A 72,089-nucleotide genomic window follows, 5' to 3' on the forward strand; every position below is an offset into this window, starting at 1 on the left:
CAATATGGCTCTCGTCGGCGTGCTTGCTTTACAGGGTTCTTACAATGAACACATAGCAGGCTTGTCCTTATCTCTCTCTGACCATATCTATGTCTTTTGGGTTTTGCTGTGAAATGTTGATTGAAACTCTCCGTCTGTGTGTTGCAGTGCTGAGAAGGCTAGGAGTGAAGGGCGCGGAGATAAAGAAACCAGAGCAACTTGACACAGTGGCCTCACTTATAATTCCGGGAGGAGAGAGCACCACTATGGCTAAGCTTGCCGAGTATCATAACATGGTCTCTCTATCACTTACTATGTCTTTGATTCGTTTAAAATTATTTAATTTATTACTTCTGGATTGAATATGTATATGCCAGCTTCTACAATTATGAAAACTCTTGGTAAATGGGGATTAGGTGAAAATGAGGACTGTTAGTGAAAGGGTGTAATTTTGGTTATCTGGGTTATATTCTTTGGTTTTTTGTGTATATTGAAGAGGTAATTGTGAACTATATTGGCTTGCCTAATGTTATTACAAATGAAAGAGAAGGTAAAGGAAAGGAAATCGATTGTAGCATTATTTGAACATCCTGTTTCATTTACTTGTAGTTATAATCTTAGTACAGAAAAAAAAGGGGAGCAATGAACTTGAACCCACAAGTATTGGTTTTTACTTGAGCAGGAATCTAAATGGTTGTTTATGTTCTCATTGTTTTTATAATTGATAAAGAACAGTTCTTTGTATGCTCTATTATGTTTTGACCTGGCATATAGAAAGTTGTTCAAACGAACGATATTGATTGTGATTTAAATGTTCAATCGTCACAGTTTCCTGCTTTGCGTGAGTTTGTTAAGATGGGGAAGCCTGTTTGGGGAACCTGTGCTGGGCTTATTTTCTTAGCAAACAGAGCTACAGGTGTATTTCCTTCTCTCTTTCTCTGATTTTTTTTTTCTACAATTTGTTACTTCAGATTTTTTTTCCTACAATTGATTAATATTTCCTAGATATCATGTAAGCATTCAAAGATTGTTTAGTTATTGAGACAAGTTGGATGTGTTTTTCAGGACAGAAAATAGGAGGACAAGAACTTGTTGGAGGACTGGATTGCATGGTTCACAGAAATTTCTTTGGCAGTCAGGTGCCTCAATGACTTATAAACTCGTTCATGTTCATCAAGATACATACGTTCATGTTCATCAGCAGATAACATTTGTAAAAAAAGCATGTTACATTGGTAAAGCTGCCACTATATAATATAACCAAGTAGTCCTAGAGGTCTTGGCTTTGAAAGTTTATATAAGAAGCATGCCAAGCACTGAGATCATAATATGGATGTTTAGTCGTTCTTGTGTTTGGAAATTTTTGTGTTATCTTTTGCCTCATTTATCCACTTTCTACTTCTTGTTAAATCAGGTATCTACTTAATGACAGACTTTGTTATTGTGATGACCACCTTCATTTTATCTTGAAAGTTTTGTACACTATAAATATAAAAAATTTGAAGAAGCGCACTATTATTAGTGATTCCTATTGTATCAGCCAGTTGACAGGTATCATATATTATAATGAAAACATATATATGTATATATATAGTGCACAGGTGTGGAAAATTTTATGTGATCTGTAGGGCTTATTTTTTGAATAAGATCCATAGGGCTTATAAACACTGGAAAAAGAAGTGAGCAATATCTTTGGTTTTACCGTTAAAAGAAAGATGGGGAAAAGGGTGATGAGGAACTGACTTGTTAAGAGACTATACTTAATGTTTTATTATTATGGTGCGTTTGAATATTTTGGTTTCCTCAATCTGTCCTTGGTTTCTAAAATTTACAGATCCAAAGTTTTGAGACAGAACTTTCCGTACCAGAGCTTGCTTCGAAGGAAGGTGGTCCTGAACTATGTCGTGGAGTTTTCATCCGTGCTCCTGCAATCCTTGAGGTAGGCCCGGAAGTTGAAGTCCTCGCTGATTATCCTGTCCCAGCTAATACGTGGAAGAATTCAAATCCTGGTGTTGAAGGTCTCGAGGTTCGTGATTGTTCTGCTAATATAGATAAATATAATCATTCCGTAGTCAAGCGCTTATTGGTTTCATTTTCTTTTTCAGAGGGCATTGGTTTCATTTAGATTTGTAGTGCAACTATATTCTTGTTATTTACTATCTCAAAGGACATTTTTCTTTTTCAATTTATCAAATGTTGATAGAAATGGGTGAATTAAACCAGCTCTTCAGAGTCCATCCATTATCATAAGTTCAGTCATTTTTCTGTAATTGTCAAACTGTTTTTTGGGTACATTCAACCACCTTTATCAGCCAACTGAGTGCAAGGATCCAGGGAGTTCCACTAATTGGAGATTCTCATTTTTTAAGGACAAATTTGATAAGAAGCAATTAATAGACTGTTCTCATATTGGAATAGTTCATTTATTCTGTAAATGGTCATTGAAATGGATTATGAAAGTTGAGGATTTGATATTTAGAAGTAGAATTTGTTACATGATAAGCTATACATTTTTCATGGTATCAGCTAAGTGATTACTTGTAAACTCCAATTTGATACCATGGTAAATGTACAGCTTACCATATAAATAAGTTATACTTGCATGCCATTTAAAAACTGTTCAATATAATTAGATTGGAGATTACTTTGATAGTGCAGGAGATTAGTGTTATTTTGGTGACATACTTTCAATAAATTACATGGCATCTGATCCCGAATTGTCTGTCTTATCTTAAGTGGTTTTTAGAGATCACCTCTCACAAACCACGTTGTATCATATCATGCATGTGACTAAAAGTTTATCGCCTTATCTTGTAGCTTCCAGTTTTGGCACGAACTGAAATCTATTGTCAATGACCGTGTTCCTGGTGGCACTTATTATGCTGTAAAAGAAAAATAAGCAGTTTTCAATAGTTAACCAAAAAAGATTTGCAACTACAACAAATTAAGTTGTGTTTCACCATCTTTTGGTGCTATTTTCTCACTTGGATTTGGATATATCAGGATAACTCTGGGTCTGAGAAGAAAGTGATTGTAGCAGTCAGACAAGGGAATTTGCTAGCAACTGCTTTCCACCCTGAACTGACAGCAGACACTCGATGGTATATTTACCTTCTATTGGTCATTTTTCCTAACCTAACTGAACATGAGGATCTAAATGTTTCTTGGGCAGGCATAGTTACTTCTTGAGGATGACAACTGAAACCGAAGGGGCCTCAAGTAGCATTGTTGCTGTTGGTGCAGATCTTAATTCAAACCAACAAACAAAGATTGACCTCCCTGTATTTCTATAGTGGAGATGAGATTTGCGGTCAAGCTTATTTCCTAATTTTTTGAACTTATACACTCTTCTCAGTCTGTTTTATCTGGGTTTTATTTTTTGACATTTTGATGTATAATATCCGTTAAAGGGTCATTAATTGTGACCAAGTATTTGTCATGTGATTTCTGCGACTAATTTAGTTGTAGGGCGGGACAGCGGCCAATTCTGCATTTTAATTTTCAGATGGTGTATATAAAATCATAAAGCTGGAAAGAAGATCATTATTTCTTTAGTTATTAATCTCTTGCAATAAATCTTGAGAGTGACTAATTTTTTACCGTATAGAAATGACCTTCCTGTGTTTGGTAATGATGTTAGCCCTTCCCAAGTTATCATTGTGGCCATGAATCTGTAGCTGATTCAGCCCTTCAGTGATAAAGGTAACTGTGAATCTGTGATATCCCCTGGTGGAATAGTACCGTTCTCTGGGTTAATGCTATGTGACCAGTTGTGGATCTTTCTTCCACTTTCAGTCCATTGTTTTGTATAGGTCAATTTGGATGGTGATGATTTTCCAAACCTTCAAATTGCTACAAATGATGAAAAAGTTGAGATCCACTGGATGCCCTGAAGGTGTTCTTGACCTTCAGTTTTAAACAGTTTTAAATGGTCAGTTTAGTTTTGTTTCGCAGCTCCGGTACTTAATGTTTGTCTGTACGTATCAAGAAAAACTCGTATGGCGGTATGGACAAAGCAAACCTTACCTACAAGAAAGAAAACGGTAACAAAAATCATTTTTGTTTGTAGGTCAGATGTATTTGATACCCGAACTTTGAGTATCCATTGGTACTCTCACATTTATACTAGGACCCAGATACAGTATAGTGATTATACTATGTTTTTGTCTTCCTTGTCTCGTGAAAAAGTGATATTGTCTAATACCTCAAGCAATTCAAGAATAATGACTGATTTAGTTCTTACGATGACAGACAGGTGACTTGCCGTTGATGCAATGAAGCTACACGTCATCCGATTCGTTTAATGCTCCCAAAAAAATAATTTTCTTCTGGTTTAACTGCTCAATAGAGAACTTAATGACTCATGAACTATGGTCTTCAAGCTATACTAGTACATATGTTGAATTATGTGTATATGTATGGTGTAGTGGAGATTAGGTTGTACCTGCCTTCTTATACATTGTGTATAAGAATGTGGTTGCAATATTGTCGACTTCTCATAACTTGCACTGTTTACTTTCTCTTGAATTAAGGAAAAGATGTTGTCATCCTTAATTCAAGGAGATCTATTTGTAAATTTAGATTCGGTAGATGGAGAAACTTTTCTCAGATCTGCTGCTGCTATATATTGCAGCCTTGTACATTGTAATAGATAAGATTTATCAATACAAGAGTTATTTCTCTAAAAATCTTCATGGTATCAGAGCAAGCAGGACCTTCTCTAATCTTGTCACTCTGATTTTTCATTCAGCAAATTTTCTTTTTGCATATGTTTCTCTCTAAGCTATGGCTAGAGATCCTCCTGTTATTCTTGAAACCGTTTCTACTGATCTTGTATCATCATCTATGTCTGAGGTTGATCCTAACACCAACAACATACTTGTTTTTGTCTACTTGAATGAATTCAATTCAAGTATCTCAGATGGTCCAATGCTATCACTTTAGCATTAGGAGGCAGACAAAGGCTTGGCTACATCAAAGGAACCATAACAGCTTCTGCTGCTACTAATCCAACTTATGATGGATGCTTAAGCAAGGATCAAGTGGTAAGAGATTCTCAACTCTATGGAGCCTCATATCCAAGAAATCTTTCAATTTTGCACTCATGCTCTAGATTTATGGCAATCATTGCAAGCCATGTATGACAATCCAAATAATGATGCACGTGTCTATCAATTGATAGGGCTGCTGGGCATAAACCGATTGTAAATGGATAAACCGACCGAACCGAATCGAATATATGGTTTGGCGACCGAATCTATTTCAAATGGATTGGAAAATGGATTCAAGAAGTCCAAAACCGAAATGAAATGGTTAGAAAATGGTTTCATAGGTTGAACCGACCGTTTATAAACCGAACAGACCGAATTAATTTTTATGTATTAAAAATAATAATATATTCATTATAAGTTAATAAATATATTTTTTGCACATAAAATAACAAGAATTAAGTTTAGCGCAGTGATTTCTTGTCATTCTCTACACCTAAGAGGTATGGGTTTCGACTCCCACCTCATGCAAATTTTAATTTTTTTGCAATTGGGTCGAATTATCAGCCCATTTACAATGAATTCGGTTAAAAGTCAAGGTTCTAAAAAACGCTAGGCGTTAATCGGGCGGACAGCTAAAAACCAGCGCCCAGAGGATTAATCGGGGATTAATCAGATTAATTGGGGATTAATCGGCCCAAAATCGAGGCGGCCAAGGGTCTCCAGGCGCCTAGGCAGTCCTAGGCGGGGATTTTTAGAACATTTTTTTAAAACCATAACCGAACCCGACCCGATTCAAAATTCGGTCATACCGAAATTTTCGACCCAACTCATTCAAATACGGTTTCAGCTTTTGTTTTGGTCCAACCGATTGGGTTGGTTTCGAAATGGTTTGGGCCAAAAACCGACCCGAACCGACTTTGCCCAGCCCTATCAATTGATGCAAGAAATTGCTGAAATTCAACAAGATGAAAATTCCTTAATTCAACATTTAGGTTGTCTTACATCCACGTGGAATGAGTCGAGCCAGTGCAGTCTCATAACATTGAAAACACTATTTTGATCAAAAGAACAGTGATATGCATATTGATATGTTCAATTACTTGATGACGACAAGGTGTTTCAATTACTTGGAAGCCTTGGACCTGCGTATTGATATGTTCATAATGTGATATGTTTTTATGCCTCTTAATTGTGATATACATATTTAGTTCTTCTTGTTTTTAGTTCTTTTACTTAGTTTAATGTCTTATAGGTGTGAAGAGTAAATATGAGGAAAAAGTAGCTAAACAAGAGGGAATGCATTGAAGAGAAAATTCATGATGCTGAAACAGTAGTAGTCTCTGCAGAATTGCTGACTTTGAGGATTAAAGTGTATTGATCTAGAAAGAACCAGAGAACGTTTCTTATATCAAATGAAAGCCCTAGATGTCTACTTTATGGAGAATTTTACGGTTCATGATTCCGATATTCCTAGAGGGAGATATGGCAGGTTGAGTACAACCAGTTTAAGTTACGCGAGAATTTGCTATGTGTTATGTGACTCAAGTTTTGAAGGCAAGAATGACGTGGCAAAATTCCAGGAAAATTAAGACATTTTTGTGGACTGTCTAAGAGCCCAATCCATGCTGCCATAGAGTTTTAGACGTGCTACATTACCTTATTAGAGTCAAAGTTCATAAGCTTTATGCAAGAAGGAAAGGATATATATATATAATATTTTGACAAGGCACGTACACACTATTCCATACCAAACTATGATAAAGGGCTGCTGCCACAACAATGTTCCTCCATCTTCATTCATTTAGTTTGTATATGTTTTTAAGTATTTTTGTTATGTTTTCTAAGAATATGAGTAGCTAAATTCCTTTTCTAGGGTTAGGATGAGGCCCTAGCATGATAATTTAAGACTTTGATGTTTAATTGATGGATTTTTGATTTCTTTTAGATGAATGCTTGATCACTATTTGAATTATATGCTTTATGTTTAAGTTCTTTGATTGATCACCTTAGGGCTTTGCATATAGTAATTCGAAGATAAATTTAAAGCAGAGATGCAATATAATTAATGTAGCTTCTTATGATTAAGTGTAGTGAATTATATTGTTACTCGAGAGAGAATGATAGTTTGCTTGATTTTTTTTAAATCGTAACGAGCCCTGCATGTTAAATTTATACATGAGAAGGATAGGCTGCATAGCTAGGATATACGACATTTACCTGAGAGGGAGAACATCATATACTTAAGAAAAACTATGGTCTAAAGTACATGAGAATTACGTAGATACAAAACTTGTCATCTAGAGAAAAGAAAAAATCTGTTAGTTGCATCAAGGCGTATATAGGATTGCTTGTGGTTGATTCTGACACCTTAGGCTCATCATTATCATCATATACTTACTTATTATTTTAGACTTATTGTGTTTTCGATTATTTCACATCTGATAACTTTGTTTTTAGTTATTTTCTTGTTATATTAAAGTCTTTCAAAACCAAAAAAATCATAAGAACAATTTTATTTTGAGTCGCTTTGTTTGTTTAGTTCCTGTTTTGAGTGTTTTTAGTAGTGAGTAATTTAGGTTTTCATATTTTGAATTATGCTAATATCCTTGTGGGAACGACAACCACTCTCTTATGTATACTATATTACATCCACCCTGTATACTTGTAGGAATCACATCACGTATGAAGATGTGAGAAGTCATCTCCTGATGAATACTAAGTTGCCTACTTTCACAAATGTTTGTACCATCCTTCAAAGAGACGAAACTCGCATAAAAGTGATGAATGTAGAGGTCAAGGCCAGCAATTCTGAAACAATGACCTTTTCTACTAGTTTTGAAACAAAGGCTTTTGCTGCAAATCAAAGATCTGTTGGTTTTAAAGGAAAAAGAAGAAGACTGGAAGTGCAATCATTGTGGCTCTACCACTCACCTTGAAGAGACTTGTTGGATTTTAAATCCAAAGCTGAAGCCAAAGTTTGAGAAAAATTCAAAATCCAAGAATAAGGGCAAGTTTGGGTTCAAGGCACATATGGCTAGTAATTCTGTTGATTTTGGTTGCTATATTGACTTTACCTCCAATCCCTTTACATTGTTTAATGATTTTCCTACTTACTTGAAGAGTAAGAGAGATGAAGGAGTTCATATTACTGAGGCTACTTCCACTGCTTTGGTTGGAAAGTTTGCAGGGTTTTTAGCTGAATATGATCATGTCAGCAGTGAGACAAGCCAAGTATCATTGGAGCTTTTTCTTCAGCAATAAAAGCTAGTTTTTACGGTGATGTTTGGATCATTGACTCTGGTGCTATTGACCACATGTCAAACCAGTTCCATTATCTTCATGATTCTATAAAATTTCCTTTACCTTTAAATGAGTCTATTGCTAATGGCAAATATGTTCCATTGCTACGAGAAGGAAAATTAAAAATTCTATCAGACATCATTGAGTCATGTGTTTTCTATGTCACCATTGATTTTCCTTTTCAACTGCTATCTGTCAACAAACTACTCAAAACCCTACAGTGTTTAGCCATATTTTTTGAAGATTTTGTAGTGTTTCAGGACCAAATTACTAAGAAGAGGATCGGTGAAGGGTTCTTTCTTGATGGTCTGTACTATATGTCAAAATCTCTAGTTGCAGCCTCAAATTCAAATTTTTCTCAAGCTGTCAATGTCAATCTAGTTGTTGATGCATGGCTATGGCATCAACATTTTTCTCATCCTTCTGATAAAGTGTTGTCTACTTTATTTCCAAATTTTTGTAATAGCCAAGTTAATTATGAAGTTTGTGTAAATTCTAAGTTTTCTAGACTTCATTTCAACTTGTCTCAGTCAAGAACTAGTCAATGTTTTAAATTAGTGCACTTTGATATTTAGAGACCTGCACTTGTTGATTCAATTAATGGATTTAAGTATTATGATGTGTTCATTAATGATTTTCTCGAGTTACTTGGTCATATCTGTTGAAACTCGAAAGTGAGCTGATGAATGCTTTTATTGATTTTCACAATCTTGTGATAAATCAATCTTCTTCAAAAATCCAAGTTTTGTGACCTGATAATGGGAATATACTTCTAATGCTATGACAAGATATTTGAGTAACAATGCTATTATACATGAGACTAGTTGTGTGGCCACCCCTACCCCTCAGCAAACTGGAATTGCTGAGAGGAAAAAAAAAGGATTTGTTGAAAAAAAAAACTAGATCCTTAATATTTTAGTTGAATGTGCCTAAGAAGTACTAGTCTTATACAGTGCTCACAGCTACTTACACCATTAACAAACTGCTTACAAAAGTCTTAAATGCTCAATCTCCTTGGCAAGTGCTCAAGGGTAGGGAAATAGGTTTATCTCATCTCAATGTGTTTGGTTGAACTTGTTATGTTAGAGTTCAACCAAAACACAAAGATAAGCTAGATCCTAAAGCAGAAACGCTTGTGTTCATGGGATATTCTTCAACTCAAAAAAGGTATAAATGCTATAATATCAAAACCAGATAAATGTAGGTGTCCAAAGATGTAAAATTTGTTGAGGACACCCTATTTTTTCAACAACTTTTGAGTAGAGCAGAATTACCGTTGAAATTCAACATAAATATTGGTAGTTCAACTCCATCTTCTACTGTTGAAATTAATGCATCTAGTTCTACAAATCCTTCTGTTAGCAGTGACAGTTCCTTTTTTTGGTAGTCAAGACATGGAGCATTCTAAAAATGAACAAGATGATGATGGTATTCAATAGTGTGATTTTCAATCACAGCCTAGGAAAAATCCTAGTCGGACTAGGAATGTTCCTCCAAGATTGCATGATTATCATTTATCATACTTATGTTCGAAAACATCCTTTATCCAATTATGTCAGTTACAACAAGCTCTCTGCTCAACATTGTGCATTTTTTAATCAATTTTCCATTGTTCATGTTCCCAGGACATTTGATGAAGCCATAAAATTTCTCAAATGAAGACAGGCTATGAATGATGATATCAAATCTCTTGCTGACAACAATACTTGGAGTGTCGTGCCTCTTCCAGATTGTAAAAAGGCTGTTGGCTGCAGATGGATCTACAAAACCAAGTTTCATTCTAATGGTATTGTTGAAAGATGCAGGGCTCGTTTAGTGGCTCAAGATTTCAATCAAACATATGAAGTTGATTACAAAGAGATCTTTGCACCATTGGCAAAAATGAATACTGTAAGAGTTCTTCTTTCCCATGCAGTTAATCAATCTTAGCATATTTACCCAATGGTCTAAATAGTGGTTATCGGCATCGTATCGGTTTTGTAAAATAAGGATATAACGGGGATATATCGAGATATATCGGATTATATCGGATTTATCATTTTTACTAATTTTTAATTAAATTTAATATATTTATAAACATATACATTAAAATATACCAAATAAACTTGAGAAATTAAAACTTATAGAAGTAAATCTACTAAATAAACTTCATAAAAAAATATTTGATTCTTTTGACAATTAAAATACATAAATAGTATTAATTAATAAAAATAAAGGTGATCATTCATCATAAGCTCTCTCGTCATTGAATGTTATCAACGAAACTTTTATTTTCTTTAAATTATTTTTTCAAAACGACGTGGTTTTAAAAAATATTTTAAAAAAGGGCGAGTTTGACCCGATATATCGTCATTTGACTTGATTTTTTTGGTTGACCGATATAATAGACCGATAAGCAACTTATCGTATCGTTTTCTTAATATCAGGGATATATCAAGGATATATCGAGGATATATCGGGATATTTAGAACATTGTATTTAGCAAATGGATGTTAATAATGCATTTTTGCATGGAAATTTGGAGGAAGAAGTTTACATGAAGCTACCTCCTAGTCATTCATCTTTCTCTAAACCTATCTTAGTCTGCAAGTTACACAAAACTATTTATGGATTAAAACAGTCACCAAGAGCTTGGTATTCAAAGTTTAGTTTAATGTTGTTGCAGACTAATTTGATAAGAAGTTACTCTAATTCATCTTTGTTTGTAAGACAAGGCAGTGCCCCACTTTGGTTGTTTTGATCTATGTTGATGATTTAATAGTTAAACGTGACAATTTGGATGAAATTAATGCTCTCAAGACTGCTTTGAGGGATAAATTTGCAATCAAGGATCTGAGAATTTTGAAATATTTTCTAGGCATTGAAGTTGCAAGTTCTAGCAAAGGGCTATTTCTGAATCAGCGTAAATACACTATTGATCTTCTGGAAGAAGTGAATATGTCTGATTGCAAGCTAGCCCGCTCAGACTCCTCTGAGTGTTAAGATGAAGTTGTGTGAAGATGGTGAGCCATTATTTGATATTACTGCTTATCAGAATTGTTGGCAAACTCATAAACCTCGCCATAACTAGACCTGACATTGCATTTTGTTGTTAACCTTGTTAGTCAACATATGCATTTTTCTACTTCTGTGCATATGCAACTAGTTAATAGAGTGTTGAGATACATTAAAGGTTGATTTGGTAAAGGAATTCACATGAAGAAGCACAATCATCATAAATTGTTGGCTATATTGATGCAGATTGGGCAGAGAAGGCCTTGGATAAGAAGTCAACAACTGATTTTTGCACTTTCATTGGTGGAAATTCTGTGACTTGGAAAAGTAAAAAAAAAGGCTATTGTTGCTCGTTCTAGTGCTGAAGCTGAGTATATGGCAATGTCATCCTTAGCTTATGAGTTCATTTGGTTAAAAGATCTTTTCTCTGAACTTGGTTTTCAAAATTCCAATCATGTGTCCATGTATTGTGACAATCAGTCAGCTATGCATATAGTTGCATATCTAGTGTTTCATGAAAGGACCAATCATATTGAAATCGAATGTCACTTCATTCGTGATCAAATTCAAGCAGATATGATCTAAACTCTTTATGTTTGCGGTGAAGATCAAATTGCTGATACATGCACACTCTTTATGTATTGTCATGTTGTCATGTTGTCATCCTTAATTCAAGGAGATCTGTTTGTAAATCTAGATTTGGTAGGTTTTCTAGTTTTTCTCTTTTCTCAGATCTGCTGCTATATATTGCAACCTTGTACATTGTAACATACAAGATTTATCAAGGGTACTGATTTTGGCATACCCTCTTTTACAATCTGCACGTACACCTCTCATACTAGTTTTACCAAATTGCCCTTATTTATCTCATCATCTCCATTTTGCATCTCCTTGCCTGCCTACATTGTTCTCGACCGAGCCAAATTCAGCCTCAGAGTCTCCATTCAAAATTTCTTCTGTGATGTTGTCCCGCCATCATATCTCATGAAAACAGCCAATTCCTTACTTCTCCTTATCAACCCAGTCCTTGGACACATGCACAAGACGTAGACGAATTGACGATGAGTACCTGTGGGTATTTTGTGCAATTTTCGGCAACAACGACTTTGGCAACTTCTGGGTTTGCTACCTAGGTGAAAGAATATCTGATTATCATGCCTTTTTATGTCTGAGTGAGTGGCTCTTCAATTCAATTTCATTTAGAGGAATTTTTAATTCCTTGTGCGTTCTTCTGCTCCATAGTAGAACCATTCATTGTTCACTTGTTGAATCAGAATCTGATTTCAGGTCTATATACATGAGCTGTTTTATATTTTAGTGAAGATGTGGTAAAGAAGATCAACCCTAGCAGCTCTTCTCTTTGTTGGGTGCCGCCTTGAAATTGAGATTATGCTTTCTAGTTCATTACAATGTTAGTTGGAATGAATTACTGTTTGAAAGTGTGGCTTCTGTAATTTGATTCATTGGCATCGTGAACCATGCTTACAATCAGTTTATATCTAGCTCATTTCAGCTTTGTGAAACAGAGGGACGGAGAGAAAGAGGGGTGTGAGGGGGTGTATTGGAATAGATATATTGTGAATGCTAAAAAAATATTAAAAATGATTAAATACTTGTGACACCCTATATTTTAGGTGTAAAAATAGTTTTGTCCTTATATTTTCAAATTTAATCTGTGTATCATTTAACTCTTATTTTTTAACAGTTTTGACCATTTCGTTAGTTGACCGTCAAAAAATTCCGTTAAACCGTTAAAATGTATAGAATACTCCCAATTCAAATCATATTTGTTTCTTTCTTTTCTTATGCCTTTTTTATTTTCTCTTTTGGTTTTTATTTTTATTTTTCTTATTTTTAAATTTAATTCATCATATGTGCTATCAAATATATATAATTGTAATCAACACAAATCATCAAATTAATTGTAATCATCTTATAATCAATTGGATAATGCCTAAAATGACATGTGAGTGCCAGTACTCAAATGCAATTAGAAATTTCCTTTATATTATAATGCTCTATAAACATATTTTGATTATTTTTTACAATGCTAAGACAAGAAAGACTTCTACTATCATAACCATACTTTGATGTAAAAATAGTTTCAAATTATTTATTTCCAACTTGATGTTAAGCAATGTCATTAATTCTCCTCTTATTGCACAAGCAAATTAAAAAAATTTCAAATAATGGGCTTGGGTGCTCTAACCAAAGGAAGAAAAAAGGTTAAAAAATAATGTTTGGAACTAAACCTCTTGTCGTACGACAAGGTTAGATTATAATTGGAAACATAGTGCAATTACTAGTAATAAAGTTTTCAAGTAATGCATTCACTATCATTCGCTCTAAGTTTGAGTTTTGAAGTACACCTACGTGAGGAGAGCCATTCAATCTTACTTGTTTTACATCTGCTTCAAGTTCTCGCAAACATTCAAAAAAATTACAGATAACTTGATAGGGAGCAAGATCGTCATTATCTTGTTTACAATTAATTGATAATTTGTGTTGCTTACAATTATATAGTGATAGCACATATGATGAATTAAAATTAAAAACAAGAAAAACCAAAAGAGAAAATAAAAAAAGGCATAAGAAAAGAAAGAAAAAATCTTATTTGAATTGGGGGTATTTTAGACATTTTAACGGCTTAACGGAATTTTTTGACGGTCAACTAACGGAATGGACAAAACTGGTAAAAAAAATGACAAAACTGTTAAAAAATAAGAGTTAAAGGATATACAGATTAAATTTGAAAGTAAAAGGATAAAACTGTTTTTACACTTAAAGTATATGGTGTCACACGTATTTAATTCTTAAAAAATGTAAAAAAGTGTGAGAGGTGTGCAAATTGTAAAAGAAGGTGTGCCAAAATCAGCACTCTTTATCAATATAAGAGTTATTTTTCTCTTACGATCTTTCTCTAAAAATCTTCAACATAAACCCTAATCCCATGTCTTGGTGCTATGATATTGTTCGACTACCATCCATCCTCTTCGCAATTCGCCCTTAGCTTTCCCGTTCATCTTGCACCGATCTCTGGTGGCTTCAAAATTAGATTAGTTGATAAAGTTTCCTCATACCGCAAGAATATGCAAATTAACATGTCTTGACTATTATCCAAAGTTTTCTTGAAGCTAGCTGGCTTCGCTAGTCACTTGTAATTTAATTTACTGCAAGCTTGAAGCAGCTAGCATGCAGCCGGCCGCCCGGTCAGTTCATTTGCTCAGAAAGAACTTTTAAAAGCTGCGTGCAGGGCCGGCCCAAAGTGATCGAGGACTCTGTGCGAAATGCAAATCAGACCCGTATAAATGAATGAGGGAATGAGTTAATAAAGGGGAAAAAAGGAAAAAAAAAACACAAACCCGTATCAAACTCTCAACCTCGTTACCGCTCTAATTATAAAAGCTAGCATGTAGCCAATCCACCAACCACTTTGCTTGGTTATAAATGGATCATGCTTAGTCAGTGGCGGATTTAGAAAATTTTGCTAGCCAGGGCCAAAAAAATTATTTGTCATCAGAAAATATAATCCGCTCTAATTCAAAAAAGAAAAATATAGTAGAACTTTTCAATCAACAACGAAACAGTATATCTCTATGGCGCGATTTCACATTTTGAAAACACCACATTAGTACATTATAACATTTATTCTCATTATCACATGCATCGAATTTGCATTATAATGAAACATTCAAATAACTAACGAAAATATATGAAAAAAAATATCAGAAGTTTAAACATAAGAATGATAAAATTGATATTAATAAGAGAATTGAATCAAGCATTATTTGATTGAAGTAAACTTATGTTAAGTTTGGGGCCATATGGGATATTTATTTAATTATTGGTGTTTGGTGTTTTGTGTTTTCTAAAGGGGTTTGGGATGAGAGAGACGCAGAAAGTAGCCATTAGTCAAGATACAGAGTTAAAGAAAGTAGCGTCTTTTTTTTGCTTTTTTGTTTTGTTTAGTTTGTAAAACGACGTCGTTCTACCTCTATTCAATGATTAAAAAGACTTGTTTTGGGCTGAAACGAAAAAGAAACCGACGTGTTTGCCGCTGCAATTGTCTTCTTCACCAGAATCTGCCATTTTCAAACCGCTTTCCTCCAGAAAACTCCATACTCCACGCCTTTAAACTCTAAACCCAGCCTAGGAAACTACCTAGACTCGCCTACACGTGGATCCGCCACTGTGCTTAGTATATGTCAAATACCTTATTTCTACTGAAAAAAATAAAAAACAATTTGCAGGCTCTTGTCGGCCGGAGGGCCCTGGCTGCACCTCCTTAACCCCCCCCCGGGCCGGCACTGGCTGCGTGTTCCCACCCACCAAAATTTTGAAATAAAAAGAACTCTTCGAAGCCATATATAGTTATGTACCTTTGAATACATTACACGGCCAGCACGACGTCAGAAACCAATTGGGCCAACAATGAAGCATCATGTGTAGTAGTTGAAAATATAATTCAGATAAAGAATCAATCATACAAGAATTCTTATTCTTAAATCAGACGACAGCTAATAACCTTAGCCTAGATTTCAGCTGAAGTCCTTTAGGTTTCGGAATCTTTCAAAACCTATCTAACGGTACGGTGTTAAATATAGTTGTATATATTGGAATAATTGGATCACTTTACGTTCAGATACAATGAAATAGCTAGCTAGCAGTCGTATAAGATTGCAAAATACGTAGGGTTCAAAACCATTTTTATTTGACGAACTAATTAGAAAGGGGAGTGGATTACGTGGTTGGTTGAGTGTTCAGTCAAGTAATTTCATACGCAAGATAGTTAGATCAACCTGTTTAGCAATGCAAAGTAACATGACAATTACTTAGGCGAAGCGTTTAGGATATTGCAAAACTCTCATGTACATATACGTGATCGAGACTTTGAGGAAGAACTGCGACAAAGCTCTCAAGTATTTCATTGAAATCTCTTATTATTGAGTATCAAATATGAATACAAGGATGGACTAATATTGGTATGGATCTTCTGTATTCGCGCGATATGCAATTTTCATTGATATATAGTTAGCAGTTTGAGTGTCTTAAAAAGAGATCAAGATGACAATGTGCTATAAAATTTTCAAAATAGCAAACCATGCATTAACATGAAGCAAGGAATTGAAGGTTTAGTAATCCTAAAAAGTCGTGCTCAATCCTGCTACAAACTGAAGCTACCAACAATGCTTCAAGTTTTGTGTCGAAAAAAGAAAAGAAAAACAATGCTTCAAATTCTCAAAAAGGATGTTTATGCATGGCATCTTATCTAAGATGTCCAGCTAATTAAGCAACTATTCTGGTCAATACAAATTGCCCATATAAAATTTGCAAGCCTGGATTCTCCTCAATACTCCCCTATAAATACTGTTACCAATACTGCACTTTCCATCAATCCTTCTTCTGCTCACAATAGAAGTACGTACTTGAGGTACTTCAGTCTTCATCGTACAGAAGAAGAAGGTAAACACAGAGTAGCTAAAAATGGCTAAGCTAAGAGTATCATTTCTGTTGTTGGCTGTCGCTATGGTGCTCCTTGCCATGGAAGCCAACTCTGTTCTGGGCCAAGGCAGTGGAAACGGCAACGGGAATGGAAATGGGAACACTAGCGGTGGCAATGGAAATGGGAACGGCAATGGCAACACTGGAAGTGGCAACGGCAACGGCAACGGGAATGGAAACACCGGCAGTGGCAACGGGAACGGGAACGGCAATGGCAACGGAAATGGTAATGAAAACACCGGCAGTGGCAACGGGAACGGGAACGGCAATGGCAATGGAAATGGTAATGGTAACGGTAACGGTAATGGCAATGGCAACGGCAACGGTAATGGCAATGGCAACGGGAACGGCAATGGCAATGGCAACGGGAACGGCAATGGCAATGGCAACGGGAATGGTAACGGCAACGCAATTAGTGACAGCACCAATTACGACGTATTGCCACCACTAGCGACGGGACAGGAGCAGTGTATGTGCAAAGCTCTGGGAGCCTGTTTTTACAAGACCCTTATTTGTCCACCAGAATGCCCTGAGAGGAAGCCCAAAAACAACAAGAAGAAGAAGGGTTGCTTCGTTAACTGCGGAAGCAAGTGTGAAGTCACTTGCAAGGGTAAGAGCATATACAACTCTTCTAAATTCAGTAATCTCTTATTAGCTGTATAAGACGTATATAGATATCTTGATGCCTGACCTTCTTGGTCTAGAAGGTAATACTGATATGCTCCGATGTGTTGATTTTGGGCAGTTAGAAGAGGCAACTGTAATGGGTATGGAGCTGTCTGCTACGACCCTCGATTTATTGGTGGTGACGGCGTAATGTTCTACTTCCATGGAGCCAAAGGAGGAAACTTTGCCATTGTCTCAGACGAAAACCTCCAGATCAATGCACATTTCATTGGGACTCGACCAGAAGGAAGGACTCGTGACTTCACATGGATTCAAGCCATCTCAATCATGTTCGACAGTCACACCCTAGTTATTGGAGCAAAGAGGGTTTCCAAGTGGAATGACAAAGTTGATGCTCTCATGGTGAAGTGGAATGGCGAGTCAGTTCACATTCCTGAACATGTAGGGGCCGAATGGAGGACTACTGGTGAGAACAGAGAGGTAATCGTTGAAAGAACTGATGATGCGAATTACGCGAGAGTTACAGTCTCTGATCTGGTCGACATTACCATTAGGGTTAGGCCTATTGGAGAAAAGGAAGACAGAATTCATCACTACCAGATACCAGCTGATAATTCTTTTGCTCACTTGGAGACACAGTTCACATTTTCAAAGTTGTCTGATCTCGTGGAAGGAGTTCTAGGGAAGACTTACAGGCCAGGTTATGTTAGTAGAGTCAAGATAGGAGTTCCAATGCCAATTATGGGTGGAGAGGATAAGTACAAAACTCCATCACTCTCTTCACCTCTCTGCAAGGTTTGTAGGTTTCAAACTACTCCTCCTCAAACTGGAGTGGCTTTTTAATACAGATGATGAAGACCAAGAGAGAAATAAAACCCTGTTTTGTACTCTAATTGTTTTCAGCAATCAACTGTTGTATCTCTCTGTATCCGTCCTTGGGAAGATAAAATAAAACTAATAAACAAATCGGGCAGATTATATGTATTGCTATTTTTTCTAAAATCTAATGATAAGAATTTCATGAACTGAGTCAATGCAATAGACTAATAATTCGTTTTGTTTTGTCAAAGGAGTCAATATAGTTCTATTCTGATACAAGCCTCAGAAATTGTTGTCTAATTGTCGTTAATTAGCTAGGGAACGGATAATATGCACAACGGAGTGCAGACACCGTTCAATATTTTACTACTATCAAGACAATCTTAGCCTTTTATTTATATAAATAAGTACTATGAATTATCAGCTATTATATCAAAGTTTTCAATCAGCAGTTGCTTTAACATTCTAACGTTTGTTGACGTTTTTTTTGTATAAGGCAAAAAACTCATCTCTACGTTTTCACTTTCTCTCTAAGTGAAATACTTTTTTCTTCTGAACCCGAGGTGTCTCTCTCTCTCTTTTGGTGTTCGACGAACACAGAAATTAGAAATCGATGGAGATGGAGATCAATGAACCCATAAAAATTAGGGTTGTAGAAATGGGGGAAATTCGAAAAGGGGGAGCCTTTTTTGGTCTAGGTCTGATTGGGTTTACTGAGGGAGATGGAGATGTCGTGGACATGGCAGAGGTTTGTGAGGAGACGAGGGGTGGTCGGGTGACTTGGGTCCTCTGTGAATCGGTGAATTAGAGTTGATTGGGGTTGTAGTATTACCCTTTCCCGTTGGTATTGCTCATATGATCATGATGTTGATGGGTGGGGGTGTTGTGTTGAGTTGTTGAAACAAATAGATGGAGAACCTTGATAGAGTAATTTGATGATGGAGATTTGGATAGAAAAAGGTTTGATCTTTGAAATTGTGCGAATGTCTTGATGGAGGTTGTAATCATGAGATGGAGGCAGTAATCATGCTTGCAATGGAATTGCAGGTGTAGACTTTTCCGGAAACGAAGGAGAAAAGAACAACTTCAATGGGAAACCCTTTCCCGTCGCTACATTAGTTGTTATTGCTTTCATCTACCTTCTCAAAATCATCTTCTACTTTGAAGTTGTTCGCCGAGAGTATTTCCATCCTGTTCGAATCAACTTCTTCTTAGCTATAGGAGTGCCACCTTCCATATCTAGCAACCTCCATCCAGCTCTTTGGTACGTCCTGATGGCACCGCTGTTATGTCTTGAGCTTAAGATCTACGGACAGTGGATGTCAGGAGGGCAACGCCGGCTTTCAAAAGTAGCCAACCCTGTTAACCACCTCTCCATTGTAGGCAACTTTGTAGGGGCTTTGCTAGGTGCTTCAATGGGGCTAAGAGAAGGACCAATATTCTTTTTTGTTGTTGGTATGGCTCATTGTATGGTCTTGTTTGTGACACTGTACCAGAGACTTACAACAAATGAGACAGTAATCCCTAAGGAGCTACATCCTGTGTTCTTTCTGTTTGTTGCTGCACCAAGCGTTGCTTCAATGGCATGGTTGAATTAATTGAAAAAAGTAAATGTGGCCACCATAGTGCCATGTGCTAAACTTAGGCCTTTACATAGTGAGAAATTCTGCCGTGCGTCAAACGCACCAGCTGGCATATACGACCAGCCAATCCCGTGCTGACACGTCTACAAGATATTACACGCCAGCATCCTTTTCTCTCCGACGGAAAAGGCTCCAAATTTTGGGTTCTAATTTGATCATCCCGCCTAGAGTTATCTTGGAATGATAAACGAGTCTAGACCCTTTTTTCCCAATCAATTCACCAATAGTTTATTCTTGTTATTCCATTCAACTTTTAGATTCATTTCTACGGTGGGTTTTTCAGTTCTTTCTGGGTTTCCAATCCTTCGTTTTCTTCAGAGATCATCTTTTTCACCATTCGCTTTTTCTGGGTAAGTTCTATCTTCCTGTAAAGACTTGGCATTGATTTTAGTCAACTGGGTTTGATTTATTCCATTGAATTTTGCTCTTCTTCATTGTACTGTTCTTTATTTGCTTTCCTGAAAGTTTCATTCTTGAGTTATTGGGCAAAATAAGCTTCATTCTTTTGTAAATACATTCACTGCATGTTTAAGTTTCACCACAGTTTAGTCGAATTTCCAAGAAACCCAGATGATAAAATCTCCAAAAACCCCAGATGATCACTCTTCAAGAAACCCAGATGATAGAATATCCAAGAACTCATGAATTGCTTATGAGTAGCTTTTGTATGTCTATCACTTGAAATCGTCTAGCTAAACAAAACCATATATATTTTGCTTATGATATTGTTATGACCAGTAGGATTACTTCTAACCAGCAGAAGGAAGTCATGAGGGGTTTGGTTGCACATTATTAGTGTGATTATTTAAAACTACTGAAATCACAATTACCAGCACTTTATGACACCTTTTATGGTCCAAGGCCCTTATATCATTCTCTCTTGCACATTTTTACAATAGAAGTGTTTGCTTATAAAACAATTATTAGTTCTTATACATCTATAACAATTAGGAAAAAGAGGTATTTCCCATATTTCCTTACCCTGAATCAGAAGCGTGAGCTAAAACAACCATAGAATAATGGAAAATTGTATGAATATGTTGAACAACACGTTGAAATCTTTAAAAATCTGGGAATTATATGAACTTAATTGAAATCATTCTCTATCAATCACACACTCTTCTCTCTTTTTTTATCTCTACTTGTTTATCTCTCTTCCTGTTGTTTGCATAATTATTTACTTCCCTACACCTATGAATGAATTAGCTTAAGAATTATAAGCCATCTCTATCAACCTGTTTATTAACCTAGTCCAGTGGTCACCACACAAATATATGTACTTGTCCCTCTTCTAGTTGAAATGTAGAATCCTGCCAACTTGGAGATGCAATGCATCCATATATATATATATACGTATAGACTGTTTTTATTGAATGTACTCACATGATGAAAATGAGATCCCTAAAGGAGGATGGTAGTTTGTGTTCATTGTGAAATATGTAATCGTAATGTACTTGTTCATTGTTAGTGTATTACCGTATTTGATTTGTTAATCTTGTAGGTCCTTCGGTGTCTAATATTGGTATTCATGTATATCAGGGAAAGATTTTACTATGGCTACAAGTTCTCAAAATATTATATATTCATTTGAATGCTTACACTTTAATTTTGTTGTTTCATAGATTCAATTGGCTTGTTAATGGATGATATATCTATAGATGATGAAGATCTCAAAGTGGGAATGCAAGTACACTCTGATGATGAGGCTTATAATTTATATAATACATATGCTTTGAGGAAGGGCTTCAGTATTCGTAAAAGCCATGTCCGAAGAGATGCATCAAATAAGATCCGTCAACGAGAGTTTGTATGTTCAAAAGAGGGGTTTGCACTAAACCGAGATGTGGTTGAACTTGAACCAAACAAACACAGAAAGCTAGAAACAAGAGTGGGTTGCAAGGCTATGATATCGTTTGTTGTGAAAGATGGTATATGCACTGTATCACATATCAATTCAGATTATAACCATGAGCTTGCAAGGCCGGAAGAAAGACAATTTTTAAGATCAGGCCGAAGTGTAACTGATGCTTGCGGGCATGTTTTTACCTCTATGAAAAATGCAGGAATAGGACCAACAAAATCATTTTTCTATATAGCAAATGAAGTGGGTGGTCTGGAAAATGTAGGATGCACGAAGAAAGACGTGTATAACTACTTGCAAAGGAAAAAGAATGAGATGTTGGAAGCAGGTGATGCACAGAGCTTGCTGAATCATTTCAAGAGCAGACAAGGTGAGGATCCTAACTTCTTCTACTCAATGCAATTAGATCAATATAGTCGAATGACAAACTTCTTTTGGAGGGATAGTAGAGCGAAGTTGGATTATGATTGTTTTGGGGATGTTATATGCTTTGATACAACATTTCGTACCAATAAGTACAATCTGATTTGTGCTCCAATAGTTGGAGTAAATCATCATTGGAGAAATGTTTTGTTTGGATGTGCTTTTTTATTAGATGAGACTACGGAGTCATTTGTTTGGTTGTTCGAGTCATTTTTGGAATCAATGGGAAATAAAGCACCAATCACTATTTTCACAGATGAAGATAAAGCAATGGCAAATGCAGTCCCTAAAGTGTTTCCAAATGCATCCCATCGTTTATGCACTTGGCATACTGCCAAGAATGCCTCCAAGAAGATTGGTAGTTATCTTGGAAATCCTGAGTTCAAGAAACAGTTCAACCATTGTTTACATAATTACAGCTCTGAAATTGAATTTCAAGTTTCATGGGATAGCTTGATTAGTAAATTTAATGTTGGACATAATACTTGGCTAACAAAATTGTATTCACTTCGTGAAAAGTGGTGTGCAGCATTCAATTTGGATACTTTTTCAGCAAAAATTAGATCAACTCAAAGGAGTGAAAGTACAAACAATGTGTTCCAAGGAATCTCTACGCACACAATGGAGCTCATCGAATTTGTGCATCACTATGAGAAAAAGATTGAAGAGATGCGTCTAACAGAGTTAGAAGATGATTTTCGCTGTAAAAATGGTGCACCTCGTCCAAAAGTATGGAGTAGAATGTTAAAGAGTGCAGCCAAGGTTTATACTAATAAAATGTTTCAACTTTTTGAAACAGAATTTATTGGCTGCATGGGAGTTAGACTAAAAGAAGTGTCCAACAAAGATCAAGTTTACATTTATGAAGCAATTGAAGATGGTCGTCAAAGTGTGCACAAGATTGAATACAATTCTACATCCTTGAGCATATCTTGCTCTTGTAAGTCATTTTCATTTCTTGGAATCATGTGCCGTCATGCTTTGAAGGTGTTTGATACAAATAATATCACTACTCTACCCTCTCAGTATATATTGAAGAGGTGGACTAAAGAAGCAAAGAAAGGGATTGTGGTGAGCAATGGTACATGTGGAGGAACAAGTGAGAACTCAAAGACTGCTAGAGTGTTGCGCCTCAGCGAATTGATGCATGAAGGAAATAATGTGTATGATATAGCCTCACTAACTAATTCTGGTACCAAAATTATCAAGGATATGTTAATAGATGCAATGAAGTGCCTTGAAAAAGACAAGGATACTTTGCAAGAGTTGGAAAATTTGAGAAAATCTGCTGCCAAGTCTGACTCTAGCATTCCTAATATTGAGCCACAAATTTTGAATCCACCAAGCGCCAAGACTAAAGGAATGAAAAATTGTAGAATCAAAGATGTGAGGGAGACAAACCAAAGGAAGAAGAGAACAAAAGGTACAAATACACACTTACTGACTCAAGCATGTCTGATATTTCTATGGAGATTATTGGATACCTATATATATACTCGTTCTATTTGTAACTGAAATTTGTGTTGATGCATACAAGAAAACCAAGAAAATAATGATCCAAAAGCTCCAAGTCATGTGTCTACATTGAATCAGCAGTTTGTAGTACCTAACCCTCCATTTTATAATCAGGTCTGCATATTGAACTTTATATGTTGTGTATTTTAGTATTATAGAGAATATGTTCTTACAAGTTATATTCTCTGACAGGGAATGTCAAGTTGGTCGTTTGTACATCCTAATTTATGTTTCAATTATGGTCAGATGCCTCATTTAGGCCAGGTATATATTTTTGTAAGGTTAGTACATTCATACATATTTAATAGCTATATTGAAACTAAATACAGTTCTATTTGTAGAATTCAACTCACACAACTACATGTCTGAATCTTGAACCAACTGGAGCTTTATCTACAAATTCTATGCTTAGACAACAACAACCTTAGTGAAGTGAGGTATGTGCTTTTATATAACACACTGGATTAATCACATTGAAACCTTAATTATAGTTTAAGTAGTGAAGTTATTTTGTGCAGGTTTATTTGATGCAGTACTAGGAGGAGTATTTGTGACTGAACTTTTGAGCTGATTAGATTGACATTTGCCCCTTTTTGTTAGAACTGAAGCCATGTTTTAGAGCTGATATGGTTTGGAAGGAAATGCTGCAAGATTGTGTTATTAGTTTCCATGTAACTTCTTGCTTGATTATTTTGTTGAGTTTAGTGCAAGATTGTGGTAACATGTACTACAAGTTTTAGTTTGTATCAGACTCAATGAATTCTTCTCAGTTCACCAGTCGGGTTTTCTTTTTAGTTCGTCAGTCATTAAGTTAATTAATACAAGTACCTTCTACAAGTTTCATTTCTGGTTTGTTGTGTCTATACCAGTTGGTTCTTCTGAGTTTGTGTCATCAACTCATGTAACTTTCTATCATCTTTATTTTTCAGTTTCCTGTAGTTACATTCAATCATCATATTTTTGTCATGTGAGTAGCAGAAATCCCAATTTATCCCTATGTCTCCATTGTATTAGATCACTAGTATCAGAAGCATTTACAAACAACCATCATAAATCAGGATACAAATTAACTTACAAAGATTTTGTAAACCAAATAAAAATGTAAACCTCGACGAATATGAACATTTGATATTTCTACAGGAACCATGTACTCTAAACCTGGACGAATCTGAAAACAAAATAAAAAAAGTAAACCAAAAGCAAACAAGATAGAGGCCCTAAGCATATTGTCTGACACAAAGATGAACCCAACTTCGCATAATTTCTTCATACCATCAGCATCTGATACCTCCACGTCTCTAGCATTCCCGAGTGACTAGTAAATCTGACATAGAATGTATACTGGATTCTGTGTTTTTCTGAACACAGAAAGAACAGTACCAGACTCCAGTAGGAGCATCACTCATAGGAGGATCTAGACAAGAAAGATGATAGCTACTATTGCATCCTTTTCCACCATAGCACCTGGAATTGAAACCAAACTATAAGAATAGGAAAACATATCATAAGGAGAGTTGTTTAGGGGGATTGAGGCCTATTGGATTGTTTCAAATGGTATTTTGAGTTGTTGCTAAAAATTGTTTTGATCTATTTATTGTTATTTACGTGAACAAGTCCACTTCTGAAATTTTCAGATTTTGTGCTCAGGGAAAGTTTATCTGTTCCCAACAAATCATTCAGTAAGAGATCAGAAAATGTTTACAATTTATATCCACAAATTGATACCAATGATGGGACTACTTTCAACAAAAATGAAATGAGACGCAGGTCTTTTAAGTGGTGCTAATACTACTACTACTACTACTAATGCTGCTTTTCAAGTAGATCAAGACGGTTTTTTGGGTAAAGCCATGATGCAACATTATCATGCAAGGGATAACATCTTGATGTTTGGGGGTACCACTACTGAAGCTAGCTGCAGTTCTGATGGGAGCTATGGCAATACAAGTTATGGTGAAGTACAGTTGTGTCTGCAAAACTACCACTACAATAATGGTGCTGAAGCAAACAATCAGAAAATCATGGTGTCAGAGAATGGTCTTGGTCTTGATCATGACCAGGCTCCATTAAATTATGGCCTTGAAGAGATCAAGCAGTTGATTAGCAGTAGCACTACTAGTGGTGGTTGCAACAACTTTTTGTTTGATGAAAACAAGACAGAGGAAAAGGTCATCATGTACTATTGATGCTGACAGTGAGTGAAATCAAAGAAGATACGGAAGAAGAAGAAAAAGTAAAGGAAATAGGGGGATGGGTAGACAGATAGAAAAAATCAATAGGATATGAACAAGGAAACTGGGAAAACCAGAAATAAAAACCCGAGAAGAATGGGGTGGGGAGGAAACAAACCTCATTTTGACCAGCAAATAGCAGCTTTGTTCCACAAGAGCAACAATCCTGCTTCATTGAATCAATGTCTAACCTGATTATATCAAATGATGAAAGAAGAAGAAAAAACAGGTGAATGAAGGACTATGAATATTACAAAGTCAGAATTACAAGCAACAACGTGTACCTGACATAATGGTTATTATCATTGCCTAGCATTGACAAACCACATTCTATATCCAACTTAGATGCACTGAAAAGAGAATCATCTCAGACTTCTACGTAACCATACTAATGCAATTTACAGTTTTCCCTGCAAACAATTTCTAATGAGTAGCAATAATGAAACACAGATATCCGTGTGTGAGCATAGTAGCAGAAATTAGTATGATACAACAATAAATCAGTGGCACCCAATTTCTAATGAGTAACAATAATGAAACTGTGTATTGCTTCCCACAATTAAGTGAATTCAGATTGAACATGTGTTTAAGAAAGTGCAACCATAACTCAGTAAGAATGAAACTACCAGATTATGAATATGCTCATCAATTCCCTGCATCATGTTAACTCCAGCACAATAAATTCAGAAGCACCCAGAACAAAATTGACCCAAGCATTCATCAGAAAGATATAAAACCGAAACGACAACCATGAATCGAATTTGAATCGCAAGAATATTGTCCAGCCTACTCGCATAATTCAAAACGCTAACCAACTAATCCTCCATCTCTGGCCAGAGAAAATTTAATTCAAAATGCTGACTTTTTGTTAAGATAAAAGCACTTAAAAATTCTAATTCATCAGTGAAAGCAAATAAAGAACAGTACAATGAAGAAGAGCAAAATTCAATGGAATAAATCAAACCCAATTGACTAAAATCAATGCCAAGTCTTTACAGGAAGAGAGAACTTACCCAGAAAAAGCGAATGGTGAAGAAGATGATCTCTGAAAAGAAACTAAAGAATTGGAAACCCAGAAAGAACTGAAAAACCCACCGTAGAAATGAATCTAAAAGTTGAATGGAATAGCAAGAATCAGCTGTTGGTGAATTGATTGGGAAAAAAGGGTCTAGACTCGTTTATCATTCTAAGATAACTCTAATCATCTTAAATTTTAGGCGGGATGATCAAATTGGAACCCAAAATTTGGAGCCTTTTCCGTCGGAGAGAAAAAGATGCTGGCGTGTAATATCTTGCAGACGTGTCAGCACGGGATTGGCTGGTCGTATATGCCAGCTGGTGCGTTTGACGCACGGCAGAATTTCTCTTACATAGTATGGTAGCCGCATGTCTTCAACAGGTGCTTGGCATAGGGAAGAAGACACAACGAGGGACGGAACTACCTAATGGATCTAATTTCCTACAAAGTTTGCTCTCTGGTAAAAAAAATCTTGGTTGTTGATGACAATATGGTAAACAGACGAGTTGCTGCAGGTGCATTAAAGAAGTTTAGAGCTGATGTAGTGTGTGTTGACAGTGGCAAAGCTGCATTGGATTTGCTTCAAATACCACACAATTTTGATGCTTGTTTCATGGATATTCAAATGCCTGAAATGGATGGCTTTGAGGCAACTCGTAGGATTCAACAGATGGAGAGGAAGCCAAATGGGGACATAAATGGGGGACTCGAAGGAGTTGCGAGAAAGGGTGAGTGGCATGTGCCAGTATTAGCTATGACCGCTGATGTTATTCATGCTACTTATGATGAGTGCGTTAAATGTGGTATGGATGGATATGTCTCAAAGCCATTTGAGGAAGAGAATTTGTATCAAGCCGTGGCGAAGTTCTTCAAATCTAAACCAGACTCTTAGTTCTCCTTTTGCTTCACAAAAGCTGCAAATTGCATATCTGCAGGCCTCTTATTTGTTAGAGCATCACCAGCACTTTTTCAATTTTGCCGGGGCCTGGTTTCATCTAGAGAAGAGCAACAGTTGATCCTGGAGTTTTGATGACTTCTAATGCTTGAAGTCAATACAGGTTCGAGAAGTCGTTTCTAACCAACTTTATAACTTGATTATTCCCACATCCACTTAAATGTATACTAGACAAACCTCCCTTCCCACTTGTATGTATAGAATCATTAGAATTGAAGGAGAAGGAGCAAAATGTGTAAATCATATGTTTTTGCATGCCTCCTTGGAATCTTTCGTTTAGGAAGTGGCCGGTATCAATACATTGATTTGTATCATTCTATAGTAGAACAAATTTAATGTTTAAAAAAGAAATCGTTACGTGAAGTTGTATTCATTCTCCAACACCAGTTCAATGAAAACATTACCGACTCAAAAAAAATGTATTTCTTAAAATTCAAAAATTAAATAAAAGACAATTAAAATTAAATAATGGTTGTATTAAAAATGAAAGTCATGAGATCTTTCTTCTCTTTTTCTTTTCTCCTTTTTTTTGATTTTCTAAAAAAACAAATCTATAATACCCCGGTTTTTTAGGTTTGCATTGTAAAAATTCTTGTAAGTCATTTAACTTGAAAAAAAATAACCAATCCGCGAGCCAACATCAAAGGAACCTTGGATTGTGAAATTAATACAACCACTATTTAATTTTAATTATATTTTATTTAATTTTTGAATTTTAAGAAATACATGTAAAGGCCTAAGTTTAGCACATTGCACTATGGTGGCCACATTTACTTTTTTCAATTAATTTAACTATTACGAATTTCAAATTTCCTTAATAGTTTAGATTTTTAGAAAAAACATCGTAGTAATTTTTGCACTCATGATAATGCGTTCTATCCACGGCCATAAATGTTTTTATATACATTCATCGATACATGACACAACTGCCATTAGGGTTGAAAAATGATACACAATGTTAACTTAGTGAATCAAACACAAATGTTATCGAAACTTGATGAATTTTTTAAAATAGTCATGTATCACTGTACTGATGATGTTGTACAATCGATTTTTCAAAATTTCATTTCCTTAGTAGAATTGGTTTGGAAACACACACACACTTTAGTGGATATGATGTGATTCACGTGACTAAATTTAGAAAAATCAGGTTTTGACCGTTATATTTGATTGTAACAGTGAAATATGGTTGTGGTATGAAACTTACTTATTTTCGTTAATGTGTGGGTCTTCTACAAACCCTATGCATCATCTTACCTTAATGGATCGAGACACCAATGTTATCGAAACTTGATGAATTTGTTAAGGCATTCATGTATCACTGTATTGATGATATCGTACGGTCAATTTTTCAAAATTTCATTTCCTTAATAAAGTTGTTTGGAAACACACTCACTTACATATGAACTAGGAAACATGATATACAACTTTAGTGGACACTATGTGATTCACATAACGAAATTTGGAAAAATTGAGATTCAATCGTTAGATCTAACCGTAAAAACAGTGAAATATGGTTAAGGTTCAAAATTTACTTATTTTCATTGTTGTATGGGTCTCGATCGAGTAGTAAACCATATGCATCATCTTACCCGCGTAAGGGCAGTCGTGATTTCTTGACATTAATATTATTTAAAAGTTATATGGTCGAACATAACTCATTATTCTAGGAGTGTCAATATTTTTTCGAGAATTGTTTTCGAGCAAATAGCTGTTTTTAATGAATTTTAAACTGTTTCATAACCCCTTAAAATTAAAGTAAAGACACATGGCACTATGGTGGCCACATTTGCCCTTTTGAATTGATTTTTTGTTTAACTTTTTTGGATTTTAAAATTTCCTTAAAAATAGTTATGACATATAGAAAAACCACCAAAAATTACTATACACTCACGATAATGCACACTATCCACGACCATAAAATATTTTGTACATTCATCGCTACATGACACGGCTACCCTTAGGGTTAAAAAATGATACACAAGGTTAACTTAGTGGATCGAGACACCAATGTAATCGAAACTTGATGAATTTTTTAAGACATTCATGTATCACTGTATTGATGATATTGTTTGGTCAAATTTTTCAAAATTTCATTTTCTTAGTAAAGTTGTTTGGAAACACACTCACTTACATATGAACTAGGAAACAAGATATACTATTTTTAGTGGATACGATGTGATTCACGTGTCTAATATCTGATTTATCCAATATTTCATTTCTTAAGAAGTTTGAAAAACTTACCGATAAGATATAATGATATCTTCGAAAGTATAAAATATTTACCATCAAAGCAATACAGATGTTGTTTATGAGAAATAAACTTATGCGCACAAATTTTTCTTTTCAATATATTCATCATCATTGACCATGTCCATAGAGTGACATTATAAGGCAAAACTTTTCTTGACACATTTTTTTATGTACAAATGGTTCAACAAAAGTATTATATGTTTATATTCTAGCAAGCAACATGCATGTAGTGACAACTGAATATGGTTGATCAGATTTGTTATTTAGATTGGAAATCGAAATACCATTTGTATAGTTTGATTGACATATCCTATTATGATTCTTGTATTTCATTCTAATTGTCAATTAACTAATTTAGAAAAATCGTTTGCATTCATCTGACATTTTCCTAGTACGTAAAATTTTGATTATTTTGTATTCAAAATCGACAAAAAAATTTCTTATTTCAATTTTGGATATTACGCGGGCTATTGAAAATTTTAAATCTCGCAGCGGGATATTGAAATTTCTAATTCTCGCTATTCAAATTTAAATTTAATGCTCGGGGATGTTTCGTTTCTTTCTCGTAAATCGAAGTTGTCGGGTTCAACCCATTGTGCTAGTGGAGTATAAAAGTTGAAAACAAATTTAATTAGGGTTTATCTTCTGGATATTGACTGAGAATCTGAGAAGTCTAAATTCAGAAGTCCCATCGACTTTACCCAGTTCATACTCAAAGGATTTAAAAGAGGCACAAATGACCTAACGCGGATTCGATGCCCAGGTTGCTCTCTCCCTGTATTGCCCTTTGATTTATTTGAGTCAGCCCATTATTCTGTTTGAGATTCCATCTTTCATATCAGGAATGTAGCAGGAATGTACGAATCTGTACATATTTCTTTGCCTTTAGATTCCTCCTTCATTGTAGGTAGGTATCTTGTGATTAGGATTGGTGAATCGAATACGAATTCTATTGCAGCCAAAATATGCCATTTTCCTTCTTACTGACAAGATATAGAAATCTTCTAAGAATTTTCGATAGGGATAAGCTTTGTACTGAAAGTGTTATGTCATTGGCAGGGAACTTATTTGAAGCCATCAAAGAGGAAGTATTTAGTCGATGGAGAGTGGATTACGAAATTCTGAACATGAGTATTTTGACTCATTCCATGGATCTCAGCACTGAAGGTTCAGATGCGGATATGGAAGACACGGAGTTTACAGAAGAAGAAGTATCGATGGATTTCACATTATTCAACGGGAAGCCGTATCAGGATTTGACATTAGATGATCTGAAGGATGTTGACAGATTCTACAAATACTATTCATTGGCAAAGGGGTTAGTATGAGGAAGTTTAAGCAGGACATGAACCGTGCAAATACATTGATTATTAGAAGGCAGATGGTCGTGTGTTCAAGGGAAGGACTAAGAAAATCTAGGCCCGCTCCGAAAAGATTCAAGGACTCTATGCATAAGTCAAATGGGAGGAAAGACATCAAGGGCCAGCAACCTCAGAAAGTTATAAGGAAAAAGAGTCGCCGAGTAACCAGATGCAGCTGTCAAGCGAGGCTTACTGTTAGGCTGTGTACCAAAAGAATGGTCTACTATGCCTCAGAATTCACCACTGAGCACAACCATGAATTGACCAGACCTGAGCATCGTCATTTTATGCCATCCCATCGGCATGTTAGTGACTATGACCTTGCTCAAGTTAATACATTGAGGAAAGTTTCAGTGAAACCTTGCCTTGCGTACGAGTACCTTGTTCACCAAGCCGGAGGCCACGAGTTTGTGGGATTTACATTGAGGGATCTGTACAATAAAATGCAGGGTGAACGGAAAGAAATCATGATTGATGGGGATGCACAATCGTCCATAATGTGGATGAACACCCAAGCACTGCGTGACCCTCAATTTTATTGCATATTCAATGTCGATGAGGAGGGAAGGCTTGCAAATATGTTCTGGCGAGACGAGCAATCATTGGCTGATTACAATGCATTTGGAGATGTTCTGATTATCGATAGCACTTATAAGACCAACATTTATGAAAAGCCCTTGGCTGTATTTGTTGGGACTAATAATCACAGAGCAACTGTCCTTTTTGGTTGTGCACTATTAGCAGATGAAACTGAGGAGACTTACATGTGGGCCGTCACAGCCTTTCTCACCTCTATGTACGGCAAGAAACCAATTTCTGTAATTACCGACAGTGATGATTCTATGCGTAATGCGGTAACTACTCTCATACCAGAGGCAAGACACCGTCTTTGTTCATGGCATATTGGGAATAATGTGACGCAACACTTGGAAGACGCTGGAGCCCAAAAAGATTTCTTTCATTTGATGTTTGCCGGTCTAACTATTGACCAATGGGAATCTGCCTGGCATTATTTTGTGGCGATGAACGAGCTTCAAGACAATTCGTGGGTGGCTGGTATGTATGACAAACGTGAGAGATGGGCAGAAGCTTTCTTTCGAGACTATTTTTTGCTGGAATCTCCAGCACCCAACGATGTATCATAATTTGAGCAGCCCACAAAGGTGTATAGTTGACGACACCAACGCATGTGAATTCGATGTATCATAATTTGAGCAGGCTTGATCCTGGTAAAAAAAATTGTGGTCATAAATATTTGGTTTGCATCATTGTACGTCAAAAAGTGCACGTCTAAATATACTCCAAAAGAAGTGGGGAAAAACCATGACTTGGAGTTCTCCTCGTACAAATATGCAGCCGAGATGTCTATGACCTGAAAAATTTATAACCACATGAGTATCCATGTGAATGCTACTAAGAGAAATGGTCTAATTGTTCCAACGGCATCAATAAAATACCTTGTGCAAAAGTGGAAATGTTGGTTTCAAATATTGAAATTCACCATGAGAGAGAACAATGTCCGAATACCGGGCAACTTCCTCTCTGCACATATATAGAACAAATTACTTATTAGCTTAAATTTATATAAAAGATAAAACATTTATAATTCATATGTTTTTTCTAATATGTAATTTTGGGGTTAATACAAGAACCTCAACTGTTATTCTGTTTTGTTTTTCTATTTTATTTGCATTAACATTTACATTACCTAGCATGATTGTTCCCTCCCTTGCCAAACAGAAATTCCAATATCTTTCATTCTTTTTCTGAAAATTTTCTCATTGATGAAAAATGCCACTGTTGTTTTTAACCCTCGAGACATGGTCATCCATCCCTTGCATCACTTTCTCATCTGTCATATGAACACTCTGCACAAATACAATCAAACAATGACACATGTTCAGTACTTCTAAATTGATATATCAAATTATTACATTAGCCTACTTTCAGTTACCTTATTGTCTGGAGTTGTGTCATCTCTTGGGGTGTATGAACAAAATTTTCCAGGTTCTTCCTCCTTAGTCACATCTGCCCATGAATTATTGCAATATATGTCCTCCATGGGTACCTTTTCCTCTACCTGTGGCATACTAATCATCATTAATGTCACGACTCCAAAATTTCGAGTATGAAAACTCAAATTTTGAAGTCATGAAACTCTAAAACAATATCAATAAATTGAAATCGTTTTAATGTTACAACGGATCATTACTGAGTTCATAGTACAACTCAGTCAAAATGATTATTACAAACCAAATTTATAATCCAACATTATATCAAATGGAAATGTAAAAATCCTCACGAATCCTCACCACAAGATAGAAATAAACAACTTCAAGTCTTCAGAATTGTTCGTCGATTTCTGCTAATCCACACATGCGGAATTATCCCCTACACCATCGAATAGGTGCACCGGGATTGTAAACACAAACCCGGTAAGCTTTACAGCTCGTATGAGTAAAACAACAAATACAACTCGTATAAAATTATATACGAAAATCCACAAAACATCAATTATAAATGCACTCATGACTCATTAGACGGCCCATTTGGTTGTCTAATAATGTGAAAATATATGTGCTCATGAGAAATTGGTCAACCCCTATGTTTACCCAAATGCATTTATAATACGGGTACTCATGAGACCCAAGTACACCTTTGTTACCCCTCATGTTAGTACGCTGCCAATATTGGGCAACCACCTGCTACCCAATAAGCCGATAACCCATATGTTACCTCTTATGCAGTACTCCGGCAGACAGACTAGAGCTCTAACTGTATCGTAACTGTCGCCCGGCTAAGGTTAGGTTCCGACATGCCAACATGTCCGAAGACTGGTCCGAAGACATAAACACGTCTGAAGACATAAACGCGTCCGAAGATAAAAAAACGTTTTAACAACACTCAATGTTAAAACCACGTACAATAAACATCACATGATATTTTACAAATCAAATCGACATGCTCAAATAGATAATCATCAACACTAAAATGAACTTATTTGTAACGGAAATTACAACAGTATATAATATAGCAAACCATATATATGTACCTATTTTACCATTTATACACATACACAATCCACTATATTATATACATATTATAGTTCGTTATTTAAAATTTAGCATATTTCTGAATCACCGCAATGGTAGATTCGTCACTGTGAAATTTTTACTCACCTTATAATCCTGAGCGTAATTTCCACGATTCCGAATGTGAATCATTTACTTGAAGTATCGATCACCTAGAATAGATAAGAAGTGAATTTAGAATCGTAGATAAAACCTTAAATGCCAAAACAGTAATAATGTTTTACTATTCAGCAATTTCTGGTTTTACGAAGGTACTGTTCACAAAATTACTATTCACATATTACAGTACAAATACATATTAATTACGTATTTTTGTACGAGTACATACTGTTTACGTATGCATATTATTCAATCGTAAATACTGTATCAGTAAATAATAATTACGATTTATCTTTTCGAACTTACTTTTACATTTACTGTACGTAATTTACATTTACATTTACCGTACGTAAAATAATTTCACATTTAATGTACGTAAATCACTTTTACATTTACCGTACGTAAAAATAAATTTTACAAAATTACTGTCTTGAAAACACTATTCACGTGCTATCTTCGGCGACTGCGCGTGGCGCTCACGCGCCAATCACTGCGGCAGCGCGTGGGGCCCACGCGCCGACTCTAACATCGGTGCGTAGCATGCCACCGCCGCCCCAAAACCTCTCATTTCTTTCCCGTCTTCTCCTCCACGGCCTCCTGCCGTCTCCTACCTACCTCACGCACCCACACGTGCCGCCTAGCGCGGCGGTATTATCCCCTCCTTTCCTCCTCCTCCGATCTCCTCTAATCCTCCACAAATCCATCCAAATCACACACAAACAACCAATCACACAAACCCGTACCTCGATAGGGCTTGAGAACCACCGAGAGATCGCCGAAGTGGAGATCGACAGCGGCGAAGGGATTTGCAGGCCTCGGGGTGGGGTGCGGGGACTCATGGCGGCGCGGGACGGCGTGTCGACTTCGGGGTATGCTGCGGAGGTCCGTGCGATGCTCTAGAGGCCGGCGGTGAGAGCCACGGCGGCCTAGGGACGGAAATCGCCAGCGGAAAAATTTCTGAGGGAGAGAGAGAAATCGGGGAGAGAGAAGGGGGAGGCGGGGGTGAGGAGAGAGAAAGGGTTTCCGAAAATGGAAACCCTACTCCTTAAAATTTCTTTTTATACCCACTTCTAAAATCGAAACTAACTTCCGTCATTAATAACCTTTACGTACGACGTCCGATTAGGACGCGTGAAGTGTACACGAACTCGTATCAACGAGCTCTACATCTTTCGTGAAGGAAGTTTTCACAAACGAGCGACGGAATAAAAGTCGATTCTCGCGTCGCAAAAATGTAACGTTTTTTTTTTCTAATTAAAGTTCCGATAACGTTTCCGTTTTCGATTTACAACGTCGCAAAGCGAAACAAACACGTTTTAATGAATTTTACAAACTTAATAAATCTTAAAACAATCCAATAATTGGTTCCGAAAAATCGGGTTATTACATTTAATGATATTGGTGACAATATATTCCACACCACCAGCCTTCATGTTCAATAAAGACTGTTCAAATTCACACATTTTCTTTCTGAATCTCTCCATCTTGGGCTCCATACACCCCAACATTGAACTAAGCGTCCTATTATCAATTTCCATAGCAGCTGCTTGAGTATTCACCATCGAAATAGCTTCAAGCAGTGTGCAGTTGATATGATATTATCATCTGCATATTGATCTGTGTATCCTTTAATGCCACCAAACCCTTCTGTCAAGTTATTTGATATGTTTGAAATTTTTCTGAATTTTCTTCTCTTAACAAAGTTATCATCATCATCTACAAAAGCCTTATTCCACTCCATCATCTTCTATGAATCAATTCCTCTGAAAACCTACGTACTCATGCATCATTACATGTGTCAATAATAAAATGTTCCGTACCAAAAACTTTTAAGTCACTAGAATTTATCCACAAAAACAATTCAATGATACAAAAGGAAAAAATATCATCAACCTTTGCAGCAATCATACAGAAAAAAAAAACATAGTGTTTTCACTATATTATGGGTGCTGCCGAACTAAACTCTACTCATCTACCGACTCTCTTTGCCTTTATATAAAATTGGCATGTTGTTCCTGTCAAGGAAAATTTCAAAGAATAAAGTAGATGTTTAACTGATTCCAGCAGCAACTACTCTAGTTGACCCATCATCAAGAATAAACAAGAACAAAGAGATAAAATTTGTGAGCATTATAGGATTGCAAATGCACTTCAACTAGTATGAATTGCTCGGAATTTATATATCTCCAAATCTCCTACACAACTTAAAGATGTATTCCAGAGGTAAATATCCACTAACTAACATGGGAGATAAACATCAGAAATCAAAATAAAGAGAGACTGATAGAAATCAAGCACAAAAAAATTACAACATTTTCCCTTTTTTGTTTTGCAAAATTTTCCCTTTCCAAATAATACCAAAGGAAAAGGAAACAATACAGTGAAGTTGAACGAAGTAGTTCATTGCCTTCAAATATTCACCAGAAACAAAGGAATATTGGTTCTCACAGTATTCATTCATTTCGTTTGTGTGAAGCACATCTCAGAAACCAAAAAAAAAAATGATTTCCACTGCAGCCCTAAGCACAAAGCAATAAACCCAAGTCCCAAAATCTGGGTTCTAATCTCTGTGGGAAAAAGGAAAGGTAAAATTCAAAAATTGGGCCTATATTAACATCATTTACTCTTAGATACGACTTACAAACACAAATGAGAAACATCCACTTTCAATACCTAGAAAACACATTACAAATCTGAAACACAAACACAACCCATGATTTTAATTTCGACATCGTTACCTTCAAACGGGTGCAATGAAATTGCGCTATTGAAACCCCCTAATGACTTGCTTAATCGCCTACTAAAATCAGACTTGAAGATTTTGATGACTTCCGATTTGTTGCCGAGATTGGGATACCTATTCTAGAGCAAACAATTGCGGACGAGTCAAATGCTGTGGACGATTCAATTTCGACATTCAATGGATGTGATGGTAAAGTTTTATTTATTATTTTTACCTCCTCATTTTTGGACAGAATGAAACAGACGGATGTTAGACGGTGGTTTTCTAAAAAAATCACGTGCTCAGCACGTGTTGCTGGTGACTGCACACCGCTGAAGCACATAATACACTCTCAATTAACTAAAAGTTTATGATATATTTACTTTTTGAAGCTATGCCGAACTAAATTTACAACATTGATTATAAAGTTACCACATTCGTCTCGTGACTTGTGATAAAAATCAATGCATGAAACTATCACATTAATAAAGTTTTTTTCCAATCAATGAGGTAAAATGCTATACATTTCGACAACGATCACCAGTTGCCGAAAGGAGCTGTTATGCATGGTGCTATATTACGTACCCATGGAAGTATTAAGTCTTAAAACTCTCCGTACACCCATGCCACCTCTGAACAGATTAAGCATCATTAGTAACAAGAAACTTAGTTTCCGCAGAAAAATATATTTAGAGAACCACGAAGAAGTTAACCCTAGAGGAAAAGAAATGTACGGCTCGGCCACGCTATTTCCTTAAGGAAATTAAGAGTTTTTGATAAAGCTTTTAATGTAAAGTTTTTTTCGATGAAAAAAGGAATACATACAAAACTTTTTTCCCTCTAAACTTTCTCCAAGTTACAAACAGCTCAATTACCTCCGATCCCCTCGTAACTCCAAAACCACTTGGCCAAATGACCATATTCTCTAGCATGGTAATCTTCTCATTTCATAACGAGTGCACAACTAGCTTGCAGTTCATATTATGTACTTCTTCAGACCGGAGTTGTTCATGGCCGGGTAGTGATGCTTATATTTTCTTTTCCGGATTGAGATTGGGATTTAACTCCAATAAGAGTTTGTATGATTCGTTAGGAAGGTTTCGCACCTAAATTCTTACTAACTCGACCAGTACACGTATATATGATGGTTGGTTCGAACACCAATAATATGATATATGAATTGAAAGCCAGCTAGGATTAACTGAATTAATGACGAACATTAATTACTACAAGTGCAGAATCATATATTGATTCCAAACTGGTAATTATAGAGCTTCCGAGATGGCCGGTAATTATATTGATTCTTGCCCTCTCTACATGTTGAACTTCTTTTTTGTTAATATTGGGTGATATTACTGATATATCTTCAGTTGTGGACGAGGTAGCTTTCCCTTGTAAAGTTGACTATAAATCCTTGGTTTATGGACCTTTACTCTTCCTTGAGTGAAGATACGTATCTTGGATGGGTACGTAGTGTATTTTCAACTACTCCTGGTAGTTGATAGTGAGTAGTGATAATCATTAATTTGAATATTCAAATATAAAGGTAACCTAAACTAGATTTCAGGTCAAGTCCTTTAGATTTTGGAATCTTTCATAACCTAATTAGCAAAATTATCGTACAAAACCACTTTGCGTTAAGCAGTTAAGGGGAAATGAATTAGCACGTAATGTAACCAGCAGATTGCATGTACAAAATCATCACTTTACGTTAAGCCCTTTAGGGTAATAATGAATTAGCATATACTGTACGTAATGATTCATCAGCTGATCGAAACGTACAGTGTCATGTATGTGATTTTATATGCGAAGATAACCATGCAGTCTCCGTTAATTAGCAGAATAATTAGACTTGTTTTCATTCGTCGAAAGTCGAAACACATACATCGTTTAATAGACTTCTAAAAAGTCGTGCTCAGTCCTCATTGCAAACACTAACTCAAGCTATAACCCTAATGCTTCAGGTTCTTAAAAAGGAATCTTGTATGTATATGTAATAACCCTAATTTTTAAACAACATTTGAGTGGATTTGAATTCTATAAAATTGTGAAATCTAAATTAGAATGGAGGTGATTGGTTACGACATTATGAAACGAGTAACGGATACGTTATCGGAACGTTTAATTCGAAAAAACGTTACGTTTCCGCAACGTATATATCGACTTTTATTCCGTCGATCGGTTGCGAAAACTTCCTTCACGAAAGTTGTAGAGCTCGTCGATACGAGTTCGAGAGTATGTGACGTGTTCTAATCGGACGACGTACGTAAAAGTTATTAACGTCGGAAGTTAGTTTCCGATTTTTGAAACGAGTATAAATAGACATTTTCAGATTAGGGTTTCCATTATTGGAAACCCTTCTCTCTCTCTTTGTTTCGCCGCCTCCCCTCTTCTCTTTCTTCTCTCTCGGCTTCTCTCTCTCTCCCACCCCGAAACCTCACTCTCTCTTTCCCTCAATCTCACCTCCCCCTCGCATCACCGACGATCTCCTCAGCCGGAGCAACGTGGTCCTCACCACCTCGCTCTACGACCACGCGAGCTCCCCCGCAGGCGACCCCGCAAGCTTCTCGTTCCCCGACCCCTTGCCTCGCGCCGATCGTTGACCTCCAGCTCCCCGTGGCCTGCACCGCCCCGCCTATCAACGTCGCAAGGACCTAGGCAGTCACCCTCCAGCCTGCCAGCACTTGCTTCGCCCCCGTGTGGACCCCCGACGTCGCCACAGTCGCTGCAAGCCGCAGCGCCGATCCACCTCGCCACCACCGAGCTCGAGACGAGCTTCCCACCATCGATTGAGGTGAGATAGATGTTAGGAATGATTATGTGATTGTTGAGGTGAATTTTTGATGTGTTTGGGATGAGATCGGAGGGAGATAGAGAGGGAGGGTTACCGCCGCCTAGTAGTGGCGCGTGGGGGAGCGTGGAAGGTGTAGGAGAGGGTCTGCCACCGTAGGAAGGAGGAGGAAGAGATGAGGGAGAGTTTTGGGGCGGCGGTGGCGTGATACGCGCCGTGGTTAGCCTCGGCGCGTGGGCCCCACGAGCGGCCCGCCGGAGGTGGCGCGTGTGCCACACGCGCCGCCACGTGCGGTGGTGGGAACAGTTTTGACAGAAGGGTATTTTGGTAATTTACTGTGTACGGTAAATGTAAATGTAATTTTTATTTACTACGGTAAATGTAATTAAATTTTACCTACGGTAAATGTAAATATAAATTACTTTCAGTAAATGTAAAAAGTAATTTTGTAAAAGGGTAATTTAGTAAATTTTATTTACTGAATTTGTATTTACATTTAAATCGTACGTATACGTACAGGAATACGTATTAATATTTATACGTACATACATACGTATTAATATTTATACGTACAGAAATACGTATTAGTATTTATACGTACAGAAATACGTATATAATATTTATACGTACAGAAATACGTATTAATATCTATACGTACAGAAATACGTATTTATATTTATACGTACAGAAATACGTATATAATATTTATACGTACAGAAATATGCATATAGTAATTATACGTACAGAACTACGTATATAATATTTATACGTACAGAAATACGTATTAATTACATATTTGTACAGTATCTGGGAATAGTAACAGTGAATAGTACCACTGAACAGTAACTTCGTAAAACCGAAAATTGCTGAACAGTAACCGATTATTACTGTTTCGGCATTTAAAGGTTACGAAACGATTCTAAATTCTTTTCTTATCTGTTCAAGGTGATCATTAAATCGAGGAAAGGAATATCATCGGGAATTGTGGAATTACGCTCGAGTCGATAAGGTGAGTAAAATCTCAATGAATTACGAATCTACCCTCGTGGTGATTCAACATTTTTGCAAGTGTGTTTATTTAATGAATTACAACATGTATATAACTTAGTGGACTACGTATATATAGTATAATGGTAATAAATACATATATATATATAGTTCATTAAATTACATACTGTTATTAATTCATTAAAAATAGTCATTTCGGTGACAGAAAAATTGTGCATGTGTGATTTTAATGGTACGATATGATGTGAGATTATCGTACGTAATTTTTCAGGTGTTTATGAAATATGACATGTATATGATATAGTGGACTATGTATATATTGTATAAATGGTAAATAAATACGAATATATATAGTTTGCTATATAATATACTGTTATGATTTTTATTATGGATATATTGTGAAGGTTTTAAAACGTACAATATGATGTGAGATTATTGTACATGTGATTTTATCACGGAAAATGTGAAATATTGTGATTTGTCTTCGGACGTGATGTGTGGTACAATATGATGTGAGATTTTTGTACATGTGATTTTATCACGGAAAATGTGAAATATTGTGATTTGTCTTCGGACGTGATGTGTGGTACAATATGATGTGAGATTATTGTACATGTGAGGCAAGTCGGAACCTAGCCTTTGGCCGGGCGAAAGTTACGATACAGTTAGAGCTCTAGTCTGTCTGCCATAGTACTGCATGGGAGGTAACGGGTGGTTATCTGCTCATGGGTACTCAGCTTGTTTTGGATGTTGGGTGGCGGGTGGTTACCCAACATCAGCGGTATACTAAGTGAGGGGTAACAGATGTGTACCAGCGCTCATTAGTTACCATTTTGTGAAAGTATTAGAGTAACCAGATGGGTTGCTCGTTTTCTCATGATTTTCATTATACTGTGTTGATGTGGAGTTGTGTCTTTTATGAGACGAGAGTTATTTTAATATTTTACTCATACGAGCTGTAAAGCTTACCGGGTTTGTGTTGCAATCCCGGTGCACCAATTTCAATGGTGTAGGGGATACTTCCGCAGGTGCTGAGTAGTGGTAATTGAGTGACGACTCCGTAGACTCGAAGTCGATCGCATCCAGTCGTGGTGAGGTTCCAGCGTGGATTGTGTGTGAGATTCGGTGTGATTTTATTTGTGAGGTTGTTGTGAGGATTATACAATTCCATTTGTTATATGTTGAATTATCATTTGGGTTTGTAATAATTGGCTTGACTGAGTTATATTTTAAACTCAGATGTGATCCGCTGCGACATTAAAATGATTTCGATTTCATTGAGATTATTTTGTGTTTAACGATTTTAAGATTTTGAGTTTTTAAGCTCGAAATTTTAGGGTCGTTACAGTATACGTAATCCGACTAAAGTATAGTCACATTAGCACTAAAGATGAGCTCAAATACGTTTATAATTTTTTTTAATATCAGTTAGTGAAAGACTGAAGGCCTAGATTCCGCTTAATTCTTCCCTATAAAAATCAGTTTGGACCCTTAGCTTCCCATCTATCCTTCCCATCTAACGTTAACCTTGTAATATCAAGAGAAGGAGATCGAAAATAAGCTTACAGCTGTAGCAGAAAATGGCTAAACTAAGAGGGTCTCACATATTGGTAGCTCTCATTGTTGCGCTCATTGCCTTGGAAGCTAGCTTTGTTCTGGGCCAAGGCAATGGAAATGGAAATGGGAATGGCAACACCGGAAGTGGCAATGGAAATGGGAATGGCAATGGAAATACTGGCGGTGGAAACGGGAATGGCAACGGCAACGGCAACGGTAACACCGGCAGTGGAAATGGAAATGGAAACGGCAACGGCAACACCGGCAGTGGCAACGGTAATGGCAATGGTAACGGAAATGGAAACGGCAACGGCAACGGCAACACAATCAGTGACACTACAAACTACGACGTACTGCCACCATTAGCCACAGGACAGGAACAATGCATGTGCAAAGCACAGGGGGCCTGCTTTTACAAGACCCTTGTGTGTCCACCGGAATGTCCCGAGAGAAAACCCAGAAGCTACAAGAGATCTAAGGGTTGCTTCGTCAATTGCGGAAGCAAGTGTGAAGTTACTTGCAAGGGTAAGACCCTAGCTCCTAATTTTCTGTCTCGTAATAGATTCACAAGTTTTATGAGTCTTATGTCGAAGATAATAACCTCTCTTAATCATCACTTTTCCTATCCTAGCTAGCATCCACTTAGTTGATACTACAGTGACTTCAGTAATTTTTCTTTCAGTCGTAATCAATCATATATGTATATTTATGCTAGGTTGCACGGAATCGGATACGGGTACGTGGAAGCGAAACGTTTGGAAACGCGGAAGCGTGTTTTTCAAAAAATTTAGGAAGCGGGTACGTTTTGGAAACGTCAAAATAAAAAAAATTATAAATATATATAAATTATACAAAAAAATAAATATAATAACAAAATTTTAATTTAAGTAATTCAAAATCTCAAATAAAAAAAACATAAAAAAACCTTTATTTTTTGGAAACTCGCGTTTCCACCGCGTTTCCAATTCGGAAACTCGCGTTTCCACCGCGTTTCCAATTCAGAAACTCGCGTTTCCACCGCGTTTCCAAAACTCATTTTTCTGGAAACACGTTTCCGGCACGTTTCCGGGCGTTTCCGGCGCGTTTCCGGACGTTTCCGGAGTGGTTCCGGAGTGGTTCCGCTTCGGAAGCGGGAAACGTGGGTGTATGCACGTTTCCGTGTTTCCTAGCTAGCGAAATTAAGTCTTCACTGATATAGTATTATCTTGTCGTTCACTCTTGGACAGTTAGAAGAGGTAACTGCGATGGGTATGGCTCTATCTGCTACGACCCTCGATTTATTGGTGGTGATGGGGTAATGTTCTACTTCCATGGAGACAAGGGAGGAAACTTTGCCATTGTCTCAGACGAAAATCTCCACATCAACGCACACTTCATTGGAACCCGTCCCGAAGGAAGGACTCGTGATTTCACATGGATTCAAGCCATCTCGGTCATGTTTGATACTCACACTCTTGTCATTGCAGCTAAGAGAGTCTCAAAGTGGGATGACAAAGTTGATGCTTTGATGGTGAAATGGGATGGTGAGTCAGTTGACATCCCAGAATACGGAGAGGCTGAATGGAGGACCAATGGTGAAGATAGAGAAGTCATTGTCGAAAGAACAGATAATACAAATTACCTAAGGGTTATTGTGTCTGATCTGGTTGAGATTACCATTAGGGTTAGGCCAATCGGAGAAAAGGAAGACAAGGTTCATCACTACCATATACCCGGTGACGATACTTTTGCTCATTTGGAGATCCAGTTCACATTTTCCAATCTGTCTGATCTTGTGGAAGGAGTTCTGGGGAAGACTTACAGGCCAGGATACGTCAGTCCGGTCAAGAGAGGAGTTTCGATGCCTTTGATGGGTGGTGAGGATAAGTACAAGACTCCATCATTCTTTTCACCTCACTGCAAGGTTTGCAAGTTCCAAACTACTGCTCGTCAATCTGGTGGGCTTGAAATTACAACTGGAGAGATTGCTCAGTTCTGATGATGCATAAAGATCAAATCCCAGGGGGGAGTTAAGATCATTTGAAATTTTATTGTTCCGAATGTGCTTTTGTATACTCGATTGGTTAACACATCTAGAGTTTGTATACGTTGATGATAATATTTGAATAAACAAGCGAAAGGAATCAAAGGATTTATATATACTCGCTAGCTAGGGTAAATTATAAAGTGACCATATATGATTAATTCCTTTGAATTCAATAGGATAAAAATTCCCCGTTTGTATAATTGGCTGTCAATTACTGTCTGATAATGGCAGATTGCGCGCAATAATTAATAAACCTAGTAAAACTGCAACATAAATGGACAAACCTAGTAAGAATACTCTTTGTTGAAAGAGTTTTGTATGTTGGTGCAGTTGGGAGTGGTTAAAGATAAGGTGGTGTTTCAAGCATTTAATACTAAATCTCTTTACTAGACAGACCATGCTTAGTCCACATATGTGTGCTTTTGTTTTGGAGTAATTCTAGACATTAATTGTAAAGATTGCTAGTTTTTCTCCTTTAGTGTTATGATTGGTTTTGTTTCAACTGGTCCAAAATCTTCTCTTTTTGTGTATATATATATATATCTGTAGTATTGGGATTTGGCAGTATTTATCAGGAAGACGTACGTAAAGCTAACCTTAACTTAATACTTCATACTTCATATTACTATAATACATTACTACCGTGCACTAGTTAGAAAATAGTGATTCGTTGGCTACTATACGTAACATAAAAAAAAAATTGGACTGAGTGCAAGCATTATAACAGATAGCGCACCCTACGTTAACTAGCTAATTAAAACAAATGCATCCAATCTGGAGCCCTGCAAGAGCTAAAGAACACAACTTCATCAACATCGTCTTAATACATACTTAAATAGAGGTAAAATTTGTATAAATTTTTTTAGGGTCGATAGACATATACTAAGAAACTTTTTTTGCACGCGGCTCTCTTAAGCTATGATATTGCAAGTAGCTACGAACGTTGTTACGTTCTTGTTTCACTAAATCATATCTAGTGACATATCGTTTCAGTCTACCACTAGGAAACTGAAACTATATATTCCACAAAGTATAGAGCTTGCAATTTACAGAGGGCAGTTAAAACATGCAAGGTCTCATATCGAGGCCAAGCACACATCTCTTTTTTAAAAGTATTAGAAGATTAAAATTAATAAAATAAAACCTAAGTGCCCTAAGATTAGGAAGTAAATTTGTCATTCACCCATGTCCACCCTATGCCCACTTTCTACTAAAATACCACATGTCCATTCTTTTTCTACAATCTAACAAATGTTAATTATTTTACATGTTACTTTTGTAACATTAATTTTTGTAAAAAAATTATCTTTACGTACGGTGAATGTTAAAAGTAATTTACGTACAATAAATGTGAATTTATTTTACGTACGGTAAATGTAAATGTAAAAGTAATTTCTGAAGGGTAAATCTGTAATTATTATTTACTGAGACAATATTTACGATTAAATAGTACATGGATGTATATGAATACGTAAACAGTATGTACTCATATAAAAATACGTAAATAGTATGTACTCGTACAAGAATACGTAATTAATATGTATTTGTACAGTAATATGTGAATAGTAATTACATTAACAGTAATTTCGTAAAAACTAGAAATTATTGAACAGTAAAACATTATTACTGTTTCGGCATTTAAGGTTTTACGTAACGCTTCTAAATTCACTTCTTATCTATTCTAGGTGATCTTCACAACAAGTAAAAGATTCGAGTTTGGTATCGTGGAAATTACGCTCAGGATTATAAGGTGAGTAAAAATCTCACAGTGACGAATCTACCCTTGCGGAGATTCATGATTACGCTTAATTAAAAAGAATGTACTACGATATGTATATGATATAGTGGATTGTATATGTGTATAATTGGTAAAATAGGTACATATATATAGTTTGCTATATTATATACTGTCATAATCTCCGTTTGCGAATGAGTTCATTTTAGCGTTGATATTTTTATTTGAGCATGTCAATTGATTTGTACAATATCATGCGATGATTGTTTGTACGTGGTTTTAACTTGAGTTATGTTAAAACGTTTTTATGGTCTGTAGACCTGTCTTCGGACCCGTTGGCATGTCGGAACCTAGCCTTGGCCGGGCGACAGTTACGATTCAGTTAAGCTCTAGTCTGTCTGCCGGGGTACTAACATGAGGGGTAACAGAGGTGTGCCAGCGCTCATGAGTACCCACATTTTTAGATATTGGGTGGCTAGAAGTTACCCAATGTCAGGGGACGTACTAATATGAGGGGTAACAGAGGTGTACCTGTATTATAAATGCATTTGGGTAAACAGAGGGGTTGCCCGATTTCTCATGAGTATATATATTTTCAGTTAATATTGAACAACCAGATGGGTCGTCCAATGACTCTTGAGTGCATTTATGATTGATGTTTTATGTATTTTCGTATATATCTTTATGCGAGTTATAATGTTGTTTTACTCTTACGAGCTACAAAGCTTACTGAGTTTGTGTTTACAATCCCGGTGCACCTATTCGATGGTGTAGGGGATAATTCTGCAGGTGTGGATTAGCGGAGTCGACGGACAACGCTGAAGGATTCAAAGTTGTTTTATTTATCTTGTGGTGAGGATTTGAAAGGATTTTTACATTTCCATTTGATATAATGCTTGAATTATAAATTTGGTTTGTAATAATCAATTTAATTGAGTTGTACTATGAACTAAGTAATGATCCGCTGTGACATTAAAATGATTTCGATTTATTGAGATTGTTTTAGAGTTTTTCATGACTTCGAAATTTGAGTTCATACTCGAAATTTTGGGGTCGTGACAGTTGGTATCAGAGCCTAAGTTGTGTATTTGACGATTTATCAATATCATTCAGGAGCGATGACCCAATTGCAGCGGGCCCCTATCACATGCTATTCGATATTGATACGTCGCTAGGTACGCAAGAGTGTTAGGAGCCACACCTTAAGGTTTGGTCCTCTAGTAAGTATTGTGACAATACTTTGATAATTTACCTTCTTCTGAAATCTTGAGTTAATATATGTTGGATCTATTTTGTTCAGATTCAAGACTTCACATATATTGACTAAGTGTTTAAATGTTTCAAGGTGATGAATTTGGAGAAGGGCCGAGCACAGGGCCGAGGATGGGCAAGAGGTCGAGGCCGAGGTAGGGCTGGAGGCCGAGTACGCAATGTGGAGAACCTCTATGAGGAGGCGGCCCCACAGGAAGAACAAGTTGACCCCGCTGCTGTCGTTAGAGACGATGGTCGTGTGCTAAAGCTGATTAAGGACATCAGTGGTCTGTCAGCACCGTCATTTCATGGAAGCCTGGATTATATGGTAGCGGACCACTGGATCGAGAGAATAGAAACCTACTTTGAGATGATGGAGTGCTCTGAGATAGAGAAGAGGATGATAGCCACATTCTTCCTAAAAGATGATGCACTAGATTGGTCAAAGAGCACGAGGCAGACGGTAGATGTGCCTACCTTGACCTGGGATGGTTTCACGGCACTCTTTCAAAAGAAGTACTTTCCAGCTACAGTGCAAGAGGATTTAGAACTTGAGTTCCTTGAGCTAGCACAGGGGGATATGACTGTTAGGGAGTATGAGGCCCGTTTTGCACAGTTGTACCGGTATGTCAGACCAATGGGTGTAACCTCCTTAGCCCAGAAATTTCTACGAGGACTTAAGCAAGAGTACAAGACCATAATATCAGCACTTTGTTTTTCTACCAAGGAGTTGATCTATGAGAGTGCCATGAATTTGGAACAGGTGAATAAGACTCGCGGGGGAGATGTGGAAAATAGAGATACTAGATGAAAAGACAAGGCAATCAGTTCAGATAACGGGCCCTCAGGACCGAAGGGTGGATCTTGGAAGAGGCCGAGACCCTATTATCAGATTCCGGCTAAGGCAGCATCTCCATCTGTTAGGACTGTACCTTTTAGACCACTCGCATCAGTAAGGTGTTTTGTTTGCAACGAAATTGGGCACTACGCCACAACGTGTCCAAAGTCAAAGAGAACATGCTGTTTTAAGTGTGGACAAGTGGGACACATGGCTAAAGACTGTACCCGACCCCCTCAGGGTAGACATGAACATTAGGAGAGACAGTTACCAGCATGCCAAGCTAGAGTGTTTGCAGTGGGTCAGCGAGACACAGGAGTGGAAGGTACTTTATCTATTTTCAACTACCTTGCTAGATTACTATTTGATACAGGAGCATCACATTCATTTATTGCTAGTTCGGTAGTGGAGATGTTAGGATTGATTCCTACACCTCTTGGAAACTCTTTATGTGTCACTTCACCCTTTTGAGTGTCCCTTGAACTATTGACAATCTACAAGGTTTGTCCTATTGGGATTGGACGTAGAGAATTCTCTGCTTCTTTGATAGTGATTCTGAACCACACCTATGATGTGATCCTAGGAATTGATTGGTTGAGACCGCAGCACGCAGTGATTGATTGTTTTAACATAGTGGTATTCTTCCATAGGCCCGAGAACCAGTGTTTCGTTATCGTTGCCTTAAGTCAGATAATGCAATGAGAACATGAGTTGTGGCACATGTGGAATCTATAGATCATAAAGTAACTATTGCAGACATTGTGGTAGTATTTGAGTATAGTGAGGTGTTCCAAGGCGCCTTATAGAATGGGACAAAACGAACTTAAAGAGTTGAAGGTGCAGATAGAGGAACTATTAGACCAATGGTTCATTAGACCTAGCATCTCACCTTGGGGTGCACCGGTTCTGTTTGTGAAAAAGAAAGATGGTTCTCTACAGTTATGTGTGGACTACATGGAACTGAACAAGGTGATCATCAAGAATTGATGATTTGTTCGATCAGCTTAAAGGAGTTACGGTGTTCTCTAATATTGATTTGAGATCCGGTTACCATCAACTCAGGGTGAAGGAAGAAGATATATCGAAGACAACCTTCAGGACCCGGTATGCACACTATGAGTTTGTGGTCATGCCCTTTGGTCTGACCAATGCACCCGCTGTCTTTATGAGTTTGATGAACCAAATATTTAGCTCGTACTTGGATGAGTTTGTTGTAGTGTATGTGGATGACATTTTGATATACTCTAAGTCTCAAGAAGAGCATGTGGTGCATCTGAGAACGGTGTTGCAGACGTTAAAGGAAGTAAGATTGTATGCCAAGCTCGAGAAGTGTGAGTTCTGGAAGGAAGAAGTCAAGTTCCTTGGCCATGTGGTCTCAAAATATGGAGTATTAGTAGACCCGGAGGCGGTGAAGAGTTGGAGTCGCCCGAAGAACCCTACTGAGATTCGTAGCTTCCTGGGTTTGGCAGGTTACTACCGGAGGTTTATCGAAGGGTTTTCTAGTATTGCATCTTCATTGACCAAGAAGGACGTTCCATTTGTGTGGACAGAAGCATGTGAGGAGGCCTTTAACAAACTAAAGACCAGTTTGACCACAGCTCCAGTGTTGACAATTCCGTCTAGTGGGTGCGGTTATGTCATTTACAGTGATGCTTCGCTCCAAGGCTTGGGTTGTGTGCTGATGCAGCATGGAGGAGTTGTTGCGTATGGCTCTAAACAGTTAAAGATCCATGAGAAGAACTATCCCACTCACGATCTAGAGCTCGCGGCAGTTGTTTTTGCTCTGAAGATTTGGAGACATTACTTGTATGGTGAGAAATTTCAACTCTTTTCTGATCATAAGAGTTTGAAGTATCTATTCTCACAGAAAGAATTGAATATGAGGTAGAGGAAATGGATGGAACTCTTGAAGGATTATGACTTCACCTTGGAGTATCACCCTGGGAAAGCAAATGTTGTGGCCGATGCCTTGAGCAGGAAACCGAGGGGTGTGATAGCTTCTCTTATGGTTCAAGAATGGTTTATGCTCGAAACTACATCGGAGTTTGACTACGTACCATCGGGAAAAGATCCAAAGGTCTTTCTTGGTAGTGTCTCAGTGCAACCTACATTAATCTCAAAGATCATTCAGGGTCAGGCATAAGATAAATTCACACAAGCTAAGTTAGCAGAACTCATAGTAGATACGCTTGATGAATGTCTATCCGAGTGGAGAGTTGGACCCGATGGAGGGTTAAGGTTTGGGACAAGATTGTGTGCCCCAGATTGTACTGATCTCAGGGAGGAGGTCCTTCGCACAGCACACCGATCTCATCATACCGTTCATCCAGGGAACACCAAGATGCACAAGGACCTATGCATGCAATTCTGATAGAACGGGATGATGAAAGATGTGGCTGAATTTGTATTGAAGTGCCTCTCGTGTCAGCAGGTGAAGGCAGAATATCAACGACATGTGGGCATGTTAAAGCCATTGACTATTCCTCTTTGGAAGTGGGAACATATATCTATGGATTTTGTGACTGGACTGCCTAAGTCCAAGAAGGGTCACGATGCGATATGGGTGATTGTTGATCGGTTGACGAAGTCGGCACATTTTCTTCCAGTGTCAATGAAGTATTTTGTGGACATGCTAGGGAAACTATATGTGGATGAGATAGTGAGACTTCATGGAGCTCCAGTTTCTATTGTTTCTGATCGAGATGCATGCTTCACGTCGAAGTTCTGGGGTGGTTTGCAGAAGGCTATGGGTACTACCTTGGACATGAGTACTGTTTTTCATCCTCAGACTGATGGACAGACATAAATGGTGAATCAGGTGATGGAGGATATGTTGAGAGCTTGTGTTCTGGATTTTAAAGGTAGCTGGGAGGATCATTTGAGGTTGATTGAGTTTGCCTACAACAACAGTTACCATTCTAGCATCGGCATGGCACCTTATGAGGTTCTTTATGGTAGATCATGTCGATCACCTATTTGTTGGGCCGAAGTTGGTGATGAAGCATTAATGGGCCCAGAGATGGTTCAAGAAACCACAGAGAATATCTCGATCATTCGAGATAGGATCCGGACCGCACAGAGTAGACATAAGAGCTATGCAGACCTAAAGAGGAGACATGTGGAATTCGAGATCGGCGATCATGTGTTCTTAAAAGTCTCACCTATGAGGGGTGTAGTGAGATTTGACAAGAAATGAAAGTTGGCAGCGCGGTACATTGGGCCCTTTGAGATCCTCGAGAAGGTTGGAGAACTAGCATATCGACTAGCCTTGCCTACTAGTATGTCGGGAGTTCACAACGTCTTCCACATTTTTATGTTGAGGAGGTATGTACTAGATGAGTCGCATGTGATTGATCATAGCACCATAAAGGTGAAGGAAAATGTCACGTTCGTTATTGAGCCGGTTCGTATTCTGGATAGATCCACAAAGAAGCTTCGGAGGAAAGAAGTAGAGTTAGTCAAGGTGTTGTGGAACCATCATGATGAGGGCGATGCATCATGGGAACTACAATCAGATATGAAGACAAGATATCCACAGTTGTTTGTTGAGTGAAAAAAAACTCGAATTTCATGACGAAATTCCTATAAATGGGGGTAGATTGTAATAACTCGATTTTCCGGAAACTAATTATTTGAATTTTTGGAATTTATTAAGTTTGTAAAATTTATTAAAACGCGTTTGTTTCGCTTTGCGATGTTGTAAGATCAAAAACGGAACCGTTATCAGAAATTTTAATTAGAAAAACGTTATGTTTCCGCAACGCGAGAATCGACTTTTACTTCGTCGCTCGTTTGTGAAAACATCCTTCATGAAAGTTGTAGAGCTCGTCGATACGAGTTCGTAAACACATAAAACGTTCTAATCGGACGTCGTACGTGAAAGTTATTAACGATGGAAGTTAGTTTCCGATTTAGGAAGTGGGTATAAAAAGGAAATTTTTAAAAGTAGGGTTTCCATTTTCGGAAACCATTTCTCTCTCTCACCCGCCTCCCTCTCTTCTCTCTCTCTCCCCGACCTCTTTCTCTCCCTCTCTCGAATCACCACGGGCGATCCACCTCCTGCGGCTTCCGTGGCTCTCACCGCCACTCCCACAACCTTTGTAAGCCGCACCGCAGCGACCCTCGAGCTCTACGCACGTCGCCTCGCCGCCGTGAGCTTCTATGCGACATTCCGAAGCTCCGTAACTTCTTCCGCCGTCCAAGCACGTCGTCGGCGAAACTAGGGCACGGAGACCACACCACCATCACCTCTCCTCGCTCCTGGTGCCACCTGCGACAAGATCGGCGATCGAATTCGCGTTTCGCACTGCCGCTGCTCAACTTCGAATCCGCCAGCATCTCGAGCTTCTCAGATGACGATCCGACGGTCGCAAGGTCCGATCAAGGTGAGGGTTAGCTTAGTGTGATTATTGTGATTGTTTGTGGTTGGATTTTAGGGAAGATCGGAGGAGGAGGAGAGGAGGGAGGTACCGCTGCCTAGGGTGGCACGTGAGTGGAGGTGAGGAGTGCATTGGGCGGCCTTAGGCCATGGAGGGGAAGAGGAGAGGAAATGGAGGGGTTTGGGGGCGGCCGTGGCGAGCTACGCGCCGGTTTCAAGAGAGGCGCGTGGGCCCCACGCGCTGTTACTGTGGGCGGTGCGTGAGCGCCACGCGCTGTCGCCGGAAGTTTCCCGTGAACCCCACGCGCCGCCATGTGCGGCGGCGCGCGAACAATGAATTCAAACATTAATTTTTGTAAAAAAATTGTTTTTACGTACGGTGAATGAAAAAGTAATTTACGTACAGTAAATGTGAATTTATTTTACGTACGGTAAATGTAAATTACGTACAGTAATTGTAAAAATAATTTTTGAAGGGTAAATTTGTAATTATTATTTACTGAGATAGTATTTACGATTGAATAGTACATGGATGTACAGGAATACGTAAACAGTATGTACTCGTACAGAAATATGTAAATAGTATGTACTCGTACACGAATACGTAATTAATATATATTTGTACAGTAATATATACAAATATTACATTAAAAGTAATTTCGTAAAAACCAGAAATTGTTGAACAGTAAAACATTATTACTGTTTCGGCATTTAAGATTTTACGTAACGCTTCTAAATTCACTTCTTATATATTCTATGTGATCGACACAACAAGTAAAGGATTCGAATTTGGAATCGTGGAAATTACGCTTAGGAGTATAAGGTGAGTAAAAATCTCACAGTGACGAATTTACCCTTGTGGAGATTCATGATTACGCTTAATTAAAAAAAATGAACTACGATATGTATATGATATAGTGGATTCTGTATGTGTATAATTGGTAAAATAGGTACATATATATAGTTTGCTATATTATATATTGTCATAATCTCCGTTTGTGAATGAGTTCATTTTAGTGTTGATATTTTTATTTGAGCATGTCAATTGATTTGTTCAATATCATGTGATGATTGCTTGTACGTGGTTTTAACTTGAGTTATGTTAAAACATTTTTGTGGTCTGTAGACCTGTCTTCCGGGGTACTAACATGAGGGGTAACAGAGGTGTGTCAGCGCTCATGAGTACCCATATTTTTGGATATTGGGTGGCAAGAGGTTGCCCAATGTCGGGCAGCGTACTAACATGAGGGGTAACAGAGGTGACTAGTGCTCATGAGTACCCGTATTATAAATGCATTTGGGTAAACATAGGGGTTGCCCGATTTCTTATGAGTATATATATTTTCAGTTAATATTTGATAACCAGATGGGTCGTCCAATGACTCTTGAGTGCATTTATGATTGATGTTTTATGTATTTCGTATATATCTTTATGCGAGTTATATTGTTGTTTTACTCATACGAGGTGCAAAGCTTACCGGGTTTGTGTTTACAATCCCGGTGCACCTATTCGATGGTGTAGGGGATAATTCCGCAGGTGTGGATTAGCGGAGTCGACGGATAAAGCTGAAGACTTCAAACTTGTTTTATTTATCTTGTGGTGAGGATTTGAGAGGATTTTTATATTTCCATTTGCTATAATGCTTGAGTTATAAATTTGGTTTTTAATAATCAATTTAACTAAGTTGTACTATCAACTCAATAATGATTCGCTGTGACATTAAAATGATTTCGATTTATGGAGATTGTTTTAGCGTTTTTCATGACTTCGAAATTTTAGTTCATACTCGAAATTTTGAGGTCGTAAAAGTAGATCAAGTGTTCCAAGAACAATATGCTCAAAGCCTCGTGAGGCTTTAGTAAACCCATTGTGGACAGAGGAAAATTCAATTGCATGTGGTTCAAGAACATAATGATGGTATGACTGTTGTTCTTTCTAGATCCTAAGAAAAGAAGAAGAAAAAAAAGAAATTGCGTAAGAAATTGTCACAGGAGCAAGCCTCGGACCTTTACCCTGCATTTAGTAGGGTTATCACATCATGCCTTGAACTATGAAGATCATGTTTTGGAATGCACGGGGCATGGGTTATTTCCCCACTCAAAGTGTTTTACATAAGATGGTTTGCCGATGTCAACCTTGAATTATTGGTATTTTTGAACCTTTTATTAATCTAAGTGCTCTTAAATCTTTTTTTTGGTTTTTTTATTCAAAAATATTTCCAGCAGATGTGAATGACCGTGGTGATCAACTACCAAATATTTGGTTTCTCTATAAAGCGGACATAGTAACATAGTTGCGTCTCATTTCTATGGCAAACTTTGTTTTTAAACTTATCACAAAAATATTAGCTGACATATTCGAAATTATTGCTGCTCAGATTATATCCTCAAACCAAAGTTGTTTTCCACAACGCTGCACTATTGCATACCCTATAATATTAACTTCAGAGTGCATCAATCTCCTGGAACATAATTGCATAGTTAGAAACGTAGAAATTTAGTTTGATGTGAGGAAGGCTTTTGATACGCTTGATTGGGGTTTCTTAATTCGTGTTTTGCAAGCTTTTGGTTTTTCAGATCTTTTCAGGAGTCTGGATTAAAGCTATTTTGGGTTCTACACACTTGTTAATTCTTACTAATGTTGCAATAGAAATAATTCTTTTCATGTTCACGTGACATTTATCAAGGAGATTTTTCTTATCACCTATTTGTTTTTGTTTAGCGGAAGAGGTTTTGAGTAGTGGCAGATCCACTTGGAAGACTCTATGGGCTCAAGCCCAGATGAAAATTTAAAATACTTGAAATTTTTATGTGCTTCTAAATATGAATGATGAGTTAGTTGAGTTGGTCTAGCTATAAAAATTTGCATTTATAGCCCATTACAACCAAAAGTTCGTGTCCTTCCTATCCCATATGCTTCCTCCCTTTTTCTCTGTCCTCTTTCCACATTTTCATCTTTGTTTTTCATATTTTCCCTTTTAACGAATTCTTTTTTTTTTTCTGTCACTCTATTTCTTACTTTCCTTCTATTTTTCATTTTCCTAATTTTATCTTCCTCTTAAGAACATTAGGTTAAACGAGAGAACTATATATATAGTGATCTTTGAGTTTTAAATTTATCATTATTACATTAAAATAAAAATAAAAATCTTGGAAACAACATTGAAAATAAAATATTATTAGTGACTCATAATTAGCCTAAATGAAATTTTAATCCTAAATCCGCCATTGGTTTTGAGTAGAGGTCTCACCGAGCTGGTGGCAATTTGTCGTATTTATTTGATGTCAATTCCTCTTAGAATTACTTCACCCGCTCATGTTTTATTGACCGATGATATTATGGTCTTCATGCGAGGTTCTAAGCGCTCGATGAAAATTTTATTGTGGTTTATGGAAAAATATGGCTTCAATTCGAGGCAGCAAGTTAACAAAGCTAAATCTGTAGTTTTCCTGGCATGGGGAAATATGACAATTGACACGTGTTATTATTCGGAAAATACTTGGAGTCAAGCATGGTTCTCTCCCTTTCACTTACCTTGACGTCCTAATTTTCCAGGGTCGTCCTAAAGAGTGTATTTCCAGGCCATCACATATATGGTTTGTTGTAAGCTCTCATCTTGGAAGTAATATTTACTCCCTCAGGCAGGTAGGCTACAACTCATTAAGTGAGTTATTTAAGACACTTTGGTTTATAATTTAGAGTTTATAATTTTCAAATCTATGAGTGGCCAACTGGTTTACTTTATGAGATTCAATGTTGGAGAAAAAATTTTGTCTGGATAGGAGATCCATTAAAAAGAGGCATGCCTCTTGTAATTTAGCGGCATTCTTGTAAGCCGAAGGACGAAGGAGGTTTAGGCTTGCGTGATTTTTTTTGGCAGACCAAAATAAAAAGATTATAGTTCACAGACCAAAATAAAACGATCAAGTTCATCAAATGCGAGAAGACCTATGGCAGGCCACCATAAAAGACAACAATGAAGTTGCTGGTTGCCGATACATCCTCTAAATTGGCCACTTGCTTAAGGTTGAAACTTGAAAAACTGGTGCTTACACCACTTCTTCTTGTTAAACTTGTATATCACAATGAGATATTCAACAATCCTCTCATCTAAACAGTCAAGAGAAATATCAACGGCTTCTACCTGAGCACCAAACTGATTACATTCCAAGTTATCAGTAGACATCTTCACACCATAACGATAAAATGTGGAAATGACAGGTCCAATCATGTTTACACGTGGTAAACTCTTCCATCCAGGACCTCTGTTAAGTTCCACATCTACGGAGCCCAGTCCTTCTAAGAGGGAGAGACTGGGAAAGCATTGTTTATTGGTGCTTTTGTTTCAAGGCTATCTAGTCATAAAACCTCAGATTTGGTTTCTTGTTGCTTGCAATCTAATTTGGTATAGTTGGTTTACCAAAAATCTACCGTGTTTTGAAGGAAAATATTTAATTATGTTGGATGAAACATTATCTTTTGAGATTATTCAAGGAGTCTAATAAACATTATTTTCATATGTATACATGTTATGCAGTTGTTTCCATTTACTATGTTTTTGGTATCTCTCAATTGTCTGTTAATGCCACGAGATTGTTCCATCTTATATTTCTTAGGGGATGGACAATGGCCGCTAGCTTTCTATATCTTCAAGACAGTATCTGAAAAAACCCTAGAGCCTCCCTCTGTCGGCGCCTCTCTCTCTCTCCAAATACTAGAGGCTACCTTTGTCCTTCTGTCCTATCCGGCTACACCTCGGCGCCGGCGATGGCCTCTGGCCTAGCCTGTGCATGAGTTGTGTGGTCGAATGGGAGTTTGTCATCATATCTCAGGTTGGTCGTTTTTAGCAAGAGACGAAGATCGGGTCGCGGTTGGGTAAACGGAGCAAAGAAGAGATCGTCGGAGATCGGAGTCGGGTCATCTTTGGGGTGGTGTTGTGTTAGTGGGGTTTCAAACTTTGGGCGTTTGTGGGGATGACGGCGGGGATCGGCGTTTCATTTTGGTTTCTTTGATGGACCTCCAATCTGGGGGTTGGGATCACATGGTGCCTTTGAAGGTTGAGGTCATCCCTAGAGATGGCGTTCTCTTGATGGTGATGTTGGTCAGTCTCCAGCATTGGTGCGGCGTTCATGGATTTTGGGAGGTTGGTTTGATCAAGTGTTGGGCTAAGGAGGATGAGCGTGGGCCTGCTTTATTCTTTTGGACCTGGATATTGCTTGTTGGCCCGATATGGGCAAAGACCTAGTATGTTTTTCATTGTTTCGAGTTGTGTTTTTGTTTTAATAATTGTATTACACGTTTTGCGTGTAATAAGTCCATGTCTTGGGCGAGTCAAGCTTCGTGTTTGTGTGTGCACCATTGGTGCCTTGTCTGCTTTAGGTAGGCGACGAGTTCCCTATTTTGTCAAATGGTCATTGCCGCCTAGTGGCAGTGTGAGACTTAAGTGTTGTCGGATTAATTTTTCCGCGGCAATGTAGGATGAGAGCTGCTTTATTTGACATTAGGACATGTAAGCGATGTTTTGTCGTTTTTAACAGTACATATCTACTGTGCTCTCAGCTATGTCACCGTTGTTTTAAAGCAAATAGAGTTGCCATTAGAGTAGTGTTTTTTACTAGTTGGTGCTTTGTTGAGTACTTGTTTGTAAGGACTTCTGATATTATTTCAGGTATTTATAATCAGGGGTTTAGATTTCACGTAGTATTATTAATGCAAGCTGAAGGGTAGCTATACAAACCCTTTATTTTAAAAAAAAAACAATGGTGTTGGTCAAAGACATAAAGCTAGTGATTGGTGGTATACATTAGTGCCAACTATGTGTGCAATGGTGAGTACGTATTTATTACCTATGTTTGGAGAATGGAATAGTGCATGAGGTAAGTTTTTTTGTCCCCTCCTTTTTTATTTATTGTACTGAATTTTGTTTTTTTAATAAATTAGGGGCATGTAGGTCTTCTTAATAAAAAAAATTAATAAGAAACGGTTCATTTGATACACGAGGTGTACGAGGTATTGCACTCATCCATTATATAGACTTCTAAACAAAACTTGTCAGCATTGAAACTGAAAAGGAAGAGAGAGGATGAGTATAGGATGATGGTGATATTTCTGACTACAAAAGAGGGAATAAAAGGTGTTGAATATATGATGGTGGATGTTGTACTTATTTACTAGGTATACAAAAATAGAGTTTGAGATTGCAGAGATACTCTATGTTCTTGATTTTGAGACGCAAGTTTATATATGTCTTTACAGGCGTTAACCGTACCACATGCGGCTGATGGTTTACTACTCAGAGTGATCTCGGGATAATGGATTGGTAGAGATATCAATTGATCTTATGATTCTTATCATTGGTACATCTAAGGAGATGTGTGAAGGGCAAGGACTACAATATGGATACTTTTCTTGATATTTCCACGAAAGTTTCTATTTTTTGATATATGAATATATCTCTTACATGCCAAACATTTTTCGATGTAAAGTTTTGAAATTTCCTAATATATTCGGAAACTTTCGAAATTTTCCGATATTTTCATAATATACAAAGCATTTCTTTATGGAATTTTTTGATATTTCCCGATAAATTTAGAATTTTTGATATTTTTCGATATATCCAGAAACTTTCAAAATTTCCGTGACAAGACCAATTTCAAATAAAATAATTACTGGTTAGGAGAATTGAACCTCAAATCAATTCCTTAGAAGCACAAAGCTGTAATTAACTCTACTACATCAACTTGTTGTCATATATGGTCATATTTAATAAATATATATATATATATATTGCATTCCATGTCACAACATTCACCTAAAATTGAAATAAAACCGAACTAGTTGTTGAGCGGAATCGAACCCCATTAACCTCATTACAATCTTCACAAATCCATGATTATGGTCAATGTCGAGAAATACTTGATCCAAACGGGACCTATTAGTACCACGACCCACAGTCAATCACCCACGACCCTTATGGTTGACATATAAGTCAATACATGCAAAATTATAAAGGGGATGTATCATTTACTTACCATTCTTCATAATATACTCAGGGCTCTACTCAAGGACATAATGCAAATAGTGACATTTTTGTACCTCATAGACCCTCTATGTGGTTCTAAATCACTTATATAATTTCATGTTTAATGTATCATATGTAAAGAATGTGTGATGGCACAGCCTCCTTTTGGGTTCCTAGTCATAAAAAATATTTTAAATAATTCTCAACGATTATTTTACCTCAAATTACTACAACTCACTATAAACTAATAGTTATATAATAATTTCTTATGACATATATTGGGTAATTGATCAAATAAACATCTCTGAAATTTCATTCATGTTCCGGGAGAATTATTATTCTACCCTTGTGTGTCTTAGCCTTATTAGGTTTCATGTTAGATATAGATTTACATCTCTGTAATAGATTAGGACTCTAAATCCTATGAAATTGTGGTTACGTAATGTCTATACATAGGCCTCATTATCAATCAATAAAGTGTGACGTTTTGTTCTATTACATTGTTATTATTCTTGTTTCGTTCCTACTCAAACACGTTATCATGCACTTTGTTCTAAAGTGTCTGAGCGACGAGGCCACTAGAAAAATTAACCTAAGCCGTGAAATCTTTTTTCCGTCAACCTCCTTTTCTTAGCATCGCCGGGATCTAAAGAAGACATCGACAAAATTGTTGTCGGAAGAGAAAATAGAGAGAGAAATCCAAAATCGCAATTACTATAGGCACCCAGAAATTTTCTCTGGGCACCCAAGCTCCTTCTCTGATCGACCTGCTAGCCTTTACGGTCGCAGCTCCATCTTCATTGCATGATGCTGCGCCGAGCTTTCCGACCCAGCAATGACGAAACTCGGACTAACAACCCAGATCGCCACGACGGAAGTCCTCCATCGACGACCAAGCACTGCAGCTTCTAACTGGCCTCGACCCGGTTTTTGCTCGACCCGACGCCGTCAAGTTTCGACACCGACGTCCTGAGGCCAAGATCGACCAGCCAGCCCATCCCGGCGTCACCTGCATCCTTTGACCGCGGTTGACCATAGTTCGGCCACCCCGAACTCCGATGAGCGTTTGATTTCCAATAGACGCCGACCTGGATCCAACCTACTCGACCCGGATTTGCAGAGATCGACCTCATCTCATGTCCCGATCCATTTTCCAGATCTAACCCGACCCATAATTCAAAACCTATGGATCCACTGATCCCAACTAAGCCTATTTGTCTTTAGACTATTTCTTTTCCTTTTCTTTTCCAATTAGTTTATTAAATAGTTTATTTGCACGTTTTTGTTTTCTAACAATGTTTCACATGCTTGCATAGGAAAAGTGATCACTCGTCGTACTATGGTGATGACATTCATGCCAAGATGGACGATTCTTTTGTAATCTACATGCGCTTTCGATCGTATCCTCAAAAGATTTTTATGTCATCGGACGAATATCGAAACGGAATTCATCAAGCAGCTTTTCCACATGAAGATATTTGAAGATTATATCATTTTAATGCGGTCTATTTGGCAGACCAACAAGTAAGATTTTTCAAGTTGCTGTTTTTGAACATATATGTATATATATATATATATATATATATAAATTATCGGATGTTATTAGTCTTCTTTCTTTCTCTTTTCCGGCCTTTCTTATAACGCCGATGAGACCCAAGAGGGATATGATTCCCCTCTTGGTCGATATCTTTCGTGTGACGGTCCTGGTAGAGTCACATTATTATTTAAAAAGAAGAAATCGATTTCGTGTGGTCGCCTGAGCGCACCGCTGTTTTAGGTGTGATCATGAGAATTGCCAATATGCATTGATTATTTTGTGACCATATACATCACAACCGTTCTAATTCCGGTTACATACTTGAATAGTTTCGATTATTCGAAACCTATACAACCCTTATTTCTTATGGATGCGTTGTCATCGCGACTGTTATTTGAATGTTTGAGTATCCCAAGGTCTACGTACTCATTTATTGGAGTTGAAATTCACTACTCTGAAGCAGCACTATTTGCTGATAAAAGATCTCAAAATAGAAAATTATATGGGACATATTTAAAGTTATTTAATAAACGTCTTTGATGTTGTTTTATCATAGTTGACCTTGATGCGTGCTCCACATCCAAGAGACACATGTCATTTTTGGCACATGTATCTATATCTATTGAGAGAACATTTAAGATGGAAACGTAACATTCTTCCATTCTCTAGTTAACAGATTTTGAGCCTCAGACTAAGGCTTCACCCCATCTCATACGCAAGATTTTCTTGCTATAAATATTTTATTACTCAATCTATTTTGATTAAGTTTTCTGTATAATATTTTTTTAAGTATGACATTGGCATTGCTATGTTTCTTACTCGACTTTACCTTAAGTTGTGTATTGAAATTAGAAGCTTGTTTGTGTTATATTAAAGATTGGTATATTCAATAAAATTTCTCGTATTCCTTGTTTACAAGATGATCTTGTGAGAATTTATTTGCCTTAAACATAGCATGAATGATCAACGTATGCAACTGCATGTGGTTCTTAAATTAGCTGTTTTGGGTTACATGGGAGTCCAATAGTACTACATTGTGAATTTTCCAATTAACATTTGAAAAACAGACCTCGGAATATCAAAATTTTGACATTGTTATGATTTCTGGCGTTTTTTGCACGTTTTCGAAACATTTTACCGACGTTTCCGGCCGTTTTAGCCGCCTCCCGGTTCATTTCCGGCATTCCGGCAACACTGCTCGGTTCCTGCCGGCAATTCTTGTCTAATATGAAGTACGGCCGCCACCGGTTTTCTAACGAGTTTTCCGGCGATTTTTCGCCGTTTTCTCGATGTTTTCCGGCATATTTCCAACATTCTTTGTTGAAGCGTTTTCCCGCCAAAATTTCATTCAGTTTTGAGTTAGTTGGACATGGTTTCCCGATTATCTTTTCTGGTTTTCTCCAAGTCGTTGCATAATTCAAATGATTTTATTCTTGGTGACCACCCGCACCAATCGGATGGTTTTTACCACCCACTTTGTTTGGTATTCAACTGGTCCAATATCATGTTTTTCCAACTCTTAAGTTGAATAATGTAGTTATATTACCATGTGATACATTTGATAGGATTGTACACTTTGTTTTCAATCCTCTTTCTTAAAATGTCCTACGGAGTATTGCTTGGAATTGTTCCATGTGTCGCTGACACTCTTAATTTATTGTGATGATCTTTCGTGGCGAAGTCGAGTGTCTTGCTGATTGTGTAACCACCAACATTGTTTTACGGGACAAGTAGCTGTTTTACGGATCTCGTGTGGAGATTGTGATTTATATCTTTGTGCATTGCTAAGTTTTAAAGGCCATACATGCCAATAATTTTCATCTGCATACGTATGTTGAGAATTGACAGGAATATCTTTGTCAAAAATTCAGAAATTGGTTGCACGCAACCTTACTGCCCCACAGCAGCACATGCACCCCCTGCAGCCCCTGCAGCCCCGCAGGCTCCCATGCACGGCCTCCTGACAAAACCTGCTTAATTGATGACTCTTATTGTCAATCTTCTCATGTGAAGACTCCAATTGAGCATATTTCATTCTTACAACGTATTTAAGATGCAATTTGTGAACTTATTCAACTAAGAATGCAGACCTTCTAAGTATTTTATGGTATTGGTTCATGCAACGACACGTTGGTCACACGTCGCTTTGCTTTCCACAAAGACCGCTGCATTTGCTAAGTTTTTAGCTTTGATCATCATACTACGAGCTTACCACCCTCTCATCCACTCTAATATTTTTGATTGGATACCGTTGGAAAGTTCACCTCCAAGACCTTTGATTTTCGTTTTGTATGTCTCCTGGGATTGTCATTGAACATATAATTCCTCATGTTCATTCACAAAATGATCTAGCAGAGACTCGGCCTTGGTTATGGGTACTAACCTACCGGTCTTTGTATGGGGATATGTAATGATGTTGCATGTAGCGACACTTATTCGTTTCAGACCCACAACTCACCAAGTGTTTAGTGCGTACCAGATGGTTACTGGATATGATCCCAACATTCTTTTCACTAACGCCTATTTAGTGTACTTGAAATGCTTAAGTATTTTGGTTGGTTATGATTTATGAATCACCAACACTTGTTCGCTACTTCCAATATATAACCATGGACTCTATCCTGCGATATCCGCAGACGGTCACTTTGATGAGATATACTTCCCGTCGTTAGGGGGAGATATGGAATGCTCTCTTCCGATTTTAACACCAGGAATTGACGTGGTGTGACACTATGTCTCATTAAGATCCAGCACTACTCTGAGTAAGCAAGAAGTATAAAGCATTATCAACCTCCAGACAGTCAAAGATTCGATGCTAAATGACTTTATCGATATTGCGAAAGTGACGAGATCGCACATAAATGTTGTGATGTGCCAGTAAGGTTAGAAGTCTCAGAATATGGGAGAATTTCATATGACCTGGTCCTAGCACCATTGGCACCATCCCTGATAGTGGGAAAGAAGTCGGCGATGGCACCATCGTACGCTATGGTGTTGTCGGCGCCCGTGGTATTGCACCACAAAACAAGGGCGGCAAACTCAAAGATGGACTAGTAAGGGTCATAGCTTTAGTCTTGGCTCCTACCTAGATGAAGGGGAGACCATTATTCTCTAGAATAAAAAACCAGAAAGAAGCAAGGTGCGTGGGCACAAGTATTTCACCCATCATCAAAAGATATTCTCTGAACATGTCTCTCAACTAAGTTTATGTACCATACTCCTTTTGTTGATGTTAGAGAACAAAAGAAATCTCTCAAATTGATCTTATAAGATCGCGCGTGTGTTTAATGGATTGATCTCCCATGATTGATGATGTATTCGATTATACTCTTATTCCGTTGGAAAGTATCAACTATGGGCAACTTAACCGAAGTGGAAAGAATCAATACATGTTAAACTAGACTTGTTATGTTAGTCATTGTTCATAAGTGTAATGAGAATGATGAAGTCATGCGATATTTGCAGGACTTATGGCGCAAAGATTGTCTCATTATACTAGTATTGATTACAATCAATTATATTCTCTTATTATGGACATAATTGCTTTCAGTTACTTGATCAGTAGTAGTGTCCATGAAAACTTATTTGCAGCATATGATAGTGGTCATAACATATCTGTGTAGGGATCTGGACGCAGATATGAAAGTGCCTGAAAGACCTTAAATGCATCCAGACTACGGAGAGCTTATGTAGTCAGATTGCGATGTTCGAAAGAATGTAGTATAATCGGTTTCAAGAACTCATACCCATACATGTTCATATGAAAGCCAATTTTAGACTCTATTCCATCTAAGTAAAGATGATGAAGAGTTTTAATGAGCTATAGATTCATACATGTAAGTGTTGTTGGGATACTATTGCTTTCATTATGATGTGATTAAACTATGCGCTCATGCATCATCATTAGACTTGCATTGCTCTTTTGACATGGGTTTAGTTCTAAACATAGTGAACCAACACAAATCTTATCCACACCAACGCCGCTAGCAGCTCCAGCAATATCAACATACGCCTTGGTGTAGCAGTCGACACTAGAAGTGTAGAGGATGCGTACGGTTTCGTCTCGGACCAAAATTAGTCATTCATTGGTCAATTCCCTCATTCCTTTGTGAAAGACACATTGAATGTGACAAATCAGAATCTGTCCAGTTTCATAGGTCAACTTCAATAAGACATATAGGACAACTCACTCAATGAAATATGGTGAATTTGGTACCGTTGGAAATGTCTATATGTCTACTTTCTAGAGACATCAACCAATTATTCATAGATATCGTATTGAGTGAGTTATGGCCATTTTAGCAAAGTAGAACAGTTATGCTTAGGTATTTGTAAGTCAGTTAACTTCGACAGAGCACTGTGAACTGCTCCGGTCGAATTAGGTTGTGAAATGTCATTGGAAAGCCACGGGTATCTAATTTCCAGAATATTTACGGTTCACTATACCTATTATGACGATGAAGTTATGGCATTTAAGTGAGTAAATGTCATTCTACCGGAGAATCTGATTTTCATTGCAAACTCTTGTTTTGAGTTGTTATGCAATCTTGTTTCCTAAGATCAAAGTTTGTCTTTGTATAACATGTATGATCTAAGGATGTGTGGCTAGATTAATGATTAATCATTAGTCCAATACTACTTTTAAGAAGCATGTAATGAACGTTGTATACGTTGTTCTTTGTACTCCATGATTATGGCATTAATCAGATCAAGTTGTTTCATAGACTTCAGGAAGAGACTACCTCACATGATGCTATCAAATGTAGATGGTATGTTGTGCTCTTTTTCCCTTCGATCAAGTTTTTTGTTTTTACCCAAGAGGTTTTTATCTTGCTTGACATGGTTTTTACCAAGGCAACGATGTGTGCACCATGCAACCTAGGTATGCGACACAAAGGAGAGTGTTCCGAGAGAATTATTATTCTACATTTGTGTGTATTTTAGCCTTATTAGGTTTCCTGTTAGAGATAGATTCACATCTCTGTAATAGATTAGGCCTCTGAATCCTACGAGATTGTGGTTATGTAATGTTTATATATAGGCATCATTATCAATCAATAAAGTGTGACGTTCTGTTTTATTATGTTGTTATTATTCTCATTTCGTTCCTACTCGAACAATTCAAAATTTCCATGTTTTTATATAAATTTCCATCAATTTACTCAATTATTTTTTTAAATCGAATTTTTCCTAAATTTCCGTCGAAATTTCTAATTTTCGGACCCTCGATATTTATGTTCTTGCCGAAATTTTAATCATTGGTGAAGCGTGTTCTTTTTCAATCCAATCGAAGAGATGTTGGTGAGCACATGTCATAGTGTCACATAGAAGAGCAAGAGATTGCCGCCAATGGAGTAGTTGCTAGTTTGAGTATGTTGTTCTTGTTTCATGAACCATGTGTTTGACAGTTAGAGAATGTTTGGCTAGAATCTAGTATTCTCCCTTCTTAGTTGCATATTCTGTCGATAATTTGTTTGATCATTCCCCTTGGTCTCTAGGTGTTTTTTGTAAACAAGTTGGGGAGCATAGTGAATAGACTAGCAGGACACATCTACAATTTTTTTGGCTGCGTCAGTTGTAAACTTTAGAAGTAAGGGTGGGCACGGGACGGGATGGGGCTCATCCCACGTCCCATCCCACTCTTTTGAATCGGGACGGGACGAGAGTTTTTAAGAATGCATCCCACTCGGGATTAATCACGGTTGGGACGGGACGGGATTGAGACAGGACGGGACAAATCCCACATTCCTATGAAGTTAAATAAAAACCTATATTTTTACTTTTTCATTAACAAAGTAACATTCAATAATGAAATTTTAACAAAAAAAATGCATATTATGTTCAAAATATTATAATTTACCATTATTATTTGAGTTGATATAATTTTGGAGTTATTAAGAACATAAATTAGTTTCATTTTGATACAAATATATAATAATTTTTAAGTTTTCATTAAAGGTGGGACGAGACAGGACGAAGTGAGATATAAATTATTTGTCACACGTCCCATCCCACTATTATGAAACGGGACGGGATCCGAACGGACATTTTTAGACCTCTATCCCGCCCTATGTAGAAGTTTCACTTGTTTGTTTTAGAGTATAATTTTGACTTCAACGCATGAAATAATGAAGTCTCGAGGCTAATAAACACATAAAACTCATATTTTTTTAATATATACTTAAATGTGCATTTTACCCTCCTATTTAACATAAAAGTCATTTAGTCCCGTAATTCTGATCCCGTCCCTAAATTTGCCGGGAAAAGACGGGATCTATGTTTTCAAAAATACATATCCCATCCCGATTTCATTTTGAAATAACGGGATCAGAATTGGCATAGTAAGGCTCGTTCAATCCCGTCCCAAATTAATATGAAACTAAAAAATAATTAGTATATATATAAAATGTGGTTTTATTTCAACCGTTAAATTGATTAAGATATTAGGTTAACAACAACCACAACCCCCATAAAATTTTATTTTTCTTCCCTAAGCATTAGGTAAACCGTTGTTAATTAAGATATATAGTCTTGATTGATGATCTAGTAATAGATTTAAGGTCAAGATATGCATCTAAAGTTGATTAGCATGTAGAATTGAACTTGTAACATAGTATATGGTAATTATTAATTATTTATTTTTATCATGAGATAATTATTGCATTATTTAACAAGTCTGGTTTTGATCCCGATCTCGAAAGGGATACAGATTTGGCGGGATCACTTTTAAAAACATATAATCTCAACTCGTCTCGTCCTTTATTTTAAATTACGGGACGAGACCAAGATTCACCTAATCCCAGCTCGTTCCGGCCCATGCCCAACCCTAACATTTGTACCAAAGTGTCACATAAACCCAACTTCATGTGTCAAATTGTTTTCTTTGAAACCCTGGGTACTTAAGTGTCCAATTGGTTCAGTCCTTAGATTGAATTATGGGTCAGCATGGTGATCCAGCAATTCTAATTAGGAAAAGAGTTTGATCCACTTTTGAAGCGTGCTAAGAACATTTTAGTTACCTAACCATAAGAGCAAGCCCAACCATATGCTTGATATTGGCGGCTCATCTGTCTCATCTAAGTGCCCCCCCCCCCATATTGTTTGATCCACTTTTGAAGCGTGCTAAGAACATTTTAGTTACCTAACCATAAGAGCAAGCCCAACCATATGCTTGATATTGGCGGCTCATCTGTCTCATCTAAGTGCCCCCCCCCCCCATATTGTCATGGATATTTACATTGCTACAAGTGTTGTTTATGGATCAACTATATCAATATTGTCCTAATTTAAATATATAATTTTCGGTTTTCTAATAATTGTAATTGTAATAGTCTCACTAATTTAACCTGAAATTAAAGGAACCTAGTTAGATTTCCTATGGGTTCTTCACTCATACTAAACCTGTGGCCAACTGATTATAGTGATGAAGATTACAAAATAAGCATGTCCAGCTTTTAAGCTTAATGAGAACAGTTTTAATGAATTGGCAGTGGAGAACTTAGTCGGTTGGATTGATAACATTTTCAAGTGATTACAAATTTACAAGATTACGTGACTCTGGTGTCTGGAATCTAACGAGGATACATGCGCATGAGAAAGACTAAATTGCCACAATGTAGTGAAATCGAAAGTTAGGACTTAGGAAGCCTTTAATAAATATCTTTTTTTTTTTGTTCTCAAGAGAACTTAGTTGAAGTGTTGAACAATTTGCTTGAAATTTTGAGATAAACATAAATGCTCTGATATAAATAAGAGAAGTCGCTGAAATCCAGTATAAACTATTGTTCAACTCAAAGTTGTCAAGGAATGGACAGACTAAGCCTAGGAAATTAAGCACATATGAGTAATATGGTAATGTGTGCGATTAGTAAATGTAATTTTTCAAATGTGAATGCTAATTAGTAATTACGTTAACTGGTAACCTGATGTAGCAAGGAATCATGTTGAACATCTGTGGCTTTGGACAAACTTTAATAAATATGTCGTTCAAATTGCAATTCTCTGCGTATTATACCACTTTGATGAAGCCGCAAGCAATGCTCATGTGAAGGTGTAGGCAACATTCACTATTAAACTTGAAGCAATCGAGGAGTTGAAGGTCATTACTAATCCTAGAAAGTCATGTTAAGTCGTCGTAGACAGAACCTATATACTGATTATATATGAACACAACCTCATTAAGTTTGGATCCAAAGCTAATACCGATACTTTAGGGATCTTAAAAGATTGATTGTTCATGAAGTCTTGTTTGGGCGGTACAACTAAAATATAGTTAACAAGCATATGGTCAAAACCAAATGACTAAAATACACCTCCAAACTTGGCTGAAATTGTTAATTTGCACCCCGAATTTGTATTTGAGTCAATTTACCTTATAAAATTGGTAAAAATTGCCAATTTGCACCCCATCCGTTAAATTTAATTGTTTCTATCTAATTTTGCGTCACATGTCATGCACATGAGGGGTAATGTTGTCATTTTCTATTTATATTTTTCTTAAAACAAATAAAAATATTCTTTAAAAGGATGATTATTTTTTAATCAAATTATTGTTTCAGGATGAAATAATTGTGTATTATTGAATGATATGGGGGCCTATATATAGGCATTACAAAACCACAATCCCGTAGGATTCGGAGTCCTAATCTATTACGGAGATGCTAATCTATCTCCTAACAGGAAACCTATTAGGCTAAGACACACATAAGGATAGAATAGTAATTCTCCCGGAACACTCCCCCTTGTGTCGCATGCCTAGGTTGCATGGTGCACACATCGTTGCCTCGGTAAAAACCTTGTCAAGCAAAATAAAAACCTCTTGGGTAAAAACAAAAGCTTGATCGAAGGGAAAAAGAGCACAACGCACCGTCTACATTTGATAGCATCATGTGAGGTAGACTCTCCCTGAAGTCTACGAAACAACTCCCCCTGATTAGTGCCATAATCATGGAGTACAAAGAACAACGTATACAACGTTCATTACATGCTTCTCAAACGTAGTCTTGGGCTAATGATTAACCATTTATCTAGCCACACATTCTTAGATCATACATGCTATACTTAGCCAAACTTAGATCTTAGGAAACAAGATTGCATAACAACTCAAAACAAGAGTTTGCAATGAAAATCAGATTCTCGGGTAGAATGACCTTCACTCACTTAAACGGCCATAACTTCTTCGTCAAAATAGGTATCAGCGAACCGTAAAATGTTCTGAAAAGTAGACACCCGTAGCTTTCCAGTGACATAAGGTTCACAACCTCATACGATCGGAGCAGTTCACAATGCTCTGTCGAAGTTGACTGACTTGCAAATTTCCGGACAGGACTGTTCTACTTTGCGAAAACGGCCATAACTCACTCAATATGATAGCTATGAACGAAAGGTTGATGTCCCTTCAAAGTATACACATAGACCTTTCCAACGGTACTAATTTCACCATATTTCATCGAGCGAGCTGTCCTGTAGGCCTCGTTGAAGTTGACCTACGAAACTGGACAGATTCTGATTTGTCACATTTAATGTGTCTTTCGCGAAAAGAATGGGGGAATGGACCAATGAATGACTGATTTTGGTCCAAGACGGAACCGTACGCATCCTCTACGCTACCAGTGTCGACTACTACATCAAGGCGTATGTTGATGTTGCTGGAGCTGCTGGCGGCGTTGGTGTGGATAGGATTTGTGTTGGTTCACTAAGTGTAGAACTAAACCCATGTCAAAGAAGCAATGCAAGTCTAATGACAATGCATAGGCGCATAGTTAATCACGTCATAATGAAAGCAATAGTGTCCCAACAACACTAGCATGCATGAATGTATAGCTCATTGAATCTCTTCATCATCTATACTTAGACGGAATAGAGAATCAAGAATAGCTTCATATGAACACATATGGGTATGGATTCTTGCAACCGATTGTACTACGTTCTCTCGAACGTCGCAATCTGATTACATAAGCTCTCCGTGGTCTAGAGGCATTTAAAGTCCCTCAGGCACTCTCATATCTGCGTCAAGATCCCTTTACAGATATTCTATGACCACTATCATGTGCTGCAAATCAGTTTTCATGGATACTACTACTGATCAAGTAGCGGAAAGCAATTATGTCCATAACGAGAGAATATAACTCATCGTAGTCAATACTAGGATAATGAGACAATCTTTGCGCCATAAGTCCTGCATATATCGCATGACTTCATCTTTCTCATTACACTTACGAACAACGACCAACATAACAAGTCTAGTTCAGCATGTATTGATTCTTTCCACTTCGGTCAAGTTGCTCATTGTTGATGCTTTACAATAGAATAAGAGCATAAGCAAATACATCATCAATCATGGGAGATCAATCCATTAAACACGCGCGCGCGATTTATACGATCAATTTGTGGGATTTCTATTCTTCTCTAACATCAACAAAAGGAGTCTGTAGCGTCCCACATAACTTTAATTGATACACATGTTTAGAGAATATCTCTTGATGATGTGCGAAATACTTGTGCCTACGCACTTCGCTTCTTTCTAGCTTTGATTCTAGAGAATAATGGTCTCTCCCTCATC

The 72,089-nt window shown here is 37.2% G+C and overlaps 6 protein-coding genes across 6 annotated transcripts in view; all 6 read left to right on the forward strand.

Annotated features, from left to right (window-relative positions):
* The window catches only part of LOC126788120 (probable pyridoxal 5'-phosphate synthase subunit PDX2), a 3,557-nt gene extending 107 nt beyond the window's left edge, over positions 1 to 3,450 (forward strand). Inside the window, exons 1-7 of the mRNA XM_050514086.1 lie at positions 1 to 59; positions 148 to 275; positions 808 to 895; positions 1,045 to 1,118; positions 1,814 to 2,005; positions 2,983 to 3,080; positions 3,152 to 3,450. The exon at positions 1 to 59 is cut by the window's left edge and continues 107 nt beyond it. Of these exons, the coding sequence (XP_050370043.1) occupies positions 5 to 59; positions 148 to 275; positions 808 to 895; positions 1,045 to 1,118; positions 1,814 to 2,005; positions 2,983 to 3,080; positions 3,152 to 3,272 (756 nt within the window). The 5' untranslated portion in view covers positions 1 to 4 and the 3' untranslated portion in view covers positions 3,273 to 3,450. The remainder of the gene's footprint in view (positions 60 to 147; positions 276 to 807; positions 896 to 1,044; positions 1,119 to 1,813; positions 2,006 to 2,982; positions 3,081 to 3,151) is intronic.
* A 13,298-nt stretch (positions 3,451 to 16,748) lies between these two features.
* Positions 16,749 to 18,236, forward strand: LOC126787336 (uncharacterized). Its single transcript, XM_050513240.1, has 3 exons — positions 16,749 to 16,857; positions 17,194 to 17,376; positions 17,512 to 18,236. The coding sequence occupies exons 1-3, from the start codon at positions 16,749 to 16,751 to the stop codon at positions 18,234 to 18,236; spliced, it is 1,017 nt and encodes a 338-aa protein (XP_050369197.1).
* Positions 18,237 to 21,247: 3,011 nt separating this feature from the next.
* On the forward strand, positions 21,248 to 25,840 carry LOC126787337 (protein FAR1-RELATED SEQUENCE 5-like). The gene is made up of 7 exons (XM_050513241.1): positions 21,248 to 21,269; positions 21,357 to 21,377; positions 21,478 to 23,562; positions 23,677 to 23,768; positions 23,847 to 23,856; positions 25,289 to 25,333; positions 25,422 to 25,840. The coding sequence occupies exons 1-7, from the start codon at positions 21,248 to 21,250 to the stop codon at positions 25,838 to 25,840; spliced, it is 2,694 nt and encodes an 897-aa protein (XP_050369198.1).
* A 1,491-nt stretch (positions 25,841 to 27,331) lies between these two features.
* LOC126788121 (histidine kinase 4-like) lies at positions 27,332 to 28,225 on the forward strand. The gene has a single exon (XM_050514087.1). It carries the CDS (start codon positions 27,394 to 27,396, stop codon positions 27,793 to 27,795), a length of 402 nt encoding a protein of 133 aa, XP_050370044.1. The 5' UTR covers positions 27,332 to 27,393; the 3' UTR covers positions 27,796 to 28,225.
* Positions 28,226 to 31,435: 3,210 nt separating this feature from the next.
* LOC126787338 (protein FAR1-RELATED SEQUENCE 5-like) lies at positions 31,436 to 32,617 on the forward strand. The gene has a single exon (XM_050513242.1). The coding sequence runs from the start codon at positions 31,436 to 31,438 to the stop codon at positions 32,615 to 32,617; it is 1,182 nt and encodes a 393-aa protein (XP_050369199.1).
* A 10,147-nt stretch (positions 32,618 to 42,764) lies between these two features.
* Positions 42,765 to 44,719, forward strand: LOC126787339 (uncharacterized). The gene is made up of 2 exons (XM_050513243.1): positions 42,765 to 43,266; positions 43,968 to 44,719. The coding sequence occupies exons 1-2, from the start codon at positions 42,765 to 42,767 to the stop codon at positions 44,717 to 44,719; spliced, it is 1,254 nt and encodes a 417-aa protein (XP_050369200.1).
* Positions 44,720 to 72,089: the final 27,370 nt, after the last annotated feature.

The sequence above is a fragment of the Argentina anserina genome, chromosome 3 (genome assembly GCF_933775445.1).
Source record: "Argentina anserina chromosome 3, drPotAnse1.1, whole genome shotgun sequence".
NCBI lineage: Eukaryota > Viridiplantae > Streptophyta > Magnoliopsida > Rosales > Rosaceae > Argentina > Argentina anserina.

Excerpts from the sequence above, each read along its gene's own strand:
- LOC126787336 (XM_050513240.1), top strand. The coding sequence starts at position 16,749 with ATGGCTAAGCTAAGAGTATCATTTCTGTTGTTGGCTGTCGCTATGGTG. Across the intron at positions 16,858-17,193 it reads TGGAAACGGCAACGGGAATG|ATTACGACGTATTGCCACCA; the intron begins GAAATGGGAACA and ends GTGACAGCACCA. Across the intron at positions 17,377-17,511 it reads GTGTGAAGTCACTTGCAAGG|TTAGAAGAGGCAACTGTAAT; the intron begins GTAAGAGCATAT and ends GATTTTGGGCAG.
- LOC126787337 (XM_050513241.1), top strand. The coding sequence starts at position 21,248 with ATGAGATCCCTAAAGGAGGATG. Across the intron at positions 21,270-21,356 it reads GAGATCCCTAAAGGAGGATG|GTCCTTCGGTGTCTAATATT; the intron begins GTAGTTTGTGTT and ends TTAATCTTGTAG. Across the intron at positions 25,334-25,421 it reads TGTTCCCAACAAATCATTCA|GTCTTTTAAGTGGTGCTAAT; the intron begins GTAAGAGATCAG and ends AATGAGACGCAG.
- LOC126788121 (XM_050514087.1), top strand. The coding sequence starts at position 27,394 with ATGGTAAACAGACGAGTTGCTGCAGGTGCATTAAAGAAGTTTAGAGCT.
- LOC126787338 (XM_050513242.1), top strand. The coding sequence starts at position 31,436 with ATGAGGAAGTTTAAGCAGGACATGAACCGTGCAAATACATTGATTATT.
- LOC126787339 (XM_050513243.1), top strand. The coding sequence starts at position 42,765 with ATGGCTAAACTAAGAGGGTCTCACATATTGGTAGCTCTCATTGTTGCG. Across the intron at positions 43,267-43,967 it reads GTGTGAAGTTACTTGCAAGG|TTAGAAGAGGTAACTGCGAT; the intron begins GTAAGACCCTAG and ends ACTCTTGGACAG.